Source organism: Halichoeres trimaculatus, unplaced genomic scaffold (genome assembly GCF_033239565.1).
Source record: "Halichoeres trimaculatus isolate MK-OKI-2021-1 unplaced genomic scaffold, fHalTri1.1 fHalTri1_scaffold_18, whole genome shotgun sequence".
Classification (NCBI taxonomy): Eukaryota; Metazoa; Chordata; class Actinopteri; order Labriformes; family Labridae; genus Halichoeres; species Halichoeres trimaculatus.
The window spans coordinates 25,379,894-25,451,982 of NW_027437196.1; the positions used below are offsets into that span (position 1 = coordinate 25,379,894).

General features: G+C 42.4%; 2 protein-coding genes across 4 annotated transcripts; one reads left to right on the forward strand and one right to left on the reverse strand.

Moving 5' to 3' along the window:
- The first annotated feature begins 10,185 nt into the window (after positions 1–10,185).
- Positions 10,186–11,871, forward strand: LOC141807472 (tripartite motif-containing protein 16-like). The gene has a single exon (XM_074693523.1). It carries the CDS (start codon positions 10,204–10,206, stop codon positions 11,869–11,871), a length of 1,668 nt encoding a protein of 555 aa, XP_074549624.1. The 5' UTR covers positions 10,186–10,203.
- A 6,631-nt stretch (positions 11,872–18,502) lies between these two features.
- Positions 18,503–50,387, reverse strand: jcada (junctional cadherin 5 associated a). Of its 3 annotated transcripts, none has more exons than XM_074693515.1 (5): positions 50,248–50,387; positions 30,766–31,309; positions 26,777–27,736; positions 22,252–26,117; positions 18,503–20,708 (listed from the first exon to the last, which is right to left on the reverse strand). In XM_074693515.1, the coding sequence occupies exons 2-5, from the start codon at positions 31,140–31,142 to the stop codon at positions 20,674–20,676; spliced, it is 5,238 nt and encodes a 1,745-aa protein (XP_074549616.1). In that variant the 5' UTR covers positions 31,143–31,309; positions 50,248–50,387; the 3' UTR covers positions 18,503–20,673. The 3 variants fall into 3 exon arrangements, with proteins under 3 accessions (XP_074549616.1, XP_074549617.1, XP_074549618.1); XM_074693516.1 differs by lacking the exon at positions 50,248–50,387 and adding an exon at positions 49,954–50,112; XM_074693517.1 differs by lacking the exon at positions 50,248–50,387 and adding an exon at positions 49,660–49,829.
- Between the last annotated feature and the right edge of the window lie 21,702 nt (positions 50,388–72,089).

Genomic DNA, 72,089 nt, shown 5'->3' on the forward strand with positions numbered 1-72,089 from the left:
TTTTTAAGTTTTTTTTTTTTTTTTTTTTTTTTACTAATAAGTACTTCAAATTCAGAAATGAAATCACATTCATCATGATGCAAAAGTAAAAAAAAATGCAAAGATGGAAATGTTTAGCTGCTGTTGAAAAAAATTGCACATTAAGACAAATACACATGCACAGAGTGGACCCTGCTTCTCACCCAGTGACAGCCACCTGTGACCCTGAAAGGGAAAAGTGGTAAAAGAAAAAAAACTGATAATGGTGGATGGATGGATGGATGGATGGATGGATGGATGGATGGATAGATGGATGGATGGATGGATGGATGGATGGACGGACGGACGGACGGACGGATGGATGGATAGATGGATGGATGGATGGATGGATGGACGGACGGACGGACGGACGGATGGACGGACGGACGGATGGATGGATGGACGGATGGATGGATAGATGGATGGATGGATGGATGGATGGATGGACGGACGGATGGATGGATGGATGGATGGATGGATGGATGGATGGATGGATAGATGGATGGATGGATAGATGGATGGATGGATGGATGGATAGATGGATGGATGGATGGATGGATGGATGGATGGATGGATGGCAAAGCCAAAGCTGTTAAGTTTCTCTGTCTAAAACAATAATTTACCTACTTCTATTTAAAACCTGAGGATCTGAACAGAGACACTTCAGGATAAATGACAAATATCAACTCAGCTTTCTAGCAGTAAATCCACCTGAGTATACATTGGCTCTGAAATTCAGAATGAAGTAAAAACCCAGCAGGTTACCGACAATTCCATCTGACTGTCAATTATGAAGAGGACTCAGTGTATGAGCAACACAAATAAACCTCATGTGAAGGCTACAGTGTCCAGTGGTCAGACAGTTTTGGTTTTTGGAGTGTTGGCTTTGTGACTGCAGAAAAATACGTTGTATTCCAGGGCTATTTAATTAAAAATTTTGGTCAGGCCAGATTTTCACACTGAGGACATAAGTTTGGCCGCATAATTTTAGCAACACAGTTAAACTGCTGTGGCTCTCTCCTGGATTATGCAAGTCTGCTTCATTGTAGTTAGCTCTGGTTGTAAGACACAGTCAAACTCTAAAATTTAGCCGCCCTCTCATGAGATCCCCTGGAAAGTACTTTCCAGTCCACACAGGATTAAAGAGACTACTTTTCTTGCTGATTTTTTTGTTTTAGAGTAGAAAGACACATGCTAGTTTCACCTTTGTAGGACTGCTAATGTTAACTTTTTAAACGCACCTGCTCAATGACACAATGCATTGTGGGTTAGTTTCGAGGTTACAATTGGTGTTGCTGTCAATAATTGTAATAATGTTGACATTTTAGTAAGAACTTGCCCATGTTAGTAAAAGATTTTTTTTCCATTGGATCCAAGTCCCAATCAGTCAGCAGCTGTTTTCGGGCCGCTTGTCGCCCATGGGCCGCTGATTAAATAGAGCTGCTGGATTCATTTTAAATAAGTTATTTTATTCTAATACTACTCCTAAGAGGTATGTTGTCAATATCAATGCAATCCTGAGCTGTTAATCTGTTCATTTTATATTTTCTTCATTTGATTAAGTCCATTTAACTGTTTGCAGAGGTGTGGCTCTTTTTATTAATCACACTAATTTGCATTCAACAGACCTCTGTTTGTCCCCAGACTCCTGACTAAACCCCTCAGCTTTTTTCTGGAACCAGGATGTTTTTAATAAACATCTAAACTCCTCCTGTTATCAGCCACATTAGGAATCCAGCCGCTGTGCCCCTGCAGTAGCCAGACGGGATTGTGATATCGCTTTGTGTTAGCATTTATGTCGTTGTGATATCCATCTCAGAGGGGTTCCTAAGGGGGGGTTAACTTGATTCTGTGATGTTAGAAGCCCACAGAGCAGGAGCACCTTCATCGCGGAGCAGCGAGGAGTCAGTAATGTGAGACAGATGGAGTCCTGCTGGTGGCTTGATGAGAGGAGAACCTGCTACTTTAACCACAGAAAGAAAAAAGCTTCAGCCTCCTCTGGTCGGAGACTTTGTGGTTAATATGGGGAAAGGTTTATCCGACAGAAACATGCAAACTCAGCTCTGCGCTAAGTGTTTTTGACATTATGTTTATGAAAGGACTTTTTCTTGTTATTTCTGGAAGTTCTGATAAAAAATGTCACATATAATGTCATGTGACTTATTTGGTTAAGGTGAGTAGAAGAAAAGAAAAGTGAGAAATGTCAATTAATCAAAGACCACCAGTGTGACAGAGAGATTATTTTCAATGTGGACAGCTTATGTTTAGTTTTGTAACCCACAAAGAATTCATTTTCTGATGTTTATTGGCTCTAAAACATTCCAGATTACAGGCTTGCCAACATGACAGTCACCCCGCTGTCCCTGGAAAGGCTCTTCGAAAAAAAAAAAAGTCTGTATACCCCTGATATTGCCAACGACAACATACAATCCACTACATGGTGGCATGTGGAGTGGAAAGTCAGTAAGAACCACAAACTGAGTCTTCAAAGAGGTTTTGTGTCAGCTCTGCTCATGGGTCCATGAATGTGACTGAAAAAAAATCCTCTGGTGACAAAAGTTTCTCCAGTTTGTTTTCTTTTATTTGAGTGTTTGTTGCTGTGTTTCTCAAAGTGCAGGAATGGTGATGAAATCTTGTTTAAAGGGCTGCTGTTCCCCTGGGTGTAAAGCTCTGAACACAAAGGCCATTTTAGGGCAACATCAGGGTTGCTTCATCTACAAACAAGCAGCATTTCTGTGGTGAAACCATGAAATCTTGGTTGTTTCACTTCATCATCTTTTATATTCCCGCTCATTATTCACAGAGCAGACTTGGCAGAAGAGCATCATCTTGTTCTCCCGGGCTGTAATCTGGATTTTATTTCATTAGCTGCACATGTAATACTCTCTTGGTATGCCCGGCTGTGTGTGATAGACACTTTAACTAACACGGTTTATTAGGGAGGAACTTCAGTTCTGCTTTGTCAGAATTGTCCATATGCCGTGTTCAGAGTGGAGACCTCCCTGCTGGGCATACACCCCTCCTGCACAACACCAGATCCAGTTTGTGCCAAGACGTGTGGAGAAACTCCCCTCAGAGAGTATGTGTCAAGTCCTGCTTGGTCATTCCTGCTGTGCTGCAAGTCCAGGTCTCAGTCCAGTGGAGGGTAACGCAAACAGGCGAACAGCAGGAGGTGAGGTGGCCAAGTCAAACAATGAGTTCATGGAGTTCAGATGCTTGAGTACGAAAAATGTGGAAGATGAAATATGCAACTTTACCACATGCCAGAAACTGTGAATACTTCAGATAATGCTGCTGTATCAAAACAGGTGCTACATGTTCTGACTTCTGGACTCATTTCAAGATGAGGATGATGACATTTCATGGGCATTTTGATGTTTCTTCAGTTCCAGGATTATGACTTGTTATGAGTTTTCAATGAAACATTAAGATGCTCTCACCAGTGCTGCTGCTGTGTCTGGATTGCAGGACAGGATGCTGTTTGGGGTCCAGTAGCTCCTCAGGCTGCTCTCTCATCTGTTCTGCTAACTGCTAATTAATTTCCCCACTCTGAGACCAGCCTGAGACGAAAGCCAACTTAAACTGGGTACAAACTGTTGGATTGTTTTGAGACAATTTGCCACTTGTGAATCTATTTTTTTGATCGGGTTGAATTTCAGTTTAATCCTGTGTCGTGCTTCGTGTCGCATACGTGGTGTAACAAGGAGAGACTGACGGCTTACATCGTGCTCCCGATCACAAGAAAGTCAAACGTGTTCAAAATCTTGGTCGCTCCTTGTGAAGGTATCGCACCGTTGAAGCAGTGCCTGTCTCAACCTCTTGCACAGAGCATGTGCGATCTCTAAAGTGACGTCTAAAGTTGGAAGAAGTTGGTCTTAAGTTCAATTTAGCTGTTGCTGCTCACCTCCTGTTCTCACTGAAAAATTGAGAAATTGTTGAGAATGTTTGTCTCTTCACATAGAATGGTTCAAATTGCCAAAGCAGTGTGTTTGTTTTTGTTGAGCATCTTTGGTGTGCATCTCCCACTTCTGGGTTTTGTATTCTCCTCCTTTTAAAGTTGCAGAGCTGGATACAAGAGTCCAGCTCCCAAACACCATAGAAGAAGGATACAGAGTCTGATGTGTGTGGACGTGTAGTGTGAGCAGTGAAGTCACATCAGAGCTTCGTGTTGTATAGTGTGAGAACATGATTCGTGGGCTGCAAACTTTTGAACTCAGGGATAGAGTCGTGCAGTTTGAGATGGCGCTGCATCAAAGGATTTAAAATATTGTGTAGTGTATGCCCGGCTTAAGCGTCACATCAGCTATCAAGTCTGAATCCCATCTGAAAGTAACATCAAACCACAGTGTGAACAGGTAAAGATGAAATGGACCAGAATGCAACCCACTGCTCAATTTAGGGGTCGTTTACACAACAACGGTTTTAGGGTGAAAACGCAAAAGCCTCACATTTAAGCAGAAACAGTGTTTCAGTCTACCTAAAACGCAGACTTTTTAAAACGGCCTCCAGAGTGAGATTTTTCTGAAACTCTGCTGACACCATTGCCGTGTTAACAGTAAGCCAGCATTTTCAGTGGAAATGCTAACGTCACACTCCGCTTCACGCTTCACGCATACAACAGGACAACGTACCATTGTTACGATCGTAGCGAACTACCGTATTATGCTTGTGCTGCTCAGTCTGTTGAATCTGATGACTGTCTTTCAACAAAATGAGCATCTGTTGCTCCACTTTTGCACATGATCGCCCAAACTCTACTTCAATGGAGATCTCCCAAAAGCGGCTTCTGGACAAGACAGTTATAGCGCCGACTATAGGCCTGGCATGCTTACTACAGCGTTTTCAGTTCCGTGTAAGCGCAGATTTTTTTCACAGTGTTTTAGCGTTTACAGATGAAACGTTGTCGTTTAAACGGGGCTTTAATTTGACAGATGCGATACGGCTGTCCCCTTTGCCTTTGAGAACTGATCAGTTATCAGAGCAAATGTTGCAGATATCAATCTACGCAAACTTGGCTTTTTATTTTATCTTGAAAGTCTTTTAATTGCCACTAATTTATCATGGCTTATGATCCCCTGAGATAAGCAGTAGAAACAAGTACTGGACAGCTCCCTTGCATTTGATACCCTTTCATGATCACGGACTCCTCTTTCTCAAAGTCCAAATAAAATATGTTTTAGTGACAGAGCAAACATTTTAAAAGATAATCTATAAAGGGAGTGAAGTTAACATTTTAACAATGATAATGCTTAAACAATTATACATCAGTTATTCATATGCAGGGCCATGACGTCTTTATCAGTGCTGATGGATGTCATAGATCATAACCAGTGTCCTGGTGTCCTCTTAGCTTTATGTAAATGTCTGCTGAAATGTCAGAGTCTGAATGTGTTGCTCTTAGGGCTTCTTGCACCTCCACAGGCTGGCTGCAGAGAGGTACAGATGCGGCTTTGTCAGTTTGGCAGAGGAGAGCCCACTCTGCTTCAAATCCATATTCGTACGTGATGATGGAGAAACTCGGGCTGTAACCCACTTTCAGCTCTTCTTACTTAACATTTTTATGTCATTAGAAAAAAGTTGAACGTGTCTGAGTAATCTTGAACTGTAATGAGGAAAACTGCCTTTGTGGTGAGTTTGTGTTGTAACCAAGGACTAATGGATCAACATTTAAAATCACTTAATCCTCAAAGGTTTAACGTGGTTAATCTTTGTTGGTATGCCTGCTGTAACTCAACATGTGTGCTACAGGTCATCCATGGTTTGTACACACACATAAATACACCCACTCCGTAGATAAGACAGCACACGGTAGTAACTCTTCATCGTCACATGGTCTCCCTAAGGTCCGAGGCAAAGTTTTCACCTGCCGGCTCTGAACGCATCACAAAGAGCTCTTTGTAGCTGCTCAGATTCCACTGTTAGTACAGGGTGAAATTATAGGGCTTTAGCTGTGCAACACACACACATTCACACACACACACACACACACACACACACACACACACTGGAACATATGAATTATGTGCAGGTTTTTCTGTCTTAACATGCTTTCACACCACCAGAAGAACCATTAGTTGAACACACCTTTTTAATCACTGTTTGATCTGACACTGTCTGTGTGTAAAGATTTTACTTATATCTCCTAAAATGCGAAGTCATATACATTTCCCAGAGGATCAGACACACACACACGTCCACTCAAAGAAAGGTGTTTAAATCTAGTGTCTTTGCCAAGAAAGTTGGGACTGCTTCTTCTTCTTTTTTTTTGTAACATGCTTTAAAATTGTCAGTTTAACCTTGTTCACTGTGATAAAACTTCATCTTTAGGAGATTCTTTGCAGATGTTCTAGCCCCATCAGTGTACATCAACAGGCCTGTGCTACCATCTAGTGGAGAAAATGAGTACTACCTTCTGGGACTGTTACCATTGCTTCTGACTGTGTTTCTAAACTTAAACCCATAAATACAGATTAGAGAGAAATTCTGTTTCCCTGTGATATATTTGGCCCTATGTTCCTGCAATTCTACTATTTTTTCTTTCAAAATCTGGTTTCGTTTGTCTGGCGGATAAAAATGAAATCAAGGGTTTGGCATCTGTAAGCTCAGCTTCAACTAAAGTCCTTATCAATCCATCTGTTTTAATTTTTTCACAATGATTGTGAATGCTGCTGATCAAAAATAAAATAACTCATTCATTCAATTAACATAAAGTGCTTCTGAAATTTTTGTGGGAGGACAGGGATTAGGAAAAACAAGACCTAACTTTAAAATGCCCAAGAAATATGGGAACACAGGATGACCCCTGTGTGTGCACATCCATACTGATTAATCCCAGGGCCTTAACTGAAGTATACAGTGTTTGAGAAATGTGAACTTGTGCCACTGTACACCTCAAGGGTAGAAAGGATGATAACAGGAATGACAGTGGCAACTTCAACAGCGATTAATACCACAGCAGAAATGAACAGATTGACAAGGATGACTGATAAAACCCCAGTATCACAGGGAAACAGTAAAATTACAACAGGAAAATTCAAGACAGTACTGTAACTGACCTGAGCAGGCCAGTGAGACATGCTGTAAGCTGGCCTGTAGACTGTTGATTGTGGATCCAATTTTCTCACCCAAAGTCTGTTACAAAGCCTTTGGCAGAAAGGAAAACTTCCTCCAGTATGGTGATATTGGTACCAGCTTGGTATTAGTAGCAGCTGACCTGGGTTTGATTCCCATCTATTATAGCTAATGAGAGTAATGTACTGAGAAGTTAGTAAACTTCTCATTTAGCACACAGTGACCTCTGCAAATTCATTTGTTGAAGAAGATCTCTGGCTGGGACTGAAGCTGAAGCAGCTCAACATGTCTCTGAAATCACAGCAGGCAAACAGGATTTTCCATTCAAGCTCACACTGAGTGTAGAAGCTGATTTATAGGCCTGTAATTTCTTTGTGCTGCATATCAGAACAAATTGTCTGCTGGGCTGCTCTGAAAACACAGCAACCTGCCCTGAAGAGTCACACACAACGAGACCCTAACACACCCTCGTCTGTTAAGAAGACTAACCGTAGCTGTCAGGCTTGGCTTGTGTTATTAATAAAAGCTCCTCAGTAATCTCTCCAAGGAGCGTCGTAGAGCTTCATCTTCTGCTACTGCACTCGTACCAGACATGCAAGTGTAACACTAGCTAATGAACACCTACTGTACCTGCAGAGCATGCTCAGAAACAACAATGGGATGTGTTTGGTAGACTTACTGTTGTTTGCAGAACCTCCTTTTTGTTTTTTTTGTGGTTTTATTTTTTTTTTTTTTTCATTTATTTGCTTTTTATTTTATGGTTTGGAAAAAAATGATTATAGTGATTACTTGTAAATTAGTGATCTGACTGTTGTCAGGACAAGTGGTGCGCTGATAAGAGTGCCGGCCACTGTTGATGAACTAATGAGAGCAGAAAAGGTGGAACAGCTGAGTGATGGAGACAAGTGTTAGGCTACCCTGGGCTTTAACAGGTCAGCCTGGAAGTCTGTTTGCATTTCAGGTAGGTCAACACTCACTACTAACTTACAGAGCATTCATTTTTTCCAAGTCCTTTCAGACAGAAAAAAGAAAACTCCAGAGGGCATTGCCTGAAATGATTAGTTTTCATTTCCTTTTCATTAGAAAATCTCAAACAAAACGACCACTGAAGCATTTAAAAAGACGAAAAACCACACAGCCCACGGTGTGCATAACTTATTCCTCAACTTTTGGGCATGTTAGGCTACCCCAGGCTTTAACAGGTCAGTAGACTGTCAGAAAATTGATAACAACACCATCTAGTGAAAAATCAAACCACTGCAATAAGTGGATTCTCAACACCTGATCCTATGTGTTGGTGTTGGTGGTTGTTGGTCAAGCAGGAGGCCCAGGATAATGAACAGAGAAATATATAGAAGTGAGACTATTTTAAGATCCTGACAGGTCCTTTAACGACTCGTGAGGAAATTGGATGTTCCCCAAACAGAAACACACATACAACATGAACATATGGCTTCTGGGACTGACAGGATCACATAACAGATCAGTTCTGGATCAGCTAGAGTGCTTCCTTGACATCCCTAGAAGCATCCCCTTTTCCAGGCCAGTTCTCATGGAAAAATAGGCCTTTTTCTGGCCTTTCACCAAATGGGCCATAACTCCACAAGATGTAACCTGAGGGCTCCGATGCTTCTAGGGCACGTCCATGAGGTCCCTAGGAGAATCCCCATCGGGATCTCTCAAAGCCCTTTTCTAGGCCAGTTTTCAGAGAAAAATAGGCCTTTTTCTGGCCTTTCACCTAAAAGGCCGTAACTCCACAAGATGTAGCCTTATGGCTCCAATACCTTTAGGGCATGTCTATGAGGTCCCCAGGCGCATCCCCAGTAAGTTTTCTCAAAACCTGGTTTCCAGTCCAACTTTCAGCAACACAGCATTGTCCTTCAGGCCACTTTGGAAGGGCTGTTTTTGAGCCTTTCACACATGGGCCAAAACTCCACAAAACCTAGCCCAAGGGGTCTGATACTTCCAGGGTGCATCCTTGGGGTCCCTTGGAGCATCCTGGGTGGGTTTACTCAAAGCTGGGTTTTTGGTCCAACATTTGGAAAAACAGCCTTTTTGCCAGGCCACTTTGGCGAGGCTGAGTTTTTGAGCTATTTTCAAGCCCTTTTCCAAATAGGGCGTAACTTCACAAACTAATGCCCAAGGGCTCTCATACTTCTAGAGAGTGTCTGTGAGGTCACTGGGCGCATGGTGGGTTTTTCTCCAAAGTGAGTTTCTGGTCCAACCTATGGAAAAACAGCCATTTCCCAGGATACTATTGCAGGGCAGGGAAGGCTGTTTTTGAGCCCTTCACCATTGGGCCGTCACTCCACTAAACGTAGCCCACGGAGTCTGATACTTTCAGGGCGCATCCGTGAGGTTCCCAGTAGCTTCCCCTGCGGGTTTTCAGCTCAGCTGCTTCCCTTTTTGTAAATATTTCAGTTTTTTTTGTGTGTGTGTGTGTTTTATGGATTGTTTATGGATTGTTGTTAGCCCCACAGGGCCACTCTTTAGTTGGGGCGTAACAATCTGGCTTACACATTGCCTACTTAGAAGGGTACCATTGGCTGTGGGAACGCAAAAAGGATCAGGCATTACCGAACCAACCCACTACGAACTGTACTGATCTATTCTGTGGAAATGGGGGTTCTGTGTAAATCTGAATAAATTGGTGGACAAAATAGAGAGGAGTTTGGTGATGAAAAACAAGTCTGACTTAGATTTTTTATTTTATTTCATCCTTTGTATGTGTTTTAATGCTGGAGAGATATAAAATGAGTCATTGAAAAGGGAATTTCTGTCCTTAGAAAGGAAAAGGAAGAGATTTCATTAGAAAGAAAACCTTTGTAAACATCAACAGAGATTAAATGTAGCTCACTGTCCACATGGGGGCGCCATCATCTCAGGAACTTTGGTTTCTGAATTGTTGTGAATAAACTTTGTTTTGAAGATGACACTCAGTAAACTACTCCTCTTCATGCTTCTGCAACTACAAGAACTAGCATGACAAGTTTGAGGATTGGTGTAACCAGGAAGTAGGCGGGCCTTGGTCACAGCTCTGATACATGATGTTAAGATCAGATCAGAGCTGAGTAAAAGTGAAACTGAAGCGAGTCTCTGCCAGTCAGAGGTACAATGGCGCAGCAAGGACTTGAGCTGAATCCAGAAGCAATATCTTGTGTGATTTGTGTGGATTTCCTGAAGGATCCAGTGACTATTCCTTGTGGACACAGCTACTGCATGACCTGTATAAATACCCACTGGGATACAGAGGGTGAGCAGAATCCCCTCAGCTGCCCTCAGTGTAGGCAGACGTTTACACTAAGGCCTGCCCTGGTGAAAAACATCATGCTAGCAGCTTTAGTGGAGAAACTGAAGAAGTCTGGAAACCTCCAAGATGCTCCTGCCGATCACTGCTATGCTGGGCCTGAAGATGTGGCCTGTGATGTCTGCTCTGGGAGGAAACTGAAAGCCTTAAAGTCCTGTCTGCAGTGCCTCGCCTCTTTCTGTAAGCAACACCTTCAGCCTCATTTTGAATCAATAACATTTGAAAAGCACAAGCTCGTGAATCCTTCCAAAAGACTCAGGGAGAACATCTGCACCCTCCACGATGAGGTAAAGAAACTTTTCTGCCGTACAGATCAGCAGTTGATCTGTTACCTGTGCTCTGTGGATGGACACCAAGGTCACTCCACGGTCTCAGCTGCGGCAGAGAGGTCTGAGAGGCAGGTGGAGCTCGAGGTGAGTGGACAAAAAATCCAGCAGAAAATCCAGCAGAGTGAGAACGACATTAAAGCGCTGCAGCGGGGGATTGAGGCTTTGAATTATTCTGCTGATGAAGCAGTGGTAGAAAGTGAGAAGATTTGCAACGAGCTGATCCAGCTAATTAAGGAAAGACAACTCAATACGAGAATGCAGGTCAGATCCCAGCAGAAAACTGAAGTGGGGCGAGTGAAAGAGTTTGAGGAGACGCTGGATCAGGAGATCACTGAGCTGAAGAGGAAAGATGCTGAGCTGGAAAAGCTGTCACACACAGAGGATCACAACCAGTTCCTACATGACTACCCCTCGGTATACCGACTCCCACATCCAAGACACATGTCTGACATCAACTTTTGCCCTCTGAAGGGCTTTGAATTAAAATCAACTGCATCAGAAGTCTGTGAGAAAGTACAGGACATCATGAGCGAGAAGTGGACACTGAGAGACACAGAGGTGGAGGTTTCACTGTCTTCAACACCCCCGAAGACCAGAGCCGAGTCTTTGAAGTATGCCTGTGACATCTCACTGGATCCAAATACAGTAAACAAGCAGCTGATATTATCTGATGATAACAAGAGGGTGACGTGTGTTACACAGAGTCAGAAATACTCTAATCACCCAGAGAGGTTTGATGCAAGGTCTCAGGTCCTGAGTAAGGAGGGTCTGACTGGACGCTGTTATTGGGAAGTGAGGCGGGGGGAGGGCAGAGCGTACATCGCTGTTTCGTACAAGAACATCCCCAGAGCAGGGAGCTCAGATGAGTGCATATTTGGCTTTAATGATAAGTCCTGGGCATTAAGATGTGAAAATAATGGTTATACATTTTTGCAAAATGGTGTTCACACTCCTGTCTCAGGTCCTCTGACCCCAAAAGTAGGAGTGTACCTGGACCACGCTGCAGGTATTCTGTCTTTCTACAGCATCTCTGAGACCATAACTCTCCTCCACACAGTCCAGACCACATTCACCCTTCCCCTTCATGCTGGGTTTTGGCTTATCCATTGTTATGGAAACTTTGCAGAGATCTGTAAACTTACTTAGACTGAAGTCATACTAGAGATAGTCTGTCAAAGGCAGTGCCAATTATTTAATTCCAGTCTCTATTTTTGCTGGTTTGGGCTGGTGAAAACATGATAACGTGCTTTGTTAGAGCCTGAAACGTAACAACGACCCAAAATGTAATTAAATAAAAATGTAATGAAGCCTGATAGTACAAACTTGTTGGAAACTTTTGTTTTGTTTTGTTTTGTTTTTTTCATTTCAGGCTCAGTACTTTTGTTACATCTTGGATCAGTTATTACATTTCAGGCTTTATAGTTGTGCTTTGTTTTTTTTTTTTGACATTTTGGGTTGTTGTTACATTTTGAGTACTTACGTTTCAAGCTCTAACGTGTCCCCAAGGATGGCAAAAACATGTTCAAAAGCGCCCCCAAAAACACATGGAACCAACTGCTCTCTTCTGTGGCAAGGACACACTGCATGTGCCTTTCTTTTCCATCAAAAAGTCTGCACGCCACTGTGCTTTTTTGATCTTTACTACATATGATAAGGTACAACTGGTATGAAGCAAAGCACTGCTACTTTGCATTTTGGCTGTCTTGTGCACATAACACACAGGCACTTGTGCTTAAGTCATGTCTTTGCTCCTGAGATATTCCATCTATCCTGAAACTTTTAAGAAATTACTTATTTGTATGTAGACTGTTGCTTTAAAGGGAGAAATGTGTTGGCTGTTTCTGTTTCATAGAAAGTCTTGAAGCCTTATTGTTTTTTCTTTCACTATCTTTTCTGTAATAGTGTCAGAAACTGCTAATGAGTATATTCACCAGTCAAACCCAAATGCCTTAAATTGACATTTGATGTTCCATTCTTCTGAGACCGAAGCAGCAAATACAGTGTTGGCCTTGTTAAAATAACCAGCAGAAAAACCCTGTGTCTCTGTTAGCCATCAAGACTGCAAAATAGGTTTAAATGTAAAAGAGATGGATGATAGTTTGTTTTATAAGTGAGGTGCATCTAGCTTTGGAAGCCATCACTGCTTTCTAAGATTATTTTTGCTTTTTTTTTTTTTTACTTTTAATGACATTTATTGAGACTGGAGTATGTAAATAGCTGTGATGAGTTGAGGTACAAAGTAAGGTATGAGGTTCAATAAAGTCTTTATTATCCTAAGCATGGTAACTTTTTTAAGGCATGAGGTCTCGATACTTAGGACTCTGCTTGAAAAGCTTGGAAGGATTAGAAAACAAACATTTTCTGTTGAAGTAATTTTTAAACATAGTTGGAAAATAGCTAAAAAAAGAAAGAAAAATGCTTTGACTGGGATTTATTGTATTTGTCAGTGAGTGAATGCTTCACTCGCTCTTTCAGAACTTAAGAGTCTGTGTGCATGTTAATGTCCTTCACTGAATATGCATTCATGTTTTAAATTTTTAGTTCTTTTTGTCCAATTATTGTTTGTCTTTTTGTAAAAGTTTCTATCAACAATCTTAAATAAAGTTGTTTTCATAGTCACAGTGTCGGTGTTAAGGCTCAGCATGTATTAAAAAAAATGATGACACACTAAACTCCTTTCAACTCCAATTTCTGTCCTTATTTAACCAAACAACAGTGATCACATACTGCATATATATGTGTCTGAAATCTACACAAGTTTGATCTTGTTTCTAGCAAAAAAGGTCTTACATGACTTGATATGACCCCTTTATAACCCAAAAATGAAAAATGTCCACTGAATCACTTGTAAATAGTAGAAAAAAATAGAAAATTTTACTTTTCAGTTTTTGTTTTTTTTGTGGTGAGTTTTTTATTATTTATTCATTTATTTTTTTAATCAACAAAACATTTCCTCTTACCCTACCGACAGATTTTTTTTAAAGCTTTTCAAGCAATCCAGTTGTCGTTTTATGTCTCAAAAACTCTGAATTAAGGCTTTGGTCTTTTCTGTGAATTATGTTCATAAGTCTAACAAGATCATTTTCTACAGATAACAGACAAACACCTCCTGAGTGAATGCACAAAGACGTAAAAGAGTGAGGAAAAGAAGATGTTTTTTATGTTTCAAGGACTGACAGGGATCCTAAATGAAAGCACATTTTGTAACGTGGGGCCACAAATCTCAAAGATGGCATAAAAATACTGTAAGCTGAGAAACCGAGAGGATCAGGATAAAAAGAGGGGAAAGAGAGACAGATCTCGTGATCTATCTCACTTTTTTCTCGTCTATCTAGTTGTCTACGGTGCGTGTAGACATGCCGGGTGTTTCCTTACCTCTGCTCTGCAGCCGCTGCGCCTCCTCTTTCCTCCCCCTTCTTCTACTTTTCTTCTCTGCTATGGTCGGGAACTCTAAGCTCTACCTACCGGCCATCAAGCGATGGTGGTATAGTGGTGAGCATAGCTGCCTTCCAAGCAGTTGACCCGGGTTCGATTCCCGGCCATCGCAGTTCTTTTGTATATCGCTTTTTACTCACTCTGACTTAAGGAGGAGATGCTAAAGAGATGGAGGAAAAAAGTTTCTTAATGCTTAGTTTTTATGAGCTGTCGAGCGTCGCTGTTGTGCATCCGATCGTAAGGACACATGTGTTGCTATGGTTTGTTAAGATTCTGCACTTCACATGAGCCCAGCTGGCGATGATGTGTTTAATGTTGGAAATACACCTTAAAAAAAGACAGTGATAACTTCGGAGGGACTGGGGTGAAGAAGGGACTCCCAGACGCCGATATTGGTAGGTATGGAATTCAGTTACTAGTTTGTCTGAATGAATTTCCAGAGAGCAAAGGACAACGTCAGAAAGTTTTTTTTTTGGGGGGGGGGTTTAACCGTGGTTAAATTAAACATTCTGCGATGGCCGGGAATCGAACCCGGGTCAACTGCTTGGAAGGCAGCTATGCTCACCACTATACCACCATCGCACGCTTCACTCCATTTTAACAAAATATTTTCATTGAAAATTTCAATTACATAAAATTACTGCAGAGATAACACAAACAAAACAATCTAACGTTTCCTTTCCCCCTCTGATCTGTTAAGCCTCTGCCTGTTTAATATATTACACAATAAATACTTTGACTTTGCATGGAGGTTAAAGGTAGGGTCTGCAGGAATTTTTTGATTCTTGTGAGCAAATACAACATTCAAACTGGGCTCCTCCTGACCTCTGACCAAAGCCAAGTTAACACACTCGCTAGCCTTGAAAACACCTGTAGTATCACATTTTACATGAGAGAGACTCGACAGCTGTGCACCTCGGCATGACTTAGCATGTTAGTACAAGCTCATGTTATTTAACACATACCTGGTTAGCAGGAAGCCAACTGACGTAGCTCCTCGTCCCCTGACGTTGTGAGTGAAAGTCAAGCACAGCTTCACCCTCTTTTCGGCAAAATCTTTATCAGTTTGGCGTTTGGTTTCACTTTAGTTGTGTTTGTCTTTCTGTGGTCTACATCCACTATCGTAGCATAAGGATAGCTTCTTCCACTCGCTATTATCAACATGCTAAGTCACCTACACACCGGGCGCCCTGGGTGTGATTGGTTAATGTAACCACACTAACTCTGCCCCAATGCAACTACAGCAACATACAGGCAGAGGAGGGGTTGAGGCAGACACAGACACAGACACTGACACACATGTATAGAGGCCCAGAGGAAACGACTGAGCAGGATTATTCCTGTAAAAATTCTAATCTTAACTCTATTTATTTATTTATTTAATTTTTATTCAGAAAAAAAGTTTTTGTGCACCTAAGGCTGATGGAGAAATTTAGCATCTGCTCATACCTGATTATGATAGACTGAGAGGAAGAGTGTATTTATATGGTTTATTTACACTGTAACACATTAGTTTCACTCCTCTCATGATTAATATGCACACACATTATGTGAGCCAGCAGAATGCGCCCTTTATAAGTGATTCGTTTACTCTAAATGAAGGCAATCAATGGTATGCTTTTAATCTGCATCCAGTAGTTTATTCTTAAGTGAGTGACAGAAAAACATAAAACATCTCTAAAAACAAAAATTTCTAGATTTTTGTTCCCCTATAAAGTGCAGTAATGGGTAAATTCAGTAAATGAAACGAGGCATGAGATCAAACTGAGGTTTTTGGCCCCTTTTATTGAGTCCAGAGGAAGACATGCCCTCTGAGTGTACACAGCTGAGGACACTGGCAGCAGTTTGAGCAGCTCATTTAAAAAAAAAAAATCATGAGTCATTTCCAAAAGTTAAAACGAGTGGCAGCCTTTTAAATGCCTCTTCTGAACTGTCAATGAACAGTAAAAACACTCTTGTGTGATTTTACTGTTCATCAGTAACACAGTGCTTCTGCTGCATCTCTCTGATATCAAAATTACGGTTTTATGATGCAATCAAATGTTACAATGTGCAAACTAAAGATTAAATCTTAATGCTTTTGAATAATTCCAAACTGTTATTACACAGAACTCAGTGTCATAGCCCTTTAAACTCTTATGAACAGTTTTTATTTTGAGTTTTAAAAAAAGTTTCGGACTGAATTGGAGGTTTTCAAGTCTTAATGCATGAGCCATACATTCTGCAACAGTACTTAATTTGTCCTGAAGAGGGCAGCAATCACATTCTCTTCATCTCAGTCAGAGAGAGTTGAGCAGTATAAGAATTAGTCATCTGTTGAGGTGATCAAGGGAATTAAAAGTCATCATCTCCTAATGTAGTTAGATCACTATTTTTTCAGAGTAGCCTACACAACACACCTGGACAGAAATGTGCACTGTAAGTAGTGGTGTAGGTAACTGATGCATGTTGAGACAAAAGTTATAACAATTTTAATAATGTAAAAAAAATTATAGAAGTCAAGGTTACCATTTTCACAACAGATAAAACTAGATAATTGCAAACAAACTCTGGTATTAGAACATTTTTGCAATAAACAATAAAATGTGCAATAAACAAAAGAGCAGAGCTCAGCATAGGCTTCAAATCGATGTTTGATGTGATAAGGTGCAGCTGAGGCAGTTAACATGAGTAAGCTGCTTAATTAGGAGGCATTGGACAATAAATTTGTGTTGACTGCTCTGTGAAATAAAGCTGCAGAGCTAAATCATGCCTCAATGCAAACTAAGAGCTAAATCAAAGGTCGAGCGTCAGCATCAAGCCCTTCAAAGCCATGATTCATATTCTGATGCAGTTGATGTGCTGGACTACAGCCAGGAGCCACAGAAAATCCTGTCAGCTGTCTTTTCAAGGTCCACTGACTTGAATCCTAATTTCCTTTAAAACCCCTCTATAAGGATTAATTTATGCCCTGATTTGATGCAGGCCATGATACACAGCAGTTCTTTTTTCCTCGTGTAGGTCACATAAGGTGAAGTGGATTGTGTGTTTTTATGAAATTAAAGAGCCGGATGGGGCAGAGGGGGAGCACATGCTCCACAACAATTCAAGTTTATGGTTTTATCCTGTGCTCAGCCTGTGTTTTATGATCTTTCATCTCTTTAAAGACTAAGATGTGGTGTTAAGTGGACTGATGTGATGGACTGACAGAGCTCGAACAGCATCAGATGTGGCTTTAGAATTTAAGGAACCAGATTGTGTTGGTGAGTACCACAGAGTGCTTCCTCTCTTTCAAACTCTGATACACATCTGTGGACATGTGTCTGCTGATGCTGGTTTCATCAATTTGCAGTTTATCTATAGAGCTAATAGGGTCGCTAACAGATAGAAAACGTCTGGTAAATTTCAGGAAAGTTTGTAATTCCAGCTCAGGAGTATTGGAAACTATCAAGGTTTTGTTGCCACCAACACCAATATATATTTCAGCTCAGATTTTTTTTTCCTTATCAACTTGAATTAAGTTTTCAGAAATGATCTTGGTTGAAACAACATGACTGAATGCAAATTAAACTTTGAACCATGGATCACATGAGCAAACTATTCCTAGCACATTTAATCATTAATAAACCACTGCTTCACCAGCTGACAGCATTTACACTGAGACCACATTTCTGGATGTTGAGTCTAAAAACCCTGTCAAGGTAAGTTTTGATGAAAGTACTGAGGTTAATATATTTGGTGGTATGGTTTTACTTTAAGCAATGGACACATTTAAGTTAAACACACAAATAATCAGTGAATGATTTCTAGAGTCCAGATGAAGGGACGTGAGGAAAGTGTTTAGGCTTGTGTATAAACAGGAAGCCATTAAAGCTCTACAGTGCTAAAATCTGATTAGTGCTATTTATAAATGTTGTATCAAGCATATTTGCACATATGTTTGCTTATGTCAAATTAAATGCCTGTATTCATGACAGTTAGACCCAGTTAGGAAAAATTCCAGTAGATTCCCAGAACATTAGTTTATTCATTTAAAAACATTATATTAGACATGTTTGCATGCATGTCTGCTTATATAAACTAAAATATTTTATATTTAAACTTGTTATGTGACCAGGTAAAGATAGTTAATATAAATTCCCCCAAATTCCCATGGAAAGTTTCCATCTTTGAAAAACCCAGGAATTTTGCAACCCTAGTAGCCAATGAACAGAGAGCACTGATGACTTTGTAATGTTATCACAGTATTACAGTAAAGAAATCTGAGACCGTGTGTGTCATGCAAAGACTTTTATTTATGAACACTCTGCAGCACTGTACATTAGAACATATTTGTCTCCATGTCTGATCATTTGTAATAATCAAATATTGACAAATATTGTGCCTTCACAAACAGTTCCCTTTTCACAATAATCTAAAAATACCTTTTAAATATGTAGCATAACTTTTTGAAAATAAAATATACATTATATGAAATATAACAGTTGTTTATTGGATAGACTATATAGTACCAAATGCAATTATATGCAAATAAACCTTCTCTCTGTGACTTCTTACGCGTTTCATGCACCAAAGAAAAAAAAAGGAATGAAAAGAAAGATGCCGCGCATACAAAAGAAGCTGTACATACTTCTGTATGAAAATAGAAAATATCAAAGCAAGATGTGCACCAATAGTCTATATCATGTTACAAAGAACTTGCAGTACAAAAAGACCTACGAGAACGACCAGATAACACCATAATTACCTGGAACACAGAGGTACGGGTACTGGGCTGGTACAGGACAGAGACAAAACCTTGCACTGATGAACTCCAGTCAGAGACACTCCCATGCATGTCCAACAACAGATCCAACAGGTTCACCACCTAATGCAACTGGATCTAAGAGTGACGGGTCTAAAAGCATACGCGTGTTGCAGTTTGAGCTTTGAATTTGGTGTTAAACCCAGTGAATGTAGAAGTCCAGATGCATAGCATAAAGTTTGGTTTGGTATGTTTTGACTTGTATTGCTACCCCATAAGTGAAGTGAGTGTAAACCAATTGCCAGTTATGCCCACAACTTATAAAGCACTGATATGTCAATGTTATACTAAACAAGTTCATATAATCTGATCACTCTCTGATCTCTGATCAACTGAAAGGTTCTTTACAGAATCAACACTAACTTTCTCCAACTAAAATATTTTATTATTGCCAGAACAAGGTTAGATGTTTGTTTCCACTGAAGATGAAACACTGGTATCCAGTTTAAATTAGGATCTGTAAACTTCAACCAAAAATACTGAATGTGTTCAACACAAGTGAAGATCTCCATAGAAACAGTGTGTACAAGGCACACTGCGATCGATATAGCTACATCTATCATTTCCTGCAAAAAGCACTTCAGAAATCACACGTAAACTAAGGTGTGACCAAAGAAAGAGAAGTTCACGGTTAAATATAGACTCCGGTTAATGCCACAAATTATAGATCTTTTTTTAAGAGTATGAGGATTAACAAAAGTTACACTTCCATCAGACGGTTCTGATACACGTTGTGATTGCTAATGCTGAGAGTGACAGCACCAGAGAACGGGGGAAGGTGTGAACATGAATCCTCCGAGTATAATCTCTGAGTATTTGAGGAGATTATTAGGGTGCTCGCTGCTAACATAAAGCCAGTAATCTCAGCAGTGCAAATCCAACACTTGTACCAAAGGTAGAGCTTTAAAGCAGACGTTTAAATGCGATGAGCTCCGTGAAATGGAGACTTACTACTTGAATCATGTCACAAACATCCCACATACGACGACTATATTGCTCTTTAGTGAAACTATTCACGGACCACAGTGTTTCTCATTGCATCCAGGCTCTCAGAGTACATTCTCTATCACACAAGTATAAGAATAAAGAGCACAGGGTTTCATTATTAGTAATACACCCAAAGACTACACTTCCAAAAAATCTAGTCTTTTCTTAACAGATAAGAAAATATACATTTCTTCAGCAATTAAATGTTTAAAGTGTTTTTTATATTCTTAATAAAATCTTATAACTCTTTCTTATTTACATTTGGTGTAGGTTAATACTGATTGTAATGCAATACTGTTGCCTTATTTTTTGTGTTACATTACTTTTGTATGTGAAGCAGAAGCAATTTTACATTCATATTTCGACACCCAAGCTCAGGACGGAGCCCGAGTGCAGACGGGATTAATGACATGCATTTCTCCAAAAGCAAAGTAAGACAACTTCAACAGGAGGCTGTCCATTTGTTGAGCAAATAAACGCTGTGAGAGGTGGAGGAAAAACGGAAGGATGAGGATGTTGAGGTTGAAAAGGCCTGGAGAATTGGCACCAGCAGGTGCCTTTATTTGGCTATAACAATGCTCTCGCAGCACCAGAACAGTCAGTTCTGTGAGAAATAATGCGTGACGATATTGAAGGGGGTCACAGCTGACTGAGCCATGAGGTGAGATGAAAGCCTTTGTTGTCGGAAAAGCTGTTAACTTGAGAAAGACAGATTTCCACAGTGGTGAAGGCAGAGTCAGAGGTCACACTCTTTCCACTCGACTGGGGTCGTAGGTGTCTGATGAGGAAAGAGAAAAGACAAGTGGGAACAAGTCAGAGTTATTATTTGTCCTACACAAGGTGGAAACGTGAGGTGGACTGGGAGGTCCTTTTCAGTGGTGACTCTAGAGCAATCTTTTAATACAGAAGTCCTCGACTTTCCTGAGTCAACAGAAGAAAGAAAACTTAGATTGATGGAGGAGGAGTTCTCCTCTGCTTCAAATGACAAAAACCCATTTTAACTGGTAGAAACAAAGAATCAGCAGTTTAGTCTGTAAAACGGGTGTCCTAAAAAACCCTTAATGTGAGTCATGGAGGTTTAGATGTCCAGTGACGAGACAAAGGCAGTTACTGGTTTTAACTCCTTACTGCCTGAATTAATTAAGAACTCTATAAAAATGTTTTTGTGTATTTTTCCATTTTTACAGATGCTAGATTGAGTGGAGATTGTAAAATTGAATATAGCACACACACAATAGTTATAATTATGTTATACTATATTTGTAGATATAACAAGTTCCCCCTGAGACCACAATATTGGGACATAGTGTGTTTGATACAATCCTTGGTTTGTGTAGGATATGAATCAATAGACATTAGTGGGATACAAAGATCATCTCAGCTGCTTCAAGACCTAACAGGGTACTTTGCAAATTCATGACAACAGCCATCAAGGGGTTAATGTATGAATGTATGAACGAATAAAACTATGAGGTGATATGCATCAATGTAATCCCACTAACTCTGCATAAAGCTACGTAAATGCACGTACCACTCTGCAGAGCTGTTCCCGAAGAGGAAAGAGGGCTGACTTCAATAACTTAAACTTCTTGAACCAGAAGGGGTTTTGTGTGACTCTGGTCTGGGGTAAAGACCTTAAACTACGTCTTCTTACCCAGCATTCTTACTGTCTTCAATCATTCGTCTGACTGTTCAGAAATCTGGTCCATGTGTCTCTGTAATGTTCATTGATAATCTATTTATAATTGGTTATTAACAAACACTTTTTAAGGTTTATGAAATGTTATAATGTATGCATCAATTAACTGTTAACATAACAATTACAGCATCATAAACAATAGCAAACATTATTAAGTATATTTTCATTGTTTGTAAACAGTAAATAACTATTAATGGTTGATTATTTACGCTTATTTACCCTTTGTAGATAACTTCTCAATGAATCGATGCAAGTTTGACGTTAAATGAACCTGCAAATGCGCAGATCAGAACACTGCTTCATGAGAGCACGACTGACAGTACATCAAGGAAGTATTTCTGTAACTCCATAAAGTCACTTCAAAATCAATAAAACAATAAGTTCATTTAAGTGTTGACTTGTACCTTTATCAGGGTAAAAACCAAAGTACTGTAAAGTGAGAGGGGCGTAACGTCAAATAGAATCCTGACAAGATCCTGGTACAGCAATTTTGAGACCAGCTCACTACACATCATCCTTTACTTAAATGACAGAATTTAAGCCCTTAAATGTAACTATTATTTTAATACAATCATTACATGAAGCACAACTTGAATATTAACATACTTAACTCTGTACCCACCTGAGACAGAGAGCATCTCTTCATCCTCCGTGTTGGCGGGGCCACTGGTCCCGGTGCTGAAGCTGAACGCCAGCGTTATTTCTCTCTTGGGAACGCTGCGGGGTTTAGGAAGCAGCGGCGGCTTCTGAAGCCTGGTTCGCTGCTTTGGTTTGGGCACTTTTCTCCCTCCCGCACCTGGTGTGGCGTTGGCTTTACTGACCGTCGCAGTGTTTTGTTTTCCTGTCACCTCCTCCAAAGGCTTTTCTTTGTCATCCTTCACAATTTTTAGTTCCACCACTTCCTCTGACTTCTCTGCTTTTACTGCAATCTCTGCTTCTTGAGATCCTCCAGTTTCTGCGTTTGATTCAGCATTTGCTTTGTTAGCGTCTTCTGCTTTTAATTTAGCATTTTCTTCTTTGTGTGCTTCAGTTTCAGCTTTTGATTCATCATTTTCTTCGTTTGCTTCAGTTTCAGCTTTTGATTCATCATTTTCTTCTTTGTTTTCTCCAGTTTCTGCTTTTACTTCAATACTTGCTTCATTTATCTCTTCATTTTCGGCTTTTGATTCAACATTTGCTGCCTTATTTTCTTCTTCTGCTTCAAATACAATATGTACTTCTTTACTCTCCTCTGTTGCTGCTTCTGATTCAGTTTCTCCATCTTTACTCACTTCATTGTCTTCTCTTAGTGCAATCTCAACTTTCATCTCCTCCGTCTCCCCTTCTTGTCGTTGCTCTTCCTCACGTTTCTCATCACAGTCTTCCTCATTAGGTTTACAATCTTCTGGATCACATGATACCTCATGTAATGTTTCATGTGCATTTTCATTTTCACCTTGGTTCCCCTCTTCCTTCACTTCTTCCTCCTCTAGCTTCTGTTCCAGTTGCTCCTCCTCTCCCTCCTTTGTCTCCTCCTGGACCTTGCTGTCCCCTGCCTCCTCATTCCTCTCCTCTGACTCTAAACCTTTGAGGCTCAGGCGTCTAATTCGAGATACTGAGTTCAGCTCTTTGAAACGTGCCTTTCTTTCTGGGGTTGACCTGCCCTGAGATGAATTGGATGAACAGGAGGAGCTTAGCTTATCTTGCAGGGATTCAATTAGTTTGCTTGTTCCACTTTGCCCCTTTTTCTCCGTAATACACATGCTAAGTGCTAGCTTTTCATCAGGGGAAACTGGCAGGGACAAGGGGAGCTTATTTGGTGGAAACTCGGGCAGGTCCAGCACCACCAGGGACTGACCTTCAGTGTCCTCGTTGTCTGCACCATCACTGTGGCTGCTGCTGTGCTTTTGTCTGTCTCCTTCTTCAAGGGCTCCGTCTAATTCTGTCTCCTTGACCTCCTCTCCCTCAGCTCCCTGATCGATCAGGGACTCCTCTTTGACTTGCGCACACCCATCCATCACCTGCTGTGTCTCTTCTTCTGGACCCTGCAGTCTCTCGTTTGCAGAGGTTTCCTCATCACCCTCGTTGTCCTCAGCCACACCTAAAGCTTCCACGGGAACACTTATACCCAGGATTCGAGCAGCTCTCTCCTCAATGGACTCATTTTCAGGGATTCCTTTTGCACATTTGACTTCGTACAGGTTGCTGAGGTCCTCTGCAGGTAAAGAATTCGCTTTCTCTTGAATCAGTAAGTTCTCTAAGTGCTTGTCAGCGATGGTTGACTCGTTCCTATAAGTCAGAGGCTCAGAGATGGCATATTTCTCATCACCATCTTCATTCTCAAGCATGAAGGAAACCTCCCGGGTCAGTCTGCTGATATGTGGTGAACCCTCTTTCTTCGGTGATCTGCTGCTTTCACTTTTGCTCCTTCGTATTCTTAAATCCACCTCTTCCCTAAATGGAGAGAAACTCTCTGATTCAGCCTTTCTCTCAGTCTCAACCTCAGTCTGAAGCTCCTCATCTGAATTGTGCTCAGGGCTACTACTATTTTTAACAAGTGCCGTCCTTTTCTCCCACGAGTGCTGCACTGACTGACTTAACTCCTTCTGATCGAGTGGAGAAGGGACAGAGAGTGAACGCTTTATCGGCTCCCCAGGACCACCCGGAGTCTCTGTGTAGACAGTTAGTCCCACATCTCTCAGCAACGACTCTTGAGGAACTGGGATGTCTTGTCTATAGAGGCGGTTTGTCTCATTGTGTGGGCTTAGTGAAGGCAGGAGGATGCTGTCTTTGAGGTCTGGGTTTTGAAGTCTGAATTGCTCATTTGTTGGTGGTATGCTGTTGGGCTGGGACCTGGAGAAAGAACTCTTGATGTCCATGGAGTCTAGATCAGCAGTGGAAGCCAAGGACGTGGATCTGACTTTGATACTGGTGGGTTTCTCTGTGTGCATTGGTGGAAGACTGATTGCTTCCCTGCCTGGTTCTGGACCAGCAGTGAAAAGAGCTCCTGCTTTACTGCGGTCTGATCTCTTATTCATCCTACCTGCACCATCAATGCAGAGCCCCCCATTAGGTGTTTTACTGATGGTGTCTTCCATCTTCTTATTTATGCTCTCCAGTTCACCAATGGCATCACAGGGTCGCCGGTTTACTGGTTTCAAGAGGAACCGTCCAAAAGCCACATGCTCTGAAACCTCGGGACTGGAGTTGCTCTTCCTGGGAGATGAAGGCTGCTCATCATCCAGACTCTGGGCCTTGGATGGAGAGGATGGTTCTTGTGATGAGGGCTGATGTGTTGAAGCTTGTGTTGGGCTGAGACGGGAGAAGGCGCTGTTGCTGGAGAGATTAAGGTTTCTCTGGCCTGCCATGGGGTAGCCGTAACTGGAGCCACTGTCTGTCCCAACACTGCTCTCCACAGTTGGGTCTGGGAGGGACTGAGCAGGCTCCTGTCCACTGGGAGGACTCTGGGGTTCTGGACTTTTCACCACTGATAGAGGTGAGCCAGTCTGGGTTTCCTGGTTGCGATACTGGTTTCCAGGCCAGGACCCCGAGTAGCACATCTCTTTGTCTTCCCTAGCTTGAAGTGCCCAGGCATCGATGATCTCCTTCCTTAGAGGAGCCCTCTTGTTGTTCCTCATTGAGGATGTGCTGGTGGTGGTGTGGTAGTGGGGGTAGTGGGGTTTAATGGGCATCTCATTTACTGATTTGCTCCGAATATTTGGGCTCTCTCTGAGGCCTACAGCAAAAGTGTTAGTGTGGGTGACAGTCAGGCTTGATCCCGTCTCATTGTTATTCTGATCTGCTGAGTCTTTGTGGAGAATAGTGGGCGTGTGGACAGGGACAGACACAAGGCAGAAGATGGTCTCACTCACTCGTCTCTTAGTATTTCTGTGGATTTCTGGCACCGATTCAGGGGCAATTTTCTTCACATGGGTGATAATTTCTGAGCTTGAGCCCAGGTGAGAAGCGCTCCTTGTTAACGGGGCCTGGAAGGCTGAAGATGGAGATGGAGGAGGACGATGGTTTTTGGGATATCTGGTGTTGCAGTTTTGGTCAGTTGCTGGGAAGTTATCTACAGTTTCTTTGTGCAAATCACTGTGCCACCTGTCATTGTCAAAGTCGCTAGAAGACGTCTTGTTAGCATCATCAGCCAGTTTGGCAGCAATGAAAGGCCCCAGGGGTGGGGGCAAGAAGGCACTGTCGTCAGACGCCGGCTCTGACACGGTGACACTGGGAAGCTCATTGCGGATGTGGCGGATCTTGTCAGCGTCCGTCAGGGAGTTGCCACCCAGGGCTGAGGAAATATGGCGGATGCGGGGGTCATCAAAGGGGATATACTGGATTCCTCCACCTGGGTGCGCCTGGGTAGTGTACACAGGGTACAGCTGCTTCTGGCCAGGCATGATCCTCCCACCGTGGGGATCAGGCCAGGAACCAGCTGAATGTCTGGTAAACCAGTGAGATCCATCTGGAGCAACGTGTATCTGCTGGTACACATCCCCTCTGTACCTGAGATAGAAAACAGCAAAGGTTAGCTTTATTTTAGCATTAGGTTTCCTTAAAACAGTTTGGATTCAGTGAACTTAAAGAATCTGGCTGGTGCCAGTCATACAGCTCAATTCAGCCCAGAAATAATATAAATTAAAGTTGTTGTTTGTAATGTAATGGACACTTCTAGTAGTATTCAACATAAGGTAACTCGAGCCAATAAGAGAAAAACGAACTGAGGTGTATCATGGGGAGCTTGGAGCCTCCATTGTTTGGGAAAAACCCTGAGCATCTTTAGTTAGTCTTTGATCCATTGGTTTTAGGCTCACCTCAGATCTCAGATAGCAGTACACGGTCAAGGAGTCGAATCATAAAAATGAGATTGGAGATGGTTCAGCTAAGATAAATTACACAAACAGTGTCCTGGAATTTCTTCATCTTGTTCTTTTGTTTCAACAAAGCTGAGTTGAACTATTAATAAAACAGGACTCACTTAATTAACATGGTAATCAAACTTCTATGTCTTACTGAGGAAGTCTGGAAGAATTTACTAAACTAAAGTTTGGCTCTTGCATGCACAGAGTATAACAGCGCAGTTAATCAAAATGACAGTGTTAAACAACTGATTAACAACTTCTACATTTGTTCCTGTCAAAAAACAAGTAAATAAATAAATGTACCTGTAGTCAGCAGTAATTTCCCCATATCCCCGGCGCCCCCCTCCCATTATCGGAGCTCTTTTGTACGACGGGGGAGGGATGTATCCTGGAGGTCGGGAGTCTTGTGCAAAATAGTCCATTTGGGGATCTCCTGTCCTTGATATGGGAAGTGGCGTTCTGTCCCTGGCCTGGGAAATCACAGAGTCTCTCCCTGACAACACCTCACAGCTTCCCCTGATCTGCTGGTGCATCTCATAGGAGGGAGGTCTGGGGGGTCGGGTGAAGCGGGGCTTTGGTGTCATTGAGAGTTGGTTGGCACTAGCCGGCCTGCCATTTTCCGGCCAGCGGGGCGCCCTATAAAGGTCGTGGTGTGACAGTGGGTGGCCATTGACCCGCCTGTACAGCTCCTGACCAGATGAGGCGATGTCAACATACTTCAGGCTCTCAGGCTGCACCATCCTAGGCAGGGACTGAGATTTGGCTTTGGTCCTAGGGTGGACTACCATGCCCTCTGGTGTCCTGGCATGAAGCCGCTGCTGCTCCAGTGCCCAGCGCTCACCCTCACTTTGTGACAGCTGGCGGGCAAAACTGACAGCTGGACGCCACTCGTCTGTCCCCAGGCTCTGGCACTTCCTCTCATTCACCATCCTCCACTGATGGAGAGCAGCTTCTCTCTCTCTGGAGCGAGCCTGAGCCTGGGCCTGAGCCTGGGCCTGGGCTTGGGCCTGAGCCTGAGCCTGGGCCTGAGCTGCCCAGCGCTGCTTCTCCTGAGCTAATCTCTGACGGTCCTCTACAGACAACTCCTGGCCTCTTGCTTGTTGAGGACCCTCTGGCCTGCTGTAAGCCCCCTGCCCTCCTCCATGGGACTCTCCGAAGTCTGCATAGTCCAGCAGCACACTGAAGTCCTGCCCTTTCCTCCTCCAGTAGGCCACATCCTTGGACTGGGACTGGGGCTGGGGACCTCGAGTGGCATCACAGAACCTAGTGGGGAGACACAAAGGACAGTGTCGGTAAACTTTGATGAAGTTTGTCAAATAGAGTCTAAACCAAAGACTGCACAGAAGTGATGAAGGGTGGCAGTGGAGAAGAGCCTACATGGGTGATACAAACTATTTTAGTAGAACCTGAACTTATGATCCTTTGATCTGTAGCTGATTCATTTGAGGACCATAAGGTAGAATATAAATCTAAATTTCTCTCTGCGTTCAATGTGAGTTTATTCCAGGAGCTGCTTTTAGGGGGCTACTCACTTCTCCCACCCAATTACACTGTGTGTCTGTTTGCTTGAATTGTTCTTTCAGCTGTTAGTTACAAAAGGTTAAAGTCAAAGTACAGTCCTCAGCTCAAAGTGAGGTCACTTCCAGATATATTTGAAGAAAAAGTTAATTTCTTTTTAGCGCTAGTACATGCCAACTTGCAGGCATTCCAGCCATAAAGATGGGAGCATTTGCGTCACTATAGACCACAAGGGGGGTAAGAGATGGCTGTTCAGTAATTTAGGCCTTGTACACGAATAGTTGAGTAGTCTCAAAAATGACTCCCCCACCCCACCCATTTGGTTTTAAAATACTTTTGTTCACACACAGCAGGCAAATCCACCAAAAAATGCTGTTCAAAGTGGGCCAAACCCATGTTTGGCAATGTTTTTATGACATAAAACTTGTGTCAGCCAATCAGAATGAGCCCATGTCATTTGGCTTTGACGTTTGAGAACCAAAAACTCTGTTTCCGGGCAAATACTTAAAACCATGAAACCGTTTTCCAAAATCTTAACTTTGGCCAGGGTTTTCAGAAAATATTTTTAGTTGTGTAAAACTGCAGTTTTGAGTGGATGATGGGCCTAAATGTATAAAAATATATGCAGTTTCCCAGATACCCAGCTACATGTGGCCTTATTCACCACAGTTTATGTTACAACTTTTTACATCATTGAACCAGAGAAGTTTGATAAATTCAACCATGCTCCAGCTGTGTTTAAAATAAGATGTGTAGTGTGTATGTAGACTCTACATACTAGAAAAGTTCCGAAAGGCACGAAATTAATCAGCCATGTTTAATCAAGGCCAAAACATGTCAACTAGCAGGTCTAGTCCAAGGGGAAAGTAGAAATTTTAAAAAAGCATGGTTGCCGACAGATCCACAGTTGAACAGGCTCAATAAAAGAAAACAAAGCATCTCCCACTAGATGGAGACAGATGACCACCAGAGGCAGTGTTGTGTCTAGTAATTGTGATTTTCTATGGGGCATAATGAACACATTACACAATGACACACTGTGTCTGTTTGTCCCAGATGTCCTCCAAGAGAGATGAACAATTTAGAGGTCGATTCATTGACAGTCTTTCTTTGCACTCCACTCAGGCTCCTAATCGGAGAAAATGAGCAGCATTTTTCTACAGCAGTGTTTAGGAAAGCTTGTGCTGTTTCACTGAGAGGGTGTTAGATGGCAGGCCTGATGGGTTACAACAGCACGCAGTGGGCCTCTTCAAGCAGCCTGATCATTTCAGGCTATTTGTAGAGTGACTGACTGAGTGACAATGCAAACAAGACTCAAGCACATGTGCACACCCCCTCAAGGCTGGGGCCACTGAGCGTCCTTGACATTTTCATCCATGATCATCACTGACCAGAGCGGTGCTGGGGGAGGAGAGGAGCTAGCCAAGCCAATCGGCAAAATTTGAGGGCATCTCGTGTAAGATGAGTTACCATCATTAGTCTAATTGGGTCTAAGTAGCGCTGCCTAATAGGAGTGCCAAGATAGGAGCGTTCCGTATCTAAACTCAAGCTGCCAGGCAAAACGGATTTGGATGTGAGGGGGGAAAAAAGAAGGATGAACAAACAACAGACTGAAATCACAAAACATATGTCTTAGCGATCCCCACGTTCCCAGCAGAATGCTCCGATAACAGTGGCAGAGCAGCGACATGAAAATGCGGATTACTTGTCTCAAAGAATGAAAAATGAAAAGTGAAAAAAAAAACACACACCAGCACAACCGCTGACATTACTCAAGGTCATCTGACTATTTTCAGATGCTCAGTCACTGGCTGGTGGCAAAAAGGGATTATGGATAAAAAAAGGAAAGTCAGCCCAACAAAATGTAAGGAAACAGGGAAAAATTCTGATGAGCCTGCCTAATTGTGTGGACATGGGAACAGCTGTATTGACTTTGTCTCAGTTACAGCACACTAACCCCAGGACTGGTGCAAATAGGCAGACCAAACAATCCTGTTTTCAGGATAAAACAGATTGGCTGCAGCCTGGTGATATCTCTGGAAATATCAAACGCTCTAACAGTCCCTACCCGAGAGGGTTTCAATTACATAACTCCAGACCAGTCTATATATAGCCTCTCCTCCATATACATATTTAAATAAAGCCTATATGAGCTCTGTATTATTGATGCGCTGCACACTCGTCATCATGGTAGGTATGATTCTCGTCATACAGTGGAAGCAGGTTATGCATATGTGTAATGTTTTGTGGGTGGAATGGGGAAAGGGGAAAGGGGGTATCCTGAAAAACCTGGCAACCTGCATGAGTAAGACTGGGCATGCTCAAATGATGCACATAGGTTTGCCCAAAGCTGTTTTGATTACAACTCCAAGGTCCCATGTGGCAGATTAAGACTCCAGCACACATTATCCCTCCTCCCTTGCCCAAGACTTGATTGGGAAGAGGAGGAGAGAGGGGAATAGAGATGAAAGTTACTCACAAGGGGAAAGACAGAAGCAGCAGAGAGAGATGGCGGAGGGGTAAGGGGGGTGGGGGGACTGAGCGGCAGGATGAGGCAGTTCCATTTAAGATGTGCCACAAAATCCCCATGCAGTTCTCCTTGATGAGTTATTAAATTTCATTACTCTGCTCCATTGAAGCCCCACTGTGATGAAGGGTTTTTTCATTAATCAATAAAGGATGAGGACGGTCTAGATCAGGATAGGTTAGGAGAGGGTCAATGGGGTTTAGGGCATGCAGACAGTTGAAAAACCAGGCCAGCAGACACGTCTTACCCGCTGTCTGAGGTCAGCGACTCTCCCAATGAGTGGGTGTCAATTTGGCTCCGGTTCTCTCCCTCCCGCCTGGACTGGCTCCTGTCCCTGGGTTCGTTGTTGTTGTTAGGACAGCCGCCACCAACGTATGCCTGAGGCTGTCTGGGTCCGCCACCATTCCCATAAGGTACCCCAGGCCCTCTTTCATAACCATTCACAGTCCTGGGGCCGGGCATGTTCTCCAGGTTTTCATGGTGTTTGCTGTAGGATGGCGGTGAGGATGAGGGAGCCTGTCGGCCGGAGGATGCAGGGGTTGGGGTTGGGGTTGACGAGGGGGTGTTGGTGTGCTTGGGCAGCTTGTATCCATGAGAGATGAGGAGGTCCTCCACACTGTACATGGTCGCATTTGTTTATGCTGGTGTGTTTTCTTTTTTTCCTTCCTCTGCTTTTTTTTTCTGTTGTTGTTGAGCGAGAGAGGAAGGTAGGTCGGTTGTCACGGCGTCTCTGCTTCTTCCCGACGTGCAGCGGCAGGATCACCGGCACAGCTGCGCAGCTGAGGCCATCACTGGGAGAAAAGAAAAGAGAGGGACGACATGAGAAGAGACGGAGAAAAGAAGGTGGCGGTAAAACCATTATCCCAACTACCCATGTCCCATTTTTGTCAAGGGTTTCAACCCGTTTGGACAGTTGGGGAGACGGAACAAAAAAAGGACCCCGAACCCAAATTCTGAGCCGCCACAACCAAACCAAGATCACCCGCCTTCCTAGCAGCCTGTCCCTCCCTCCCTCCTCTCCTCTCCAGTCATCCTAGCAACAACCCTGTTTCCATCTCTCTGGGAGATCACCGGCACCGAACCCCATCCAGAACCAAGGAAGCCGGGGTAAAGTGACATCCTGAGACGCCAACCAAAATAAGATGGAGATAAAGTGAATGAGTTTCAGAAAGCTGCTGGTGCTGCAAAGAAATGTCACTGTTTACAGTGGGCTCCCTGTGGACCTCCATAGAGTGGCTGTAAGGTAGCTGTTAACAGCCAACCCCTGCTCATGTTTTGCATGAATGACGCGGCTGGGGGATTGTGTTTCTCTCCGCTCACCTCCGCCTCCTCTCCCTCTCGACATCTTTTTCTTCATCTCAAAAGTATTTTCTTGTTTTAGTCTAAAGGGATGAGGACATATTTTCAGCTATATGCCCTAAAAAATTAAAGGCTAAGATGAAAGTTAGCATACAACACTCTTCCTACTTTCATTTTTAAATCCTAAATTGACTCTCAGATGAGACATATTATTTTAGAATCCAAAGGGAATAAACTGATGAAACAACACGCTGTGTGCCCATTGGGTACAGAGACTGGAGCTGAAAGCATGAGCAGATTAAAAAAAGGTAAAGTAATCCATTCAGTTGATTTTAAAGGGAGAGTTTCTGAGGCTAATCCATGACTCAAATCATCAGAGGAGAAGACACAGAGCTGACTGTGATTTAATGCTGCAGCAACATCACGACAGGTGTAAACTTGAAAAAATTAGGCTCAAAAGATGCATCAGTGATTAACATTCACAAGGTTTGACTGTTTTTTACCTCAAAACAAACAGACCATGTGAATGAAATGATCAAATATATTGTGTTTCATATTTAAAATCATGTCAGGACATGTCACCTCTTCAACAGCTCATCAGATGGGACTCCTAGTCATGCTACTGCTCATGTTAGCTTAGCCTGTCTGACAGTTTTCAGCTTCTCTTCAGGTTAGGTAGTAAAAGCCAGAGTACCCACTGAGGTCTCTTGTACTACAAAACAAGAGGGGCCAGTAATTAAAACTGGTGAAAACACTGTTTAACACAGTTTCACATTAAAAATTCAGAGTCTCTCCAACGCTCAGCAGTGGGGCTTCAGGGGCTGTGAGCCAAGTTGCCGCTTACTTAAGCTCACAAGCTGTCAAAAAGCCTTCATCCGCTAAATTATACAGATGAGAAATGAAACAATGAGCCGGTTTGAGACAGTGAGAAAGTAGTTCACATAAAAACACTGACAAATCTGGGTCTACGACATGATACTTGTGTCTAATACAGAGGTTTAGCTTATCTATGGACTCTTTGCTTTACTCCTATTCAACTGCTCATTAACGCAAATATCTAATCAACCAATCACATGGCAGCAACTCACTGCATTAAGACACGTAGACATGGTGAAAACAAGCTGCAAGAAAAGTTATTTAAGAGACTTTGAATGTAGCATTGGTCCAAGTGCTGATCTACTGGGATTTTGACCCACAACCATCTCTGGGGTTTATAGAGAATGGTCCCAAAAGAAGAAATCTCCAAAGAGCAGCATTTCAATGGGCCAAAATGCCTTGTTGATGCCAGAAATCAGAAAAGAATGGACAGACTGGTTGGAGCTGATAGAAAGGCAACAGAAACTCAACTGGTTACAACCCGAGGTCTGCAGAAGAGCATCTCTGAACACACTACGCGTCCAACCTTGAGGCAGATGGGTTACAGCAGCAGAAGACCACACCGGGTGACCCTCCTGTCAGCTAAGAACAGGGAACTGAGGCTACAATTCACACAGCAACACCAAAACTGGACGATAGAAGATTGGAAAAATGTTGCCTGGTCTGATGAGTCTGGATTTCTGCTCCACATTCAGATGGTAGGGTCAGAATTTGGAGGACACAACATGAAAGCATGGATCCATCCTGCCTTGTATCAACGGTTCAGGCTGCTGCTGGTAGTGTGATGCTGTGGGAAAATTTTGGGGCTCACTTTGGGCCCCTTAGTACCAACTGAGCATGGTTTAAAGTCCACAGCCTACCTGAGTATTGTTGCTGACCATGTCCATCCCTTTATGAGCACAGTGTACCCATCTTCTGATGGCTACTTCCAGCAGGATAACGCTCCATGTCACAAAGTTGGAATCATCTCAGACGGGTTTCTTCAACATGACAATGAGTTCACTATTCCAGATCTCAATCCAATAGAGCACCTTTGGGATGTGGAGGAACGGGAGATTCTCATCATGGATGTTCAGCCACAAATCTGCAGCAGCTGTATATACCTGATGCTATCAGGTATATGAAACAACATGGATACCAAGAATTAAGAGAGTTCTGAAGGTGAAAGGTGGTCCTACCCAAGGTTTGTCATGAAGTGGATGGTCAGTGTATATTTGGGGGTTTGACTCTCTTTACAAGCAAAGAAGCAGCTGGGGTTTTGAAGAAACTGATGGATCATTTCTGTGAACTTTAAGGCTTACATATTTACTCAGACAGCGGTACTGTTCTAAGCTTTTGTTTGTCCTGTGAATATAGAATAGTTTTTGAGACAACAGCTGCAAAATTTATCATATTGCCATGACCACTGGTATATATCCAGGACAACAATGCAAGTAGCTTAGCACTTTGTAATTCAACATTTTACTTCATGCCCATTGCCCATGGTACATTAGCCTGTGAAATAAGACCAAAGGATAGTGTGGTCAATCAAGACGTTTTGCAAAGTTACACCATCAATTGGCTTTGTAAATCATTACGACAGCAGAGACAAAATAGTACACACATTAAAGTTTGTGTAACAGCATCCAGACAAAAATGGCCCGTAAGTTAAAGATTTTACTCTCCAAAGCATCATTTATTACATCTATCCAGATCTATGAGGGATACTGCGAGGGCAATTCAGCAAAGGATGTTGTAATTATGGTAAGTAAAGCCCTCATAATGTGCAGAGATTTCAAAGGAAACTCACAACAACTAAGAGCTTTCTGTCTGAAAAACGACTCCTCAGTATCACGGGCTGATGAAGAATTGAATTGATGATACCCAGGGTGCATCTGCTCATGATGTAATGCCCTTGATGAAGCCATGCTTGCTGCCTTGTCAACAGGACAGATGCTGCTGCAGCCCACTCATTCAATACTCTCCACTGGAACAGGCTGCCAACAACCTGGCTGTCCTTAATAAGAAATGGCATTCAGGAACAGCAGTGTTAGACTCCATGCCAGAATCAAATGCTGTTCAGACAGTTTAAAAGCCAATCACACTATGATTGTTTAATGGCAGAGCCAAATTGCTTGTTTTCTGTTTCTGAAAAACAGACGGCTGACACAGCCGCAGCAGAATGTATTCAGCAGCAAACAGATTAGCATTTGTTTTGCTTCTTAGCATTTGTTTAGCCATGATAGTCCCATAGAGATGGAAAAATCCATCTATGGAGGGATAGTGACTCAGAGGGCAACATCATACCCCCTCTTTCTTTCCTCCTGCTCCCCCCTCCTTCCTTGTACCTGAACCTTAGGATAGCCCACTAGGTGATTATGGGGATCCAAGAGCGTGAAATGCCGCTCTCTTTGTATGTCTGGCTCCCTAATACGATTATCTTTTTCATTTAAAACCTTAAACCTGTTAGTTTTGGAGGATTGACTCTTGGCGCTTACCCAGTTAATACTTTTGTTGAGTTTAACTCTCTCCGTTTTGTGAGTAACCTAAACAAGAAGAAGCTAGTTCTTAACGACGTGAGAAAAAAAAAGTTTGTTGCTTTATTTGTTTCCAGATGAGCATGCAGACCTGAGACATGCGGACATTTTTCACTGACTGTTTTTCATGAACTGTACTTGAACTTGAGCTGGGCAGCAGGCCAGAGACTGTGTTCAATAAGTCACAGAGTGTGTCTGAAATGCTGTAAATGTCAGCAAAATGGAATCTGAGATGTTTAGATATGTGGCCACTTGTCACTACTGAGGATGAACTCAGACTAGTGCTGAATGAGGATTTTTCTCGACAGTGAAGCCTCCTTTTTCTTAAACTGTAATACAGCACAGCCAACAAGAGGTCATATCATTGACTGTATATTAACATGGACAACACGCCCACATGTCCTCTAGATGTGAAGCCAGATTACCACCCTGATAGATGCAGAAACAAGCTGTCACTCCCCTTTCAAAAAACAAAATACACATTTAACAAACAGACAAAATGTAAAAGCTCCGTCTTGATGGTACAGCCCACATCAGACAAGATTGAGTTGGTCTAGTATGAAAAAAACTCACTGTTATGAAAAGCTTATTGACACTTGTGTTCGTGTTGGTTACACTTTCTCTCACAGTTCCTCCTTTACTCTGATAATCCATTAATAAACAGTAGTCTGCGTGTGCCAACAGAGCAAACAATTATCTATTAGCATAAAATTAAAACTAAACTTCTATGAAATGAGCACTTGACATATAAAAATGATAAGAAATAATGACAGAAAAGTTTTACTGACATGTATTTGGAGTTTTTTGTGTGACACCAGGGGCAGCTTTATGACCTATACTGCAGCCTTATTACAATCACTGCAAGCGCACAACTTTCACTGCTTATTGGCTGTTACCTGAGTCATGGCTCTGCTTGTAACCAATCAGATGGTACCATGGGTGGGACAGTGCTGGGGACTGACATGCTACTGCAGATAGCGGCCAACTGCATCAGAGCCGCCAAAGCACAGTTTTGAATGGGTTTCTTATCAGCCGTTGGACTTAAAAAAAGTAAATAAATAAATTTTAAAAAATGCTGCCAATATGCTTCAAAATGCCAAATTTCGGACAATTAGGGATCAAGTTGTGATAACTTTAGGCTTCTCTAACTTTGTAAAACAAAATCAAATAAAATATATATTTAAACTGTATTATCATTTCATGGTATTATTAATGAGTAAACAGCAGTGAATCAATGAGGAATCAAACTTGCTTATATTACAAGTTGTCATCAGAGTTCATGGTGACACATGGTAGTATCCCCACCTGCTGAGCTGCAGTACTTATCTTCCTTTATCATATTTTAGCTCAGCCTTGAAAGATTTCACAGAGCTTTCGGTATTGATGACGTAGGTCATACACAAGGTTGTTGTAAACAGAGAATAGAATTGAGTTGATAGATCTGCCCTTTGTCACTAAAATTTGATTCTGTATCAGACCGATGCTCGAAAAGATTGGTGCTTCCCTATTCAGGAATAATATATTTTGAACCATTTCAAGTTCAGACTATGGTGACTCAGCTGTGATGCTTTGTTACACAGGATTCAGACGGAGCAGAGACGATTATAAACTGGGGAGACTGTTGGAGAATTTCTGTATCATTACCATCATATTTTTCAGCAGTATGTTCTGTTAAAAAAAAAAGCTAAAACAAAAATGAGCTGCTACTGATATTTATGTAGAAAGCTCATATCAGCTTAAAAGTGTCCTTCAGTTGATATTGTTCAGGCTGCACCTGAGACACACACAGCTTTTAAAGACAATAGCTTCATGAACTGTCGATGAAAGAGTGTGCTAATGAATTGTAACCGTCAGTGTCTTTGACATGCTAGAAATCTTTGCAAATGCAAGAATCCAGGATGGCTATTTTTACAGCCTGATTATTGACCTATTCTCGTGTTTTTCTTTCAGATACAGGCTTCCTCCTCGTATATTTTTAATAATGAACTCGCAGCTGGTTCCCATGCAGCTTTAGAGACGTCTTTCAGATTTTTATCGCCCCTCTTTTCTTCCTCCAGACGAAGCCCGTCCCTCTAACCAGGCCTGAGCTTAATTAAATGAGCTTTAGGTCAGAGGCTAAGCACATTAATATGATAATTTACTTTTGTCATGATATATTCACATTAACCTGTCTTAACTGCACACCCATATGCTGTGTAATCTCACTAAACCTTTAATCTGAGCCAATTGCTCCTGGTGTCATCACTAAATGAGGATTATCTCCATCATCAGTAAAAGTGAGGATTTCCTCCTGTAAAGTGACCTGCCTTTATTCTGTCCCCACCCCCACCCTGCCCCCTTATTCCTCACCCTGTTGACAAGCTCTGTTTAAATAGTGCTAATGCTGTTACGCAATGGAATTACCCATTTTATATCAAATAAAACCTCAGATTCAAGCACCGGTCTGCAACAATGGTGTGCTTTCATCCGCCTAAACACAAACAACATTGTGTTTCACTACAATGCCTCCTTGTGTGAAAAACACTGGTCTTACTGGCGCTTAAATTTGGTAACTGGGAGGGAAAAGTGCAGATCTCCTGCATTTTAATGACACAGCTCACTCAAGAGGGAGAGTAATGATATAGTTTATGGGTAACATATGCTGCAATATAGGCTAAAAATAAACGGAACCACATGAGGGCTGGCATTTCCCTGCAGACAACCCTCACACCCACCTCCACGGCTTCTCTTATCTGCAGCAGCCACTATAACATCATCTGCATTTTCTGCATAGTGACATATGCAAGACTGCTGCTTCTGAGGTCATGTGACCTCAGCCCAGGCCACTGCGTGTTCATCAAAAACAGATATAAGCTTTTTTTTTAGCTGTGCGAGGGAGGGCCTGTGCCCTTCTTACTGGTGGCTACACCCGAGGCAGGCTGCAGGGGCATGACGGCTTGCAGGTTGACAGTTTGGTGTCAGCTCCTTATTCATGGCCCAACTGAGATGAGGGCATGGTGGGGAGGTAGGGAGGTGGGGAGGTGGAGAGAAAGGGACACAGAAACAACAGGGATGGAAGACAATGCAGGACGGAGACCTGGATAAGGCCTCAGGGTGGACAAAAGCACAGAGCAGGAGAGTGTTAGTAAATAGTCCAGATTGCATGCACAGGTTACGGGCTATTTAAAGAGAGCATTTAAGATGTCAACAAGAATATCTGAAGCTGGAAGCACAGAAAGAGGGGATTCAAAACAAACTGAATACCAGTGCTTTAAGTTATGCTGAAGAAGAAACAAAGATGTGTTAAAATAGAACATCCCTTTGAAAGTAAAGGCCTACAGACAACACAAATCTGGATTTAACAGGCTCCAGCATAAATACACCACAACAAAAGAAATCCAGAGCCTGCAAGCAGAAAGATGATTAGCCTGCTTCCCAAAATATTCCACAAGAGCCGCACCTCTGCAACACATTGTTCCCAGTCTCCTTGGATATATAACAACTGACCCGAGTGGGTGTGTACTTGGCTATCCTCTGGCCCGCATCTGTTCAACTGTGCACGCACAGGGGTTTCGAAGGCATGACAGCACATCACATTGAGCAAGCAACGACCGTCTGCAGATTGTTTATCTTTGTGACATCACTATGTCCAGCGCAGGGGCCGTCTCTCTTCCTGAGGAAGTGCGTTGTTTTGTGGACGGAGGAGAGCTGACGGTGTCGCAAATGTTTCCAATCAGGCTCTCGGTGGGCTCCTGTTTGTCCTGGGGAAAGGAGCTAGAGGCCTGTTTTCAGGCGAAGGCCGGAGGAAGAAAAAAAACAGCAACAACAACCTCAAGCTATATTTTACCAGGCCTGACCCCTGGAAAGCACAATGTTCCCTGCTGCAGGTAGACTGTAACTCAGCAGCTCTAAGTGTGGGCCTATTATCTCGGGAGCTGTCTGGCCTTTGGACACTCATCATCCATCAGAAAGAGCCCACTGGGATCAGGGGCCATGAAGCTATAGTTCACTGCAATTATGACTAAACACTGATTCTTAAACACACACAGCTCACGTGATCAATCAAAGAGACATCATATGGACTTAGATTTCATTTTAAAAACATTCTTTGTTTATTTTAGTATGCTGAATATGGACGAACAAAGGCATAAACAGTGTTTACAAGATTTTTTACACCAAGCCCCTCTGGGTTTTGTGTTTTTAAAGATACCATGATATTTGTGAAAGCGTCCTCTTCAAATCAAACCTCATATCCTGATTTAACAACACTCTTTGAAAAGGATATCTAGAAAATATGGGGCAGGGCTGACACCTGAGCTACCAATAGCTGTTTTTTGGGGTCAGGATTCCTGCAGTGTTCTTCAAGGAGCCAAAACTACCTGCCGACTTTTTCCCTCCCCAAACCAAATACACCAGGTTTTCAAAAACCAGTGTCAACACTGAAAACATCAGCGCCATACTTACATACTTAAAGGGCTGCAAGCCAAAGTGACGTGACGCCAATTTTAATGACCCGCCAAACTGATTCTGCCAACATAAATCTGAAAGGATACTGCTCCAGTTTTGATGTACTGCCACAGCTAAGGTATAAAACTCGTCTTATGTGCCGTCTCCAGTGTCCACGCCCTCCTGGTCTAAGAGCATCAACAGGCAGGGCTAGTACATTTTAAGTCAATTAGCTCATGTGGAAAGTTTTAGCCAAAAAAAACACCCACTTTTTTATTTTGTTGAGTATAACCCATGGCAACAGTTGTTTTGCTTTTGTGAATGGCAGCTCACAGACAATAGCATGTGGGTTGCAAAGATATTCCCTGATGCATTGCCTCAGTCCAAGACTTATTACAGTCAGACTGCACTGGCAGGAGAATCAAAGGCAGGATGGGGTGGGGGTGCAGGGTGGTGGGTGGTGGGGTTGAGGGGTTGAGGGGGTGTTATTATTCCACCATATTCCAACACATCACAGCCTGAAACACAACGGATCTGGTTCTGATTCATTTCAGGCGGTCAGAAAACAGTCCAGCCAAACGTTTTTCTTCCGCAGTATCAGTGTCTGATCCAGAGAGGAGGTTCAATAATAGCTGGCTTACGCACAGGAACTGTACAGCTGATACCTCATTAATACAGAATACGAAGCTGTGCAGAAACCAGTCACACACCGGCATTGTGAGGGTAATTATATCAATGGCTTCATTTTCTATTGTACTGCAGGCTTAGTGCAGTTCAGCTGACATGTAGCGATTTGACGTCATTAGATTTCCTTCATCAAAGCACAAACACTGAACTATGGAGGAAGATTCAGGCCAACTGCTCCAAAACAACACAGCTCATGCCAACATTTGACGATTATCATTTCATAAGAGAGAAAAAAAAACATAAGGGAGAGGTTATTAGGCACACTAATCCACCGAGGCTCTGTTCTGAAACACAGTAGGTTTCACCTGCACTGAACTATTTCCATCCCATGCTGTGTTTCTGAGTATGCCAAACTGGCTTCATGGCAATTAGTGTCTGTCAAGGTCTGAGGCCTGCTCGAGATGACGGTGGCATGGTTTATCAGCCAGAAACACAGTGATCAAAGGGTTAGCACGCTCTGGCTTGCTGCTAATCAGATGGACTCTGCATGCCTCTTGCACAGTATCATAAAAGAGACGGTACAAACTGACATGAACACATTTCGTAAAGACGAAATGTGAGCGACAATGCCTTGTAAAGAAAACTGAAGCACGGACTCAGTATCTTTCAGAGCTGGGCTGACGTGAGACTTTTAAGACGCTTAAGCCCCGTTTCCAACAAGCAGTTCAGTTCGTCTTGTACGGCACACATTTTGTGGCGTTTGACTTAAACCGGAACAGGCCTCCAAATTATCACCCAGTACTGCCCCACTTTTTGGTAGGCTACCCTTCTTTTGGGGTGCCAGACCTACCGATATGACCCCAGGAGGTGGAGTTGGAAACCTTGCAGTCTGTTGATTGGTCAAAGAAATGTCACCTCCTGTTGCTGTTTTTCTCCTCACAGCACTCAGCCTTCTCTGAATCAGAGCTTGATTGTGTTTTGTAACAAAGAGCCACATGCCAGTCACAAAGAAGATTTATTAGTGGGGTAATGTGTAGCACTGCTATGCCATCACACTATGACATAGCTGACGCAGGCACAGTTGGTTGTGGAAACGCAAACGGAATCAGGCTTTACTGCTCCAACCCGGACCAAAATGTACTGATCCAAACCAGACCACTTGGTGGAAACAGGGCTTTATAGGTGTCATGTTCATGATCAAGAATCCTTTTAAGTGTCGTAGTTAGGGCTAGTAAAGTGTTGCACTGGAATATAAAAAAGTCCTGAATTTTTCATTGAATTATCATAAAATTTGCCACTTAGGAAGATGTTAAAAAAAAAACTAACTATGCAACTGAATCCAATAATCTGCTGAACAAAAAACTCAGAACTTTAAGGGAAGTAGGAGCATCCTCAAGAAGGCAAAAAGGCCAAAAAGATAACAGAGAAGATGGCAGAATTGATCTCTTCGGACAACCAGCCTATCTCTGCAGCACAGAATGAATCTTTCTGATATCTATTATAGCACAGAAATACCTGGATTTTGATTCATTTTGGGTATGTATAACCCATATCCATCTAGTTTATTAATATCATTTCAATAAGTTATAGACTGATAACTGAAGGGTTTTGTGATTTCTTATTACGCTGATGACACAATTTTATCTAATCCAAAATTACAAATAGAAGTCATTTTCATTTATGTATTAACAAACCTTTACATCCTGCCATGGTAAGTGTATGTATGTAGGCAGTAGGGATACACCAATCTAACTTTTCTGGTCCAAATACCAATACTTGTACCTAGGCTTTGGGCGACAACCAATACAGATACTGATCTGATACCAGTGTTAAATAATAATCTGCAAGCCCTACTCTGGGATAAGACTGGTAATGTTTTCAGTGAAAGACAAAAAACAGGTACATACGACTGAAGTTGATATTTATTTAAACTATTAAGTGCTTAAATGTTTCACAGCAGTTTGGTACAAACAATGCTTAAGAATTTACAGAAATTAGAATTCAGTTGTAAAATTTGTAGGTATGGGTACCTTTCACATATGAAAAGATTCCGGTACCAATGCCTAGTATCTGGCTTACAGTATCAGTACTCAACTGTACCAATTTCCTGTACTTTATTGTGTTTATGTGGTAAAAAAAAATATCAATTTATTTAATAATAAAATCTAATTTTGTTTCAGTTTGGCATAGTTGTGCTTCAATATATAACCTTGTAATGTTGTGTTCATGTCCAGCATGTAAAATCACCTACTCTTCCACTCCCTCAGAGTCACAAGGATGCGTTTAGGTACATAAACATGGTACCTTTTGATTCTACAGGAATCGATACCTGGTACTTTTGGCAGAATTGGCAGAAAAAAAGTTGGTACCTATAAAAGTACCTAATTTGGTACCCATCCCTAAAAATTTGATACCCTCATAGTTTAGCCTTAGTGTCAAGTTCAGACCGATCCTTTCCCACTGATACCCAGTCCAGCTTCAAGGGCCTGGATTAAGGTCAATACCCAAAACCAGAGTAGGATCTGTGCATCCCTAGTAAGCAGGGGGAGGACAAACAACAAATACTGCTGGAGCAATCGCCACAAATCGACGTTTCTCATCATTTACATTTAAAACAGCGATGAGTCTTCATTCCTACTTGCAGCCTTCCTGCAGTTGTTTGACTGAAGGAACCATTTCAAGAGTTTACTCGGCGTAAGATCACATGCACCTATACATTTAATCAAAACAGCAGTGTAACCTGCTCAGAAGAGATGCTATTCCGTCTCCTCTCCTCTTCCAGTCGAAGCACAAATAGACTTTCCATGTGATCAGCTCCCTGTCCAGAAGATAAATGTCTGCCATCTATTCAGAGGAGCTGCTGTTATTATTTAAGCAACAGTTTGATATCAACAAAGGAGGAAGAGGGGATGAGTGCATAAAAGCTTTTGTGGCATCGCTACCTGGCGGCAAATAACCTTACTGCTGGCGCACAACTCCAGGATGAGAAGGCTACGGATGAACAACTGTGCGTAACTACTCATGGATTTTAAGATGTGGCTTGCTTAGAAAAAACACAGGTGGAAGACAATCAGAAACACTGTTTACATGGGATGATTTATATTTTAATCAAATAAAATGTCATTCAGATAACAATTGGAACATTATGCGCCATGTAAACTCAACTACTAATCTAAAGGCGTTTAACAAAACTGTGTGAGTATGCTGCCTCAAGTTTTATCACAACAAACTTTTAAATTAAGGAACTGTGATTCTTCAAACCTAGTAGAATCTGCCTGGAACTCAGTAAATGAGAAAAACACTGTTTGAAAGGTGTTTGCAGGAATTGAAGGTGTTTTGTTCAGAACTCCCGAGTTCCCTACCCCCCCCAGTGGCTAAAGCAGCATGCACACCTCCCTCAGCCTCATGGATGATACAAACAACAACAAGCTGAGGAAGATTGAAAAGACAGAGAGCTGATTAGACTGGAAGGCTGACATGAAATAGTCTTACATAAAATAAAATCACAACAGTCTCTGCCGGCAATTCTTTGTCAACTAGGAACCTCCACTTTGGCCCTGTAGGCTGACACTGTTGTTTGTTGTGTCAGCTGACAATCAAATGTTTGCTGAGGATGAGTGACAGGTGACACTCCATTTTACAGTTTTTATCAGCCTTCGCTTTCCCATGTTAAATGCTCCACCTGCACAATGAAATGGAGTTCACCCAGTGTCAATCTGGTGACGAATGTGAGGTTGGCTGAGCAGGGCAGAGGATAAACAAAGAGATATGACGATCCAAAGCTTCTTCTGTTTGTAGTTTTTCAATTAATGTGTTCACAGTAGGGACACACTCTCTCCCTCATCACCTGCTGAGCCTGTGTTAGGATATCAGACCTGAGGGGCAGAGTGATAAGAGATTGTCTATCATCCTTTAAAGATGGATTCCGAAAATAAAAAAAAGAAAAATTTAAAAAAGAAAAATGTGAAAACAGCATCAAGCTGGGAGGTCTCAGACGAACCTGAGCTGCCCACTCAGGTATGATCTCTGCATGAAAAAAACAGTATGCTCACTAATTACACTATATTGTGTAATATTCTGACTGCTATCAAATAATTGAACCATCATGTTTCTCCTGAAAGACTTTTTCATATCCTGGAGGCATTTTATCAACTGGCTCTCGTGTGAACCACTGTCTTCTCAACTCTGCTGCATGTGCTGCAGACATGGTTTGAAGTGCAGTGATCAGTGAGTTGCTGCAGGACAAACAACAGGACGACATGGTTTCTGACTTTTTTTACTGCTACATTTTCCAGTTTTTTTAGTGGCAATTATCAAAAAGATGCTGATTCTTGAGCTGCAAAAACTGGTCTACGATTGATTACACTCACTATAAAAATTAATCAAAATGGAATTTCAGGAGTCAAAGTGTTGTAATATCATTGCTGTCATACATTAAAATCAAATACCAGGCAGTTCACAGCATGAGATGCTGTTACTGGATCCTTTATGGACAAAGATTGCTAAATTTATACATAAATATTGATCAGGAATTATCTCTCCAGCCCTAATGGCACTGTGTGCTGACCGAGGCTCTTCATCTCCAGTTTGGACAGCCTGACAGATCCTGGGGTCTGTACTAGAATGAGGGATTAACACATCCGGGATCTGTTACTTGGGTTGACTTAACGAGACATTCACAATCCTGATAAGCGGTAAGGCAGAGCTTAATATCAACTCATTTAGTGAACCAAGAGTTTTCCAGTCTTGATCAGTGCATTCACATTAAAGGGGTGGCATTTGCAACGTCCGACCAATCACAAACATGGAGAAACCCTGGTGATTTATCCTGGTAAGAAGTGAACCAGCGTTGTAGGATGGAAAACCCAGGTTTAAGCCTGAAATTATCAGAATGAGAGAAAATTCAGCTTTGTAGAACAGAATTTTGGAGTCTAAGGTCTGATAACGTGATTTACAGAAATAAAAGTTCACCTGGGTCTTCTTCCCTCAATGTTGTAGACAGTTTTTCAGGATTTGAGTCACAAACTAGTGTCAAAGCTCTAGTCTAACAACAACTGCACTTCCTTGTTACCTGCTCACATGACACAGAGCTGACCAATCAGAGGCAAGAACCTAACGGGTAAATGCAGGTAAAACTAGGAAAGCAAATTCAACAGATGTCGCTCACAGATAAGTTGTAGAAAAAATATTAAGAAAAAAAAAGTAAAAAGTTTATGAATTAACAAAAAAAAAATCATGATCTGACTTCACTGTTAAAGGTTTTCATATAGAACAGGTACAATGGAATCTAAATGGTTAATGCCTTGTAGCTTTTTATAATCAGTAATTAACCACTTTGTGTTTAAGATAACCAACAACAGTTGATAAACTTATCATGTTAAATGTTAATCTGTAGAAACAACCATCATAAATTCTTTTTAGTACCACACTGTTTTTGGTTATATCATTCAGTATGTCATTTGCTGAGTCATCTGTTTAATTAACTGACAATAAAAGGAAGGAGTACTGACATCAACATAGATCAAAATGGGCTGAGTTACACAGGTTGAATTTAACAGGTGTACTCTTTATTAGGGCTGGGATGATATGCTATTCCCATGATTTGATTCGATTACGATTTTTGGGGTTCTGATTTGATTCAAATTTTTAGTTTGCTTTTTTTTAACATCAGATTGCTGAAAAAAGTTAAATGATGACGATGAAAATGTTTACAGACTGTATCAGGAGCCATATTTTCCTATAAAATGTACATCACTTGAGTCGGAGAGAAACATTTCACCCTCTGTTGGAGAAAAGTGGTAACTTTTTTCCAATCCAGTTTATAATCATGGACTGAAATGAAGAATCTGAATTTGAAAAATAAAATGACAAAGAATCTTGATTTTGATATTGTCAAACAAAAAAATCTGACACATGGTTTTTCAATCTTTTCTCCCACCCTTGCTCTTTAGCCACTAAGGTCAAGTCCAAAAAAGGCATGTACACAAAATAATCATGATTAATCATGATTAATCGAAAAATAAATGATAGATTGATCATTATCAAAAACAATCATCAGTCTCAATCTTAGTGTAAAGTCTACAAAAGGGTATTTTTAACAGCAATATACAGACACAACATGTCACACCTCAGCCCCCTCCAAACTGAATTATCATCAAAGCCTCAAAAAAAATTGCATTTGTCAAACTCTTCAAGAGTTTTCGTGAGCTCTTTCTCGGACAGCTGATTCGATGGTGAGGAAGTGCTGACCGTAACTCAGTGTTTAATATCGAATCTTAATTACAGTGATAGAGATTACAAAAAAGGGTTGTAACTAAAAACGTGACCCAAGTGCTGCTGTGATGCCTGATCAGCTGAACTAAACTGAACGGTCAGGGTTATATCCAGGGCTTCATCACAGCACAGTCGTGCAGCTGGAGCACAGGAATAGCAAAGCAGGCCGCACAACCATCTGCCAAACACATGAACATCCACCAGCTACATCACAACAACACGAACGCTCGCTACGTTTTTCTCTTCCTCAGAATCACTGTCCTGCTTTCTCGCTCTGAAAGGCACAGAGGCAGATGTCAGTAGCCTTCACACGTTTCTGGCTGGCTACATCCACCAGTCTGCTTCCTCCTGCCTGCGTCACCTCTGCTCTGACATCACATGTGACATCAGGCAGGACCTCCGAGGGGATCCCTGTAGCCGGGCAAACATTAGATGACTTTCAAAGGCTACAGCCACAGCTACCCAATGGCAGGAAAACTAATTTTCCTGATGCACTTGGCCTAGAAATTAAAGAGAGGAGAGACAGAGGAGCGGGAGCGAGGGGAAGATAATCTGTCCAACCTGCTGAAACAACGAGATCACACACATATTACTGGAAAGGGAAAGTCTAGCCCTGGGATAACCAGACTGCCTGCAACATCAGGAAGTTATCCAAGCCCACACTTATCGCTGGACCACTCCTGAAAGTTGAACTGGTATGACTCATTTCATAGCCGTGGAGGGCCCCATCCAGATTTGCTGACCAACCCTTTCCTTCACTGCTGGAAGGAATTAATGAGCTGCTTCCCTTCCTTCTTAATATGCTCCCTGTCCCTGCACACCCCCACCCCCCCTCAGGGCATCTAACATGGTCTTGTGTTCACACACCATCCCAGTCTCAAGGATGTGTGAAAGACCTACCACAAAACACACACACACTCGGAGTCAAGATAACTCTTCCCCCTTTCTTTAAAAGTACACATGAAAAGATGCTGCTGGTGCTGTAATCTGCATTATTCGCTCTTCTTAACTCGTCAGCTGTTATCTCTAAATCCATCGCGCGCACACACACACAGTCCGGAAAATGCATCTTTACTGACATTTACTGACAGCTTCTGAAGCAAGCTCACTGAGCTGTGAAAGGTCTTTGCAAGAAGGAACAGATCACTCCTGGGCAACAGTACTCCCATAAACACTGGGGACGTAATTCACAAGTTCCAGCACTGTGGATGTGACTTACAATATTTGCTGATACTGCTTCGGTTTGGGCCAGAAAGGATTTGAATTGATTCACCGATCAATATGAGGTGTATCATCAACTCATTTATGAGGAATCTGTCAGATTTATATTAAATTTCAAAAGAGTAAAACTAAAACATGATTTAAGCAACTTCAATAACACATTTTTGCAGTCAACCCATGAGGAAATAAATAAACAGAGCTCTGCCTTCACTAGAAAGTGTCACATGTCTTACGTTTAGGTGCAAAACTTCACACTCAGGTCAAAGCTGTGGGTATCACAGGTTTGCTGTGATTCCTCAGTGTTTTATCTTTAACAGCAGCGTCTGCATGAGGCATGCTTTCTTTCCATGAAAACCACTTTCTGTGAAAACCAAAATATGTCCATGAGGCTGATTTAATCCTGAGGGGAGAGTAAATAGAGCTGATATGATCAAATATCAAATATCTGAGCAGCACAGACCTACATAATAAAGCTTTATCGGAGCGTGATGATAAGGATGCATGTTCGTATATCTTGTCTTTGGTTTAATTTTGTCAACAAATTCATAAAACCATGATATAAACTGCATGGATAGTATCCTTTGATTGTCTTTTATGATACGCTTTGCACAGTCTGCTCTGCTGCACGTTTTAGAGCACTACAGCTGAGCAGATGGAGGTATTCCTGTGTCAATATGCTCTGTATTCCCTTATTTAACTGTGTGGTATCTGTATCAAAAACCCTGTATCAGTCCAACTTTAAATGACACCTGAGGCCAAAAAAGACCATCCTCCAGAGAAGCAGACTGAGCAAAATTGGTGGAATAAACTCAGAAAACATCACAAACATCCACACGTTGGATCACAGAGCTCCCACTCCTCTCTTAAGCATTTAAGTGGAAACATAATCTTGAACTTGAACGGCTCAGGTGAAGTCTTGGCTTTGACAGCCTGGCCTCTAGAGGCCCCTAAGTGACAGTAACAATTTATGTGCCAGACCTTCCAAAATTAAAGCCATTAAGCAACACTGTGACATAATTAGAGGTGCAAGCAAAGTGCAAAGCAGCAGCAGCAGTGTTTCACCCATCCAGACTTGCAGGCTATTAAATATTACTGTGCTGTAAAAACCTTTTAAGTTCAGTGTTCATTATTAAAACGTAAATCTGAGTCATAACACTATTTACCAATTTCTGCACACTGGAAGCAGGATTGCTGTTTAGGCTGTGTAGTCATGCAAGATTGTGAGGCAGTGCGTGCAGGAGGAGGAGGAGGCTGCATGGGGGAAGGAGAAGAGAGGTCAAGCAGCAGCCATCATCATGCAAACAGCAGGTGTGACAAAGTGACAACATGCAAACATCAAAGCGAGCTCAACTTGGCATTAAACCATTTGCCAAAGGCTGTTTGAGAGCTCATTTCCATAGCCATTTGGTGTTCCTGAGCAGAACCGGGAGCTGCACTAACACTGGACCCGAGTGCGGTCACCGTGTCGTTATGAAATGATTGACAGGCTTGGCATGAAGCTAGCCCCCGCTGGATCCTTCCGATGCAGGTTGCTGCTGTAGCCATGTAGCCTGCATGGCCCCAATGCGCGCAGATCACAGATGCAGATGCCAAAGTCGCCAGCAACATCTGTCTTTTTCAGCTTAACGTACTTATTCTAACAGGATTCAGGAGTTTATACGAACAATCACAGGTCCTGGGTTTGCTGAGGGAAATGAATGACCTACTATGCAGACAGCAGCCTCCAACTACCACAGAGACAGTCATTTATGCTTTGTTTTATAACTCCATGATGCGCACTGTCGCCTATCACAGCGAGCTACGCTGTGGATGGAGGAAATGAAAGGGAAAGGAATTCCACAAGTTAAAATGGAATAAGAGTTAAAGCTGTACAAAGGAACCAAAAGTCCCGATCGGATACAAACCATGCCTAAAGTATCCCACTACAGTCCTCCATCTGTGCTCTCCTTCATATGAATACCGACTCCTGCTGTTGGACACATAAACTGCGTATTTTGTGGGGAGTTTGGCCTCTCTTCCACAGCCAGCTCTCTGAACAGCTCTCTACAGCGGGGCTAACGCTAGCCAGGCTAGCTCCATCAGCAATCTTTAACCTTCAGATGAGAGGAGCGCGTCCGCAAACAGTGGCAGGCTCCATCGCACAGGCTTCAAGTTGAGAAAAAAAACAAGAGACCTCCGTCCTCCCAGCAGCCCTTCACCTTCTAATGCCGCGTCCTCGAAGTGCCACAGTCCTGTCCTCAATCCTGTAATCCCGGCGGAGGAGGCAGGGACAGCCGGGCAGGAGGCAGCTGGCTCGGCTTGGCTGCAAGTTGAGGGAGCGCTGGAAATGTTGAACGCGGAGCAGATGCGACTCTCAACCTCTGTCTGCTCCTCCGAGGCAGCTGTCCGCCTCCGCCGCCACACATGTGTCGGTGTTTCTCTTACAGACACACACATCTGACGAATACCAGGGTTTAAAGACGGCGTGTCGCCAGACTTGGAGCCAGTCTTACCTGTGAAATGCGTCGTTCCGTAGCCGCCTAGTCCCCAGCGCTCATCCCCGCCGCTGCTCTGGACGGACTGAGCTGGAAAGTGCTGAGGGAACAGCCCCTCTACAGCACAGCGCCGAGGAAACATCCCTCCTCTCCAGCGGGGAGGCAGCTGGATGCTGCTCACAGATAAGGTCACTCTGCATTTCAAGAAAATCACATCCAATCCATCCATCTATCTATAAAAATATTGATCCAGCCTTTGGAGGTTAATTACCTGCACAGCAAAGACATGTCATAAAACCTCCTCACATCCTGTTTGATGGTTTGTGCTGTGTGTCACTTTTTGTTTATGTATTATGACTCCGAGCCAATTATAATAAACATAAAGTTCCTGTGGAGCCTCAATCATAACTCACTCTAAGCCCATTTAATGAATATATTTGACATGAAAACTCCTGTTAGTCTCAGCCGTAATGGTGATATGTTAACATAATTTTCCTCAAAACACTGAGTTACATAACTTATGTAATCTGGGAGAGACATTATTATTAATTTGGGAGAGTTAATTTGCATATTGTGCCAAACAAAACTGTATCAGAGAAGCTTGTGGAGATCTAAAAGAAGAGCTAATGGTAGCCTGCATATGAATCCAAATATCATATTTTCAGGAAATAAGCTGATTTGTTTATTGACAGTGGTCCTATAAGAGTTGGTTAAAGCTCCTGTAAGGAAATTCTATTAGCTTGATAATAAAAACAGATGGAGTGCCTGATCATTTAATTTAAGACAAGTTGAAAAGTTGCACAAATTTACATTTTGGAGTAGAGCTTCAAATGCAAAAAGGAGATGAGGGTGAGACCAAATAAGATTTTGAATGGCATTTTATTAAAAACGAGAGTTAAAGTAAAATAGTCTGTTTATCAGCTGATCAAAAGTTTAAGACCACTGCCTTTAAAAGACAAAATCTGCAAAATTTGTGAACTCAAAGTCATTTTCTGTCAGATATTCACTCTGTCTTGACCTCGTGATGACAAAGGCTAAAAATCTTTCTATCTGTGAATGTGGTCACATTGTTGAGCTGCATCAGCAAGGCCTCTCACAACATACCATTGCTGCTGAGGTTGGACACAGTACAACAGACATTTTGAATTCCTTCGAAGATCCTGAGGGTTATGGAGCAAAAAAGTCAAGACCCCAAAAACTTTAACTAGAACTGAGCCAATGAATCTGATTGACTGTCTGTCAAGATGCGGGATGATCCTCGACCCAGATTAAGGTCAAAATGAGCCGACTGCAGCCCAATAAACATCAGACGCAATCTGAGAGAGAAGAGCTTTAAGAAGAAAACACGTCTTCAAAGACCTCGTCTCCTTCAACGCCACAAACTCACCGTTTGGACTTTTTCAGAGAGCAGCAAACATGGGACACTGAAAGGTGAAGAAAGTTTGATTCTCTGAGGAGAAAAAACTGAACCTTGACGTCCTGATGGCTTCAACGTTACTGACATGACCAGGAGATCCCACTGGAGATGTTTTCACGGCGGCACAGTGGAGGGGGTCCATCATGATCTGGGCTTTTTCCTTCAATGGACCAATGGAGCTTCAGCTGGCTCTGTGGAGATGTTGCAGGGGGCCTCCTTCATGACTGAGGGCCCTGGTCTGTGTGGGAATGACTGGGTTTTTCAACAGGACAACGCTGCAGGTCACAATGGCTGCTTCTTGGGGATGGATGGAGAGGGATGTTTACAGAAATTGACATCAGGTCCAGACGGTGGATGATCCTCCATGAAGACATCTTCACCACTTGGAGCAACGTTCACATAATCTCCTGGAAACACTCACATCAAGCATGAAGTGATCAAGAGAACAGTGGGGTCCTTTTTTCAAACTTTTGTTTACATTTCAGGAAGTTTTCAGGTTCTTGAGAACTGTGATCTTAAACTTTTTTTCTTTTGTCTCAATCCCATTGCGTTTCTTTTTTTTATCTTGACGCTGTACTTTGAATCTTTTTAAGATCCAGCAGTGCAAAGTGTAAATTTGTGCAATTTTTCAACTGGCTCTAAACAACAACACTGAAGCTTTTTTTCTGTATCTCTAAACTTATGAACAGCAGACGATCAACCACACCACCTCTTTTTTGTGTAGTTTCTTCTTCTAAGATTGCCAAAAGCTACTTTACAGCGTCTGGCTCAGAGCCTTCAGAGCTGAAGGTCGTCCACCCTCTCCACCTCTTAAAAAGAACACAGGACCCTAAAACCTCCATAATATTGACACAGATGTTGCATATAACTGAAATCCCCTGAAACTAAAGGGAGGCTGGTAGGCTTGTGCGGCCCTGGCTTGTATATTCCCCCCAGTGGAAATCACCCGTACACTTTCTGACCATTAACACACACTCATTACAACCCATTTGTCTGTCCAGTTTGCCTGGTCTCCACTGTTAATGTGTCCCCTTGGCAAGAGCTCCAGCAACAATGATCGTGTTTACATTCAGTGAGCTTAACTTTGAATTACCTACTCGATCATTATCTCCTTTCCTGTAAAGCCAGCCATTGTTCCAGCTGTTGACTTTACATATCCTGTGGCCACTACTTCAAGGAGAAAAACATCCATAATGACTGAACAGAGCCACACAGGGAGTGGTTTTCTGCTATTGACCACAGATTGTCCAGCAGAGAGAAGCACTCAGACAGCAGAGGTTATGATTTCAGACTGCATGACATGTCAAAGCCAGGAGAAGCCGAGGAAAGAAAAAGGAAGCTGACAAGCACAATGGGAGTGATATAAGATACTATAACTGTTGTGTTACAGTAGTTTGGAGGGGACGTATCATCCAATCTGGCCTGTGACTTATCTGGCATATGCTCAGTAACACCGAAGGTCAAGACTCCTGCTGCTCCCAGTGTTTGCAGAAAGCACGCTGCACCCAATGATCTGTCTGCGCCTGTTTCCAATTGTTCCGTACATATGCAGCTCATATGTATTGCACTGCAATGTGGTGCAAAGACGCTGATGTCACCGCTCTGTTTGCCAGTTGTGGTTTTCAGTTGGAGCGTTCGAGAGCTCGCTGAGCTGCTCTGCCCACGGTGGGCTGCTGCAGAATTCCCCCCAAAACCCCGAGACGAACATCTTGACTCCGTAGGTGTGGAGATCAACCCGTTCCTCGACTCAGAGAGCGGCATCAACCTGGGAGAAAACTCTGACATGAATTCATGAATCTTAAGAGTGTTAACTTCACACAGCGAGGCAGCTGCATTTCTAACAGAGCAGCAAATTAAAAAGCTGAATCAGGGCAACTTTTTACACAGTTAGATTTTGTATGCAGGAAGTTTAACTAAAAATCAAGGCCGCCTTTGACATGTGCTGCATTCAAAATGATGCAAAGTGTAAAGAAGCATTCCTAAGCTCATCTGCATTTGTTTGTGTTAAGTTCCTCCTTTGAGATTGAAACAGATTTGAGGAAATAGTTTGACATCTGGAAGCATATTAATGTCAATCAAAGGCAATTCAGGTATTTTAAACATGAGTCTATCTCTTCTCAACAAACTTGGAGTTTAAAAGCTTATAAAGATGAAAACTTTTGGAATCAGAGAGCAGCAGGGCTGTTACTGGGGGTCAAACCATCGGCTGTAAAATATTTGGAGGTAGTCTCTGTGACGCCAACAGTCTGTTCCTGTTGCAGAGTAATGCAACAGTGGAGGCCATATTGGAATCGCTGACTCAGAAGGTGGGCTTTGAGCCCCTTCACCAACAGGTCGCCACACCTGTACGTCACCTGAGCTGTGCCTCTAATTGGACAAACTTGTGGTCTAAATATTTTTGAAACCCTCTCTGTACAGTGTGTGTGGATAGTGAAATTAGTGATTCAGAGCCAAGCTTTTTTTTTTAAACCAGGCTGTAAATTAGGTTTTTAATGCTGTTAAAGTCTGTTTTTTTGGCTTGGTGTGTACGTGGGTTCCAGTCTTTCTGCAGCCAGCCTCAAGCTGACCATCAACAAACTGCAACTAGCAGCACTGCCACATAGGCTTTATATTTCTTAACCAATTTCTGCCCTTGGGTCAAACCGACAGCTAACGGACTGTGGCGTAGAGCATAAAGCATAAAGCCTACATTAAGTTTCAGTTGGCGGTGGATTTGAAACCTGATAAGACAGATTGATTGCTCTTTTAGCGTATAAAATCTGGGGAGTTGTGTGTTCAACATGTGTTTGCAGAACTACAGTATGAAGCCTATACAACAAAAACATTACAATCTAAACCGGTGTTGTTCACATCATGTCCTACATTGTTTATGTGCCGTCACGTTTATTACGTTTCATGTTAAAGTACAGTCGTGATATTTCCGTATTCAGAAAAATATGTATAAAATTCTTCATTTAATGGTTTTGTTAGTCTTAGAGCAGAAATTACCCCTACAGCAGTGTTTTTGTGCAGCAGAAGCCCAGAGCGCTCACACCAAACACCCCCTCCCTGCTCTTCTGCCGGTTTCCTCTGCACTCAGACGGGGCCAATTGTTACTTGACCAAAAACACAAATAAACGGACTCCCACCGAAAAAGTCTGATATCGGTCTGCATTCACGCTTTATTTAGAGAATTTTCAGCGTGTTACTTTCATACAAAAACAGCGCTAAATAAGGCTCTAGTTCTCATCGTGTCTCTTCGTCCTGGCAGACTACCTGCGTTTGTTTATATCTGGCACACTGCGCGCGCGCGGACTGATACACCAAGCAGCGAGCGCCTCGTAGCCAGCTGTGGCTCTGCAGCGGAGGTAGCGCCGTTTTACGACACGATGAGAACTAGAGCCTTATTTAGCGGTGTTTTTGTGTGAAAGTAACGCGCTGAAAATTCTCCGAATAAAGCATGAATGCAGACCGATGTCAGATTTTTTCTCGGTGGGAGTCCGTTTATTTGTGTTTTTGGTCAAGTAAAAATTGGCCCCGTCTGAGTGCAGAGGAAACCGGCAGAGGAGCAGGGAGGGGATGTTTGGTGCAAGCGCCCTGGGCTTCTTCTGCACAAAAACACTGCTGTAGGGGTCATTTCTGCCCTAAACCTTGGACCCAACTTGTTCCATCCCAGAGTATCACTTTAACCCTCAATCTAAACCCTCATTTTCAACCCTTAATCTCAGTGACACTCAAAACCAAGTGTTAAGGGCTATTTCGTGACTTACAAATGGGACACCCCTTAAATGCAACTATATCTCCAGACAGTGGGGGCAGCACTCTGCCCAAGCTGCATTCAGTCTGCCAATTTAAAAAAATAAGGAAGAAGAAGAAGCCGCTACCGTAACGTAGCTTATGAATGAAGCTGTGCAACAATGCAACAAAGAGGTCAATAATCTATGAAGAGGGCTTAAATAAGATGATACAATGGTTTTTGTAATACATTTCTATTTCATCTTGACGAAAATACTCAATTTGTAGCTTGTTCTTTTCGCCACTTTGGATGCCATGTTGGTTGCGGTGAAGCTGGTGAAAATATGCAATGCATTCTGGGTAGCCCTTACTCCCAAGGGTGGTGCCAGAAAATCTCAATTTGAGGGGCCGTACAGCCCTCAAACTTGACCCTTAACTTAACATTCTGAGAATCGGGACAGCACTGGCACTTCGTGGGATCGTGCATTTTTGAGATTGAGGGTTAAGAGAGGAATTGGAATTCACCCTAAGTCTGTATGTTTTATTACAATTTTGGGAAGTAAGCATTGTAGAGATGTATAGCAAAAGCTTTACACCAAAAATTACACTAAGGATGTATAAAAGATATGTTTTGGCAGATTTGGTACAGTAGGTCATTAAGTGTTAGGCTTGGTAACCCTAACACTAACCCTATCAACGAGTCAATTAAAATGCTTGGCCGATCAGCGCACTTGCAAATGGAGAAATATCCAAACAAAAAAAAAAAGTTCTAAAGAAGTTGAATTTCTTTCTCAAGTGTAGATAAACAGCTAAGGAGATCTTGTTATCATGAAGATACTGGACAGAGCTCTAGACGGCTAACTTGGCTTAGTTTGAGAAGAACCATTCAACAATCATAAGAACATTTAAAGCTTGTTACTCACAAAATCCTCAACTCTTCATTTTGAAACTCAAGCTTTTTGTTACACATTTATATGTGCTCAAGGGGAGGTGCATACCAGGACTGAAAAAATATTCATGACAGCCTCGTTGATTACTTTGGATATTTGCCGAGATCATCTGTTATATTTTTTTAGTATATTTTTACTTCGTGCTTTACCATTAACAGCATTGTCTGAGGACATTTAAGTTTTCTAAATTTACATTTTACTTATTTTCCCAGTCTCTTTGCCAAGTTAGGAGAAACTGAGAACTCCCTGGTAACAAAAAGTTGTTGGTCGGTTCAAAAGCTGTCATGTACTTTTTCAGAAGTTCAGCCATTCCTGTCTTTTGGAAAGAGTGCCAGAGCCTTGTTGGCGAAGCTCTGACAATCAACCAGTTGATATGTAGCACTGTCTAGTTTTTGTAAATAAAATATGGCTTAATTTTTCTCTGTACTATATTTTTGCAAACAAGCGTTAAGAAACTAAATTTTAAGATGTAAACTTAATCTCCAGGTAGCCAAACAGAGAAGTTAACAGAAGACATGGAGTCAGTGTGATCAGAGTCAGTCTGAAGACAATCATGGCTCTAATCAGAGAACACGGTGCATTGTGTAAGCTCCCTCCACTGAGGTGAGGCTCACATCAAAGGCTGCGGAGGAAAGAAGCTTGCTACAGCAGCTTTAAATAGATCAGCAGGTAATGGGCTTTGGAAGTCTGTAACAGTAGCAATCCTAATGCAGCGAGCGTGGCCACCTTTTAAAGCTTGGCATGGTCCGGACAGATTACCATCAGGGGGCTACGGCGCCACCTGGCAAACACCATCCTGTCTGTGATCGGCCTAATTCACAGACGCTGGTCATGCAGGAGCTGGGGTTTCTTTCATTTTTCTCCTGAAACATAACTTTTGGTGATTTAACCTTTACGCTTGACAACAAAAATAAAATTTCCAGGCTGTTTGGAACATCTAGAGGAATGTGAAACAATTTCCAGATGGATTTAGTTAAACATCACCTCGATGGCTCGCTGTCAGAGAGAAGGCCAAAGAGTTATATTGTTTTGGTCTATCTAGTCTGGTTTTAAAGCTGGATGCTCTTTCATACAGACAGAATGTGCTAAACTTGGCTCAGCTATTGTAACTGCACATTTGTGGCCTTGTGGAGCAAAATTGTCCATTTCCCATCAGAATCCATCTGCAGACCTATAATTAGGATTATTTTAGGAACACCAGAGTGCCCAGTGGTCACTGCGTCCTCTGAATCTATCTGACAGAGCCACAGGAGCTGCCCTGAACCCAAACAATTACACCACAGTGCAGCGTAAACACAAAACTAATTTTGTGCTACATTCCTGTATCTGTCGGCACCACCGTGAATGCAGCAGCGGGACACCGTTGTCAACATTTGGGGTATTGTTGTGCAGGGATGATGAACATGTGCCTCTTGTTTAGAGCTCAGTATCACTGTTTGTCTGAAACTGAACGTCTGAAAAGCATGTGAAAACAAAACGTGCCTCTCACCACATCACATGTTAGGAGATGATTACTTTTGAAATACACAGAGTAGAGTGAGGACATTACATCACATCCCAACACTGGTTATCTAATCTACTCAGTTTCTTCCTCCGGAAAGCTTTTATTTTTCTAGGATGTGGTCCCACAGCAACCGGTGGGTAAGTAGCTGAAGCAGCAGAGACAAAGTGTGAGAAAAGCTTTAATTCAAAGTATTAACAAACACAGAAGTATTGAATCTTATCAAATATGATTTCAAGGCTTCTCCCCACGTAAAGCAGAAATGATCAAACCAGCTCTACACCAACAAAGCAAATCCCCAAACAGCTGGGTTCTGATGGAGCAAAGTGCCCACTGTAACTCAGGACAGATGTGAGAGGACCGGACTCTATGAGGTCTGATCCTCCCTGGCAGCATCGCACCACCCACAGGCTTCTGCTCAGGAGATCTGAAGAGCCGACCGGGGACTTTCCTTGTGTTTTGGTCCGGCTGTGGATTGTGGTTATTGTTCTAAGGTAAGAGATCCGTGGGGAAGAGGGCAAGCAGGCCACTCTCAACACATGAGGATCATGTAAAGCCCCCTCACCTCTGAACCCACAGTGTGAACAGCTGCCCTGTGTTGATGCAGAGATTCCCTTTGATCCACCTGGATTCAGATTCATAACGTCAAACGTCTTCATATTATGTCGAGGAGTTGCTTTTGGAAACTGAGAGATGTTCATACACCCAATTTTTTATGTATTCATCCAAAGGAAATCTTCTCTGGCCAGAGCCGGATTAACCCACCAAGGGGCATGAAATGAGCAGTGGGCCCCTTCTGTTCCCTGACATACACTGCATAAAGGAATCTTCAATCAGTTGAAGTGATGTAATTTTTTAAATCAATCCAACTCAATATTTCTAAGTTAGGGTTTCCGATGTATTTTATTGGATCATATCAATTTGAAATTCTGCTTTGCTGCAACTAAATAAAAGAAGTAGTTGGACCAACTTAAATTAATTGCGTTAATTGATCAAATCCAAATAAATTAAGTTCTTTGAAATAAAATTAACAAGTTCATTTAACACAACTTAAAAAGTCATATAAACTAAATATTTAAATTCTCCTTAAATCAACAAATTTGCATCAATCCAACTTAAAGTTTACAGTTTTTTCAACTCGATAATATACAAAACCCAAAAGGACAAACCGTGGATGAGGAGGGAACGCTGTGGATATGAGACCCTGCAGCAGATTAAGATACCACCCGGGGACAGTGTGTCTGTGCTCCATGGCATGGACCAGCTGCCTGTCTGTGGTCCACTGCACTGGCTGGCTGTCGGGCTGTGCTCCATGGCATATGCTGCTTGTCCTGGCTGCCTGTGCTCCACGGCAGTGAGGGCTCCAAGTAAAATACTCTCATCAACACATCACATTTATTAACATATAATACATTAAACATGCTTAAAGGTACACGGTCCATGCCACTGGGCACAGACAGCAGGTCCATGCCATGTGGAGCACAGAAAGCCTGTACCCTTGGAAGGTTAACATCTTAAAGTACAGCAGGGTCTCACATCCAATGCATTTCCTCCTCACTCACGGTTTGAAATGAGTCAATATGATAGGCTTTAAAGTAAACTTTACAAGTAGACATAAAGTAAACTCAACACAAGACTATTAGTCATTTTTACTAACCTTTTTAGTGCGATTGTTTTCCTAGGTTGTTTTAAGTAAGCTCAACTTGGCACACTTTTACAGTATAAAAACACATCAGATTTTACTTTGAGGCTTTGCAAATCATTAAGTTGAAACAACTGAAAACCTTAAGTTTGATGAAAAATGTTGATTTGTGAGCAATCAAATTTAAAGTTCATTTGACTTTATCAGTTGTTTTGATTGAACTTATTAACTTCATTCCAAAGAACTTAATTTACTTAGGCGTAACCACTTGAAGTAATAATTTATGTTGATCCAACTGTTTTCTTTTTTCAGTGTAGTTGGTGTTTGTAGGTAGAATAAAAGCAGCTATTCTGACACACAGTGTAAGCGAATTATCATCATAACTTTCAAAATAACTGACATTGATCAATAAATCAAATCATCTAAAAACAAACCAGGGCCTCTTGAGTCATCGCCTGATTTTACAAGATGATATTTAGACTTGTCACCAAATGATACTCTTGCAAATTACATCACTAATTCCTCATGAATCATACACTCCAGCACTTATTTTTGGGATTAAAAGAAGCTAATTCTCTCTTATGTCGTCCTCATTTTTGCCTCACTCGCTGCTTCTTCGCTGTATGTGGCTTCCTACAGCTCCCAGAAGGCCTTACATGAATCCTCTGAAGCACTTAGCAGAAATAACAACCCGGGGCATCCTGGGATCACATTTGCAGTTGCCATGAATGGAGGGACGTTGTGATATCACTCCCTTTGGGATACACAATACCTCTATACTATACTTCCCTTATATCAGCTTATATACTGGACAAACCGTCTGATGACAGAAGTTCTCACAGTAACCAATAAACTGACAGCTTCTGCTGCAGGAAACACACTTTTAACTGGTGTCTTGGGCTGAGATGTTGCTGATCCATCAAAATGCCAGTGGTGATGAGTTTTCAGCATCAAACAACCAGAGACACAATTTTACAACACTGAGGAACCGCTCACTCTTGCAGTGCAAAAACGTGTCGACATCTCATCCTTTAATGCTGCAGTCACCCCCACATTTAGCATCCATTATCTCTGTTCAATACAGCAAAGAACAATTGCAAAGCATGGAAAAGGAAGTCTAAATTTCAAGCTGTTGGTTACACCAAAGGCCCTGAGTACTAAGCTGCGGTCTTTGCAATCCTCCATCATCATTACACCTTTGTAATCACTCATTGATCCTTGTAACAGTGTATGATTGGTGTCCTGGTGTGTGATTTCACTTGGTGTTTCAGTGTTACATGTACACACACTCAGACATGGAACGGTGTGCCAGCTCCAAGGCTACACATCACCACCTTCTTAGTGCCTTTCTGCCTCTGTTTCTATCTCTAAGGAAGGACCATAGGATAGCCCATCATTATGCTTGTTTACATTACATGTTTTAAAACAAAGCAGGCATAAATATTAATGCAGGAGCCATTTGAGAGCCATGTGATGTCATCAAATGGTTGATGATATTGTCTGAGCCAGAACTGAAGTGCAAAAAGCTGCAGTACCATCGGTTTCCACTTGAGGCTGGCTCTAAAAGCCAAGAAACCCCACCAGAGCCTGTGTGAAAAAGGCCAAGAGAGATTTTTATTTTATTTTTTTTAATCTTTCTCTTATCTCTCTGGCTTTTTGTTATACTAAGACAAAGGATGAGTGGCCAATTCAGCTGAAATAACCTCAACTCCACCTCTCTGCCAGTTTCCAGCTTGGTGAGAGGTTATTGGAGACAGACTATGACTGCCACTTCTGGGCCTTATAACACCTCTTCAGAAACCAACCAGCCAGAATGAGTCTGTCTAACAATATACTAAAGGCCCTGGTCCATCTCTGCTATGTCTCGGCACTGGTTCAGATAAGTTTCTATGTAAGTCAAAGTGTTAACTCATACTGGATCTGTTCTGTTGCCATTTAGCTGCATCCCTGGCAGGACATAGCTAACCAGGATTTACTAACGTTACACATTACAGACATGTCTTAAGCCACGTTTCCACAAAGCAGACTGGTTGTCTCGGTACAGCACGCATTGTGTGGCGTTTCCACCAACTTATCCAGAGACAGGTCACCAAATAACCGAGACGAGCTGTCCCTCTTTATGGGACCATTTCATATGGGTGCCAGACTGAACCGATCCGCTCTCGAAAGGTGGAGCTACAACACTGCAGACCGTTGATTCGTCAAAATAATCGTCACTTACCCCGTGACAGCGGCTATATTTCTCCTGGGGTTTCTCTGAAACAAAGCTTGATTGCACGTTGTATCAAAGAGCTACGTGCCAATAACAGAGAGGACGAAATGCTGCATGTATTCCGTCTATGCTCTTTGTTTACTGCGTGGCATTTTTTTTTTCTTCGTTGGATTTATTAGCGGGGTAAACTGTGTTGCGCTGCTACGGCGTCATGCTACTATTTAACAGCTGTGGCTTTCGGCATTCGACTTACACGCCACCTACCACGAGAGAGCACAGTTTTGCTGTGGAAACGCAAACAGGATCAGGCTAAAATGTACCAAACCGTGCCAAACTGTAGTGAAGTGAACCTGACTGCTTGGTAGAAATGCAGCACTTAGAGCACGGGCTTACATATAGCCAGATGCTACAATGTTTGCTTGATGTCACGTTTCAATCCGTAGTTCTATGTAACTGTACTGTTAAGTCCCTTACCTTGGCACGTCGTATCCAGTAAAAAGTTGTCTTGAAAGGGAATTTGATTCGATCTGATGTCCATTTAACTCCAAAACAAACATGCCTCGCTGAAAGTTATTACCAACAGTGTGTGGAGACTCGGGAGGGGGTCCAATTAAAACAGATCCTCCTCGCAGCATCTTAACATAGCATCATTAAATCTGCTTTTGGTCACCTTAAAACGTTTTCTATGCAGAAGTGTCTGTTAGCTGTAAGTGTGACGGCAAAGTGAGATTACAATTAAACTGATGTGGATTTGATCAAAGATGGCACAGAAAAGGTATTCAAGCTGTTGTGCTGAAATGTGTCTTCAAAACCAAGTACAAACATTTTTACCAACACTGGAAAGGAGAGCATGCGCTTTGTTTTGTGGCTCTATTCCACTCAGGTTTAATCCTGTGTCTGTGAGTAGAGAGAAATGTCAAGAATGCAGTGTTGAACTCAAAACTTGTGTTTAACGTTGTTAAAATGTTTGTCTTCACTAATTCTGCCAGGAAGCATCCCATCAGTGAATGGACTGCTCAGCATGGCTCGGGGAAATAGAGTCTGGGTGCACTGAGGAAGCAGTTTGCATCAATACAAGCCTTGTACTTCATTGCTTGTTGCAGTGGATCTTGGATATTTGGCCAAGGGCTGCAAAAAAAAAGTGAGCCATCTGGCTGCAGACCTCATCAGCCTCCCTGCTTTGCTTTTCTAAGATTTCATTTAATCTGGTTTAAGCTGCTTGTTCAACAGCGCAGGAATAATTGGTGGGAGTGGAACCAATGAAGAAATGTTACACCCATTCTCTCCTCACGCTAATTGCTTAATTAAATAAATCCACCCTCCATTCTGCTGTTGCCAGCCTGAGATCTCCTTGAAGGGCTCCAAGGTTACTAGACCCCACTTTGAGAAGACTTCCAATTTCCATTTCACATGTAAGCCTTTTGTGGGTCTAACAGTGATCAACGACTCAGCATATTCACACAGCCAGCGGTGGGAGCTCAGATGCTGCTGTAGTTCTGCAGACATCAGGGTACGCTTGTTTGCAGAGTATGTCTGTTTTTATCATGCTATGTTTGACAACTAATCATTAACTGAATAAAAAAATATGGTGGCCAGTGGTTGTTGGATGATTTGCAAATTGAAAAAGATGTTTTTACGTTACCATAAATGTTAAAGCTAGTTTTCTTAGTATTTTTTCTGTGACTGTTGAGACAGTCACCCTTTGCTAACCGCTAAAGTTGACCTCTTCTAACTTCTGTTGTGTTTTTGCTTTTTCATTTGTGTTGTAGCGTTGGTGTGCTGTGATTTTCCCCTTTTCAAAGCATTTTTCATTTGCAAATCTTCTGAAGGGTTGGTATGATGTCATTCTTTAAAACTGTTATAAAAAAAAAGTTACATGTTTGTTTAGAGGTGTATTTTGCATTTCTGCAGGTGTCTTAATATTTTATATGACACTTCTTCTGTTTTTAACCAATTAAAGGTCCCATATTGTGCTCTTTTTCTGCAGTTTAATATGGATCATTGATGTCTTCATGAAATGGTAGTAACATGTTTTGGTCAAAAAAAGCCAATAAATCAAGCACAGCAGCATTGTTTCCAGGCTCTCATAGCCCCTCTGTTCAGAACGCTCTGATTTAGTGGGCGTGACCTTCATATGTAAATGAGCCACCGCTGATACAGCCCCGCTCTTCAGCGTCACTAAGAGCGGCGCCAGGAGCTCCGAGTGCACAATGTTTAGAAAACAGTAAAGCTTGTTTACCATAACATTACAGGCTGAAACAACAGGCTGACCGCAGCTAAAGTTAGCATCCTGAAGCTAACACAGAGACAGGGGGACACTGAGCAAAAGCTCTCACATCTGCTCCACAGCATTTAAAATACTCACATTTCCAGGGTCCCAGGTTTGTTGGTGGATGGTTGGTAATGCGCCTGGATTCAGGACCAGTCCATTCCCTAGCCCTCTGTTGTACTGTCCAAAGTTGGAAAAGTAGTCAGCCAGCAGTGACCAGCACACACATGTACAGTTTTACTGAGTGTAGCTGGCACATTTCCTTAATAAATAAACTCTAGCCAATTAGTCTTGTCTTCTTCTGAGATGGGAAGCTTGTGCATGGAACTATGTGGCTGTTTACAGCCAAAAACAGAGCAGTGATGGCAGTGATGGCTGCTGGAGCAGCAGGGGGAGGGGAGTGGGCTGAGAGAGGGTTCGGGGGTATCTGGACCAATCAGGTCAGACTTGCTCCTGATTGGTCAAAAAAGGAAATTGCTGACGTCGGCAAATCCCAAAAATCTAAACAGCTCGTTTCAGGTCAGGATTTTACATTCATAAGCACTATCAAGTACAGATTTTATCATTAAATATCAATTTTTTGGGCTTGGTGGAAAGCCAAAGACCCACAAATTTCACTAAAAGACTTAATAAAGTGATTTTTGCATAATATGGGACCTTCAAAGAATCAGTCCCATCAGACTGTTAAATAATGTAACCACAAAAGCATGACTAGTATTAAATAAACCACCTTCTTAAAAGTTATCTAAGTGTACTGCTGAAATTAGTTATTTGTTGTAAAATATCATCTCAAAGTATATTCAAAATACTTCATTTATAATCTTGATAATATGGGTTTTGTTGCACTGAAACAGTCGTTGATCATCGTTGTTTTCTCTCTATTTTTAGGGTCCTTTGGTTCAAAAACATTTTGAACTTCATTCATACAGTGTAGGAGGCTGATAAAATCAGATTCATTGTAAACATAGAAACATAAGTATTGAAATTTATCTGGTTAAACTAGCTGTGTCTTAAGAATGCAACAACCCAATCAAATTTAACTCTGTTGGGAAAATGGCTGTTACTTCAGGTAGCTACAAAGACTGTGTAAAACATGGACGTACCCTCTGCGACATTACCCGTCTGTTCCTGAAACCGTGAAATGAAGCCAATCAGCACACGCAGCCACATCTGATATGATGGTGTTTCTGATCGAACAGCTACAGGGCGCCCGGAAATCATGTGGCCTGAGCTGCGTCAGATGATCCGAATAACTTCTAACTGCGGAGATTTTAAAAAATCACCACCGTACAGTGTGTGCCGATCGAGACATCATTGTTTTAGACCCAAGCTGTTTTTTGAACCATGCTGTAAATGTGCTTTTTAATGCCGTAAAAGTCTGTTTTTATGGCTGGGTGTGTACATGACTTCCGGTCTTTCTGCAGCCAGCCTCAAGCAGATTCTCAACGAACAGTGACTTTTAACACTTCTGTATAAGCTTCATTTTTAATGACCTGACATTGCCCCTTGGGTAGCTAGTTAGCTTCACATGCCCCCATGTAAATTTGGCGGACTGGGTGTTTTTGTTCAAAGGAACGACAGGATTCCAACATTAGATCAGACCTTTAACCCACAGAGGCCAAGTAAAGCACAGGGCAGTATCCTGCTGCTCTCTGTGTCATGTCACATTGGTTGAATGCTAAAGTATGTCTTCTGTTATCTGAAGAAGATAAGATATAGATGTTTTGTGAAGACAGGACATGAGGTGCCCAGAGGCCAGATATTTGACCTATGTTTGGTATATGAGTCATGCAGATAAGTGCTTTCATGCAGACATTGTGGCTAATTTGATACGTCCACTCTCTCGGCTCATGCCAGAGATGACATAAGTACACTTCCCCTCAGTGAGACTACACATGAGAGAGTCAGTGTGACTGATGGGTGTCATCGTATGGGCTTTTAGAGATGAAATATAGAGAGGCTAACAGCAGAGTCATGGGGATCTGATTCACATCAACCATCTGAAGCCAGGATACTGAATTCCACCACACCAAACAGTCCTTCGTAAATCATTATGTTTAATTCATTTCACAACACGTATCATTTGGACGACAGATCTATTTGCGGTGTGTGTGCACACTGAGATGGATCACTGTTTTGGAAAATACTTGCCAGACTTGGTGGAGAACTCTGTGAATCACTGTGTGTGTTTTGTCATCTCTGTGCTGTTTGCTCTCCTCCTTGCTCCTCTTAGTATCACTGGACTGTTATACGGCAAACACACATCCCAGTAACTCACGCGCACACACGGTCAGACTAATACAGTCTGTCCCCGATTTCTCATGGGACCTGACTGGAGTGCAGCAGACACTCAGACAGCCCCGAGAGCCAGACATGGAAAAGTGAGGGAAGGAGGATGGGAGAGTGCCAGAGGGAAAAGTACAGGCTTATCGTGTAGACAGCCCTGTGTTTCCAATCTGCAAAAAGTTTTTATAAGTTTGCAGTTATGTGTAATTACACCACGGCGAGCCTAATTAGCAGTCTGACAATGCAAGAATAAGAGCATTATTTCAGGGCTAAGTGTTGGATGATGAAAAAGGTGACAGGCCTGGTTCTCCCTCAAACCACTCTTGCTTAACTCTTGTGGTATCTCGCTTGGCAGATGACTTTTTGTCACTCTGGGAAACCCACAGTGTCAGCAGTTATCATTGAAACCATATGCTGAAGAGACTGTTTTCATGGAGTTTTGAAAGTGTTTGGGAATAACTGAGCGGATGTCTGTTACTGAAACTGTACATGCTGAAAAGTCTGTATGCAAAAAAAAAAAAAACAGATTACCATGTTTCGTACTGTACACACTTTTCTATTTTTTTTTATTTTATTTTGCAGTTCGACCATCTGTTGTTCCAGGCACTGGAACACTGGACAAGTCAGCCACTGTGGACCATGTGACATTTAACCTCTCTTCTTTAGTTGTTTCATAATTAACCTTTTATCACCTATGCCTCAGAATGTCTGCCTGGATTTTTTTTTTTTTTTTCCTTTTTTTTAATCATAAAATGCTCAGAAAATGTCCTACAAGTAAGTGCTTTGGCTCGTTTTTCTGGGACACTGTGAACTTTCAATATCTTGGAGTTTTTTCCAATTTACTGCATGTTATATGAGAGTGAAACCGTTAAAACGGAAAACCCACAAAAACTGAATTTGATTTTAGAGGTTTAGTGAAGAAAAAACACCGTAATTGAACATAAATAGCCGATTTTACAGGATAAACTTGAAATTTGAACACTTAAAAACATATACGATAACATTTATCAGTCTTCACCTCTTATTTGGTTAAAAAAAAAGGGTCTCTTACAGCATTACCAGAACATCCAGCATCACTATGGCCTCTCCCCTCCCCAGCACAGAAGTCACTTGACTCAAGAATGGCTGCCCCTTATCACACGACAAAAACTGAAAGTAATGGAGAAAAATATAACCTCAGTGGAGGGTTAATAACCCAGGAAAATCATTTTTTGGGAACTTTTGGAAAAATTCAGCTGCTTTTTTGTGCATTTTCCATTTGTCTGTCTGCTCCATAGTCTGTGCTTATTTGTGGGTTTACTTAAATGCCTGAGAGAAGTTACCGTAAAAACCACATATTGGGTGAAAGAGCAACATCTCAGGATTCACTTTTCAACGGTGCAAACCATTTAGGAATAACAGTTGTTCAAAGTGCACTTGGGCAAATGTTTAGGTGCCAATCCATTTGGATAGGGGTGGTGGCATCACCACAAAGAAACAGAAAACTTGCTCAGCAGCTTTTCTTTTTAAAAATGGCTGTTTTCCACTGTTGATTTGGTCACATTAGCCCCGCCCTCAGCAGAAACACACAGAACCAGTGCTAAGTCAGGCACTGGACTGAATCTTGCGCCAGCATGAGCTCAGTTGAAAAGGTGTATGAGCGACCATCTAGAACAGTGGTCTCCAACCCCCGGGCTGTGGACCAGCACTGGTCCCTAGGTCAACTGGTACCGGACCACACATGAAAAATATTCAACTTACATTTTTCCAGTTTGATTAATTATCTGATTCTGAACGATGTTTTATTTTGAAAAATGACCAGATTCTCTCTGTCATACCCGTCCTCGACTCATTTGTGACGCCAAACCCCCCAACTAGCAAAATGGACAAAAAACAAACATCTTTGGAAAATTTCTTTAGACAGAGTGAGAGAGCCAGTGAAGAAACAGAAAAATAGCCGGTCTGTGTAAAATATTTTCTGATATTAAACCATGGCGCAAAAAGGGTTGTGGAACGCTGATCTAGAACATAGACTGTATGAAACATGGACTTAGCCTCCGCAACCTCACCTATTTGATCCTGAAACTGTGAAATGAAAGCAATCCGCGGACACAACCACATCTGATATAACACCGGCTGTGAGTTTCTTTTCGAACAGCTACAGGGCACCTGGCAGTCACGTGACCTGAGCTGTGCCTCTGATTGGAAAATGAAACGATCCCTATAACTTCTAAGCCACAGAAGTAAGAAAAAAATCACTTACCGTACAGTGTGTGCCGGCAGAGAAATCAGCGTTTTAGACCCAAAGCCGTTTTTTAATGAGGCTGTAAATATGTTTTTTTAAGCCGTAAAAGTCTGTTTTGTATGGCTGGGAGTGTACGTGGCTTCCGGTCTTTCTGCAGCTAGCCTCAAGCGGATTCTCAATGAACAGCAACATTTAGCACTTCCACATAGGCTTCATTTGTACTGACCAGATGTTCTCCCTTGATCTAGAATTGGTAGTGCTTTTCTGGGATAAATACTCCATTACCCTTAAGCACCATCATCCACTGTCATACAGACATGAGTCTCATCAAAACATGCATTTGTTTTGGAGAGCAGATCTTTGTATCTCTGCTTACCTTTGTCTCATTTAAAATCTGGATTATGAACAGGCAAATACAGAGTGAAACTATTTTAAAGTTGCTTATAAAGTCCTCACAAGCCCTTTAACTCATGAGGTCATGAAGTGACAAACCTGAGATGAACCTGAAGGAAGCATCCACATTTCGTGCTTTTGTAACTGCAGTTGACCAACCACTTGAACACGTGTGCTGTATGACGCAAGCTGACGCAAGTCCTGCTCTGACCTGTACCAGGCACTCATCCATACCATTCAGAGTCCCAGAGTTCATCCTCCTCCCCCTGTACTGGACCCCAGCTGGGGGTTGATGATGAGCATGCCAGGCCACTGACATTGGACGAGATAACTCACAGCTGGAGCCACAAACAGGGAGGATAAAAACCCCTCCTGAGTCTGCTGTAAAGATTGTCTCTCTTAGGAAAGACTGTACTGGGCTGAGCCTGTCCTTAAACACGCTCTGTGGGTGAGCAGAGCAGCGGTTCAGTCAGCGGCAGCCAGAGAGGAACACTGAAACTGACCCAAACCACAGGATTGTAAGACGTCTGTAAAGTCCTTCCTATCAAAACGAGCCGGGAGCGATGATAACATATTTACAGAACTGAGACCTGAAACCCTCTCCATGCTGATGGCTTCTTACTGATGAATGCCAAAGCTGTGATTTACTCTGCAGTGCATGGGACCATGTCTCCATTATCACTCATTCACATTTAGCGAGCACACAAACACAGAGACGACATCCATCCTTCCCAGGAGAGACATTAGCAGTATGATTCACCCTATGGGGGGAAAGAGGCGCGAGAGACGGATGAGCGACAAAGGTTGATGGAAAGTGCACAAACACTCACACTGAGAGGAGACATGGTTGGGATTCCTCAGCAGGTTGCCTCCCTCTCTTGACTTGTACTTTCAGGATAAGGAACTCTCTTCCTCCGCCCTGAGGATGCAGCAGCAGCGGCGGCCGCTGTTAGCTTTCCACGGAGCCCTTACAGTGACTAATTACAGTGTCAGTCTCTCTGCAGCCGGTCCTACAACCAGCTGTTCCACTTACTCCCCGGCCCTCGCCTGTAGTAAGAAAAACTTTCCTCTTACTACACGCAGGAAACAGCTTCTCTCCTACTCCCTTTTTGTTTTAATGGATGCCTCTGTAGGAGTGGAGTGGGAGCCGAAGGCATGAGAGGCACTTCCGAAAATGTAACACAAGCCCCATTTTAAGGAAGGCTTACCTGTGTGTCCTGCTCAAAGGGATTTTATTTGGAGTTCTTGGCAAATGATGCCTTATCTGAGGCATGAGCTTTGGAGGAACTGAGCCAAAGAGAGAAAAATAGAAAATAAGCAGAAAGACACAGGGGAGGTAGAGCACGGAGAAGGAGTAAGTGGAAGAAGTGTACAGTGAGTGTATCAAAACAAAACCACCCGCCTTTTTCAAGCTCAATTGAACATTAAATCACTTTGGGGCGAGGGAAATATGACACATTGTTATTTCTGCTGAGCTCCGATGCAAGCGCTCCAGAGAGGTAAAAGCTGAGTGCAGGAGTTGAGCCAGAAGGACTAAAAGTGTTTGTTGTTTTTCAGCTTGTTGATCCTGAGTGGAATCTAACCTCTCTGAGCTGCTCAGCACAACGCTGGAGGTCTGCGGTAAAGAGTCACTCAAGGATGAAGTTAAAGGCTCAATCCGCAGCTCTCAGGGGCCCAGGCCCTGCCTCGTTATTTCGTGCTCCGGCGCTGAAGCTGTGGGACGGCGCTGAAAAGGGTTTCACGACTGTTAGATTTATAATTCATACATGGGGCTCATCTGTTCAAGTTTGTGAACTTGTAAACAGTGTGTTGCTGCACAGCAGGAAGATCAGGGACTACATGAAGAGGCTCTTTTGTTCTTTGAGCTCCACCCAATTTTATCTGCTTCCAATCAAGACCTCCAACAAAGAGGTGCATACACCCACAGTCCACTGGACATTTGGCTGGAAACAGGAAAATAGAGAAGTTTTATCAAAGTTATGGATATTAATCAAGATCAGCACACAGTCCAGTTTCAGTCATCAGAATTACAAGAGCAAGTAAACTACCTGTCTGAGATCTGACTCAGTCAATGTTTGACTGGATGGCGAGCCACAAAATGCATCCTCATCATGGGAAGCAGCCATTGGCATCAAGGGTCAACATCCAGTTAGTAAAATTCAAGCCTATGTGGATGTGCTAAATGTTGCTGCCCATCGTCCATTTTTTTCTATCGCTGTGGTTTAGAAGTAATTAGGACCATTTGATTGTCCAATCATAGGCACAGCTCAGGTCACATAACTAGCGGGTGCCCTGTAGCTGCTCGAAGAAAAACCAAGCGGCAACCTCTGGTATAAGAATATGAGACAATGCAGAAGTATTAAAACCTGCTGTTTCTCGAGTGTATGTTTGAGGCTGGCTCTGGAAGTACTGGAAGTCACATACACACCAAGCCAAAAAAAAAGTCGTTTTCAAAGCAGAAATTAACCTATTTACAGCCTGGTTCAAAAAATGTCTCCTGTCTGAGTCGCTACTTTTGCTACCAGCACCCACTGTATGGGGGGTGAATTTCTTTCTAACTCGGCCGTTCAGAGGATATTAAGATTGCAAGCTCCCCCAATGAGAGGCACAGCTGAGGGTCACATGACCGAAAGGCATCCTATAGCTGTATGCAAAGCCCTTGCCACTATCAATATGGCCGCTATAGCCGATGCGCTGTTTCAAAAACAGATAGGTGACGTTGCGGTGGCTACATCTACAGTCTATGCCCTATGCTACAGTCTAGCCCTCTGGTCCCCCCCGTGGGATTTACAGCCCCAAATATACCTTTTTTTTTCACTGGTGTTTCAGCAAAACTTTATTTCAGCCTCTGTCCGCCGTGTTTTATTTTAGCTGCTGTCTCTTTTGGGGTCCAAGCTCTGCAAACCCCTTTCCTTCTGATCGGCTAGCCCTCCTGAGGGCTAGCCGGGCAAAGCTATGGGCAGCCCTTGGTGTTTGAGGCCTGCTCCTCCAAGACTTCATGAACCAGTTCGATCCTTTTGTGATGACTTCATTATTTCAGCAAGTCTCATGAAAGTCTCATATTGCTTTTGGAATGGAGCATTCGTATCAGTCAATAAAAAGACTCAGGGATTTCTACAACATATGAATATGTAGAGGTTTAAACATGTTTTCGGTCTGATCACCCAGCATTGATTTGTAATGTGACTTTTCCTGGGAAACTATTTCAGGTTTAAGTGTGTTATACATTTATAAACTCAACAAAGAACAATC

Excerpts from the sequence above, each read along its gene's own strand:
- LOC141807472 (XM_074693523.1), top strand. The coding sequence starts at position 10,204 with ATGGCGCAGCAAGGACTTGAGCTGAATCCAGAAGCAATATCTTGTGTG.
- jcada (XM_074693515.1), bottom strand. The coding sequence starts at position 31,142 with ATGTACAGTGTGGAGGACCTCCTCATCTCTCATGGATACAAGCTGCCC. Across the intron at positions 27,737-30,765 it reads TCGCTGACCTCAGACAGCGG|GTTCTGTGATGCCACTCGAG; the intron begins GTAAGACGTGTC and ends TCTCCCCACTAG. Across the intron at positions 26,118-26,776 it reads GAAATTACTGCTGACTACAG|GTACAGAGGGGATGTGTACC; the intron begins GTACATTTATTT and ends TTTCTATCTCAG.